Source organism: Cavia porcellus, unplaced genomic scaffold (assembly GCF_034190915.1).
Source record: "Cavia porcellus strain 051 isolate PalLab524CR breed Dunkin Hartley unplaced genomic scaffold, mCavPor4.1 scaffold_29, whole genome shotgun sequence".
NCBI classification, from domain to species: Eukaryota; Metazoa; Chordata; class Mammalia; order Rodentia; family Caviidae; genus Cavia; species Cavia porcellus.
This window is the reverse complement of record NW_026947512.1, coordinates 31,302,535-31,374,623: the sequence shown is the minus strand read 5'-3', so window position 1 is coordinate 31,374,623 and position 72,089 is coordinate 31,302,535.

The window sequence follows — 72,089 nt, the reverse complement described above, 5'->3', positions numbered from 1 at the left end:
TTTCCACATGCAAGATATACTTATTTGTATCTTTTCACAACTTGAACATTGCAACATAGATTTAACAATCCTTAAGAACCAGCTTTAACTCTATCAGCATTACATTACGTTAAAACCATAGCATTCTACCTCTAACCCCAAAGACTCATGTGGTCATGGAAAATAGGTCTTTCTAGGGTGCTTGAGTCTGGCATTTGTAATTGGTTGATTGGCACGTGGATTGCTAATGTGAGTGCTGCACTCAACCAGTGGCAGGTAACCATTATATCATGTAATGGAGGAAAAGAGTCATGCTTTTCCCCTTTTTACCCTGTTTATTCTTATTGTTTGTGGCCACCATGAGTAGTTGACCATTAGCCACATCCACCTGCCTTTGAGCCAGCTGATTATGAACTAAAATCTCCAAAATCTGCCAGCTGAATAAACTTTTCCTTCCCTAATTTTGAGTTCCAGGTATTTTGTCTCAGAAATGAGAGAAAAGTAACCAAGATACATGATTTCTCTTATATGAGAAACACATTTTTTAAAAAAAGCTACATAATGGATGATTGAAACTACAGAACATTGTAGAAAAGCCATAACTATGAAGACAACAGAAATGGTCAGCAGTTACAAGAATTTGTAGGAGGGATGACTAGGAGATCCACAGAATAATTATAGGGCAGTTAAAGTGTTCTGAAGATCAACATAATGCTAGATACATTTCATACCTGTGTTAAAAACTATAGACTGAATACTAATATCAACTGTTGACTTAATATTTATACATTAGTATTATTTCATCAAATGTACCATGGGTAAGATATTACTAATACAAAAATGTAAGAATAGCGTAGGATGAGGGTCATGTGTGAACTGTGCATTTTTGCTTTTTCTGTGAATCTAAAGTATTCAAAATGAAAATTTATTCATTTTTTCCAAAGAAGTATTGAAATTATACTTATCCAATTACTATATCCAGTATGTTCTCAGACTCAAAGCAACCCTTAAGTCATTGGCAGAATTCAAATGAAACTGCCTAGTTCATCTTGCAGTTGTGCTGATGTTATTTTCTACCTATTCTCTCTTGAATACCCTTGAAATAGCACTAGTCTTTTCATCTTTCTTAATCAAATCAAGACTTTACCACTTCTATGGTCTTTGCTCCTGTTACTTTCTCTACCTGAAAATTTTTCACCTTTTTACTTCTATGACTTCATTCTTTACTTCACTAATTACTCTAATAAATCTAGGAGAATTTCCTTGATTTGAAATAGCATCCAGTATCATGTTATGCTTCCATCTTTTTACATGCATGTTTTAATACTTATATGTATTTTAGATTTCAAATAAATGTGTATTTATTATTTGCTTTCCTTGGGGATACGTAAGCTTCATAAAATCAGAGGCCTTATTTTTTCACTGTTTTATTCCTACTTCATAGAGAAATGTCTACCATAAATTAGGTACTTCTTAAATAATTGTACCAAAGCAATGGAGAGACTTGCAAGAAACTCTTTAAATATTTTTAACATATATATGTGAATATATTATTAAACTTTAACTTCTGAATATATATATATATGTGTGTGTGTGTGTGTGTGTGTGTGTGTGTGTGTGTCTAATGTTAAAGTTCAATTACTCCAGATTTAATCATGATAAAGCTTAAAGGACTTCAGTATTTTGGGAAGGCATAAAATATATTACATCGCTTAAAGAAGTTATTAAGTTGTTTGAGCTATTTATAATTTCTTTATAGGAACTTATTAAGTTCTTTAATAGGAAAAAGTGATCTGTAGAACCAACTGTCACATGACAATGGCTCATAATGTATTAGTAAAATAAACATATAAACAACATAATATAAATCATTGTAAAAGGTTATGCATGGTTATAACAAAGCTGTTTCACAATGTACTCAAGTCAACAACAGAATAAATATGCAGTGAAAAATATCTCTCCTGACTACCTGCTATTCAGTTTAACATTTAATCTACCCTCTCTTACCTTATCCTTTTTAGTTTCTTTTACCTCTGTGGTTTCCTGTTCAAAGACTTCCTGGAAAGTACATCTTTGGAACTGGTTCTGCCTACACAGTTTGACCTTTTGTACTTACCTTTTTCAGTTTATCTTATCAGACAAATTATGCTTTACATAAAAAATTTTGTAATTGGTCTAGAAAGTCTATCAGTCTTTTACATTTATACTGTCTCCAATTTTAAAGAATTAGGTAACTTGGCAGTATTTATGTGATCACGAAAGTATTTCAAGAATTAACTTGTCTATAATTATGTCATGTGTTTATAAGAACTATATTAAATGGATGATTATTTTAATTATATGTTCCCAGCAATCTTTTGTGTATGATCCTAATCCTCAGAAGTATCTTTAATAATCACTTACTCTAGTGAACAAATTTTTTAAAGTTTTATGTTAGAATGAGGATGCTCTGAGCAATGGGAATATAATAGTTAAAGGGTCAAATGTGGTTCTACCTTCAAATAGTCTTAGGTTCTATTAAGATACTACTGTGCAATTGATCACTTAAAATGATCAACCTTTTATCTCAAAATTTGGCAATATTATTCTTATGATTGTTTGGCCACTGAAGTAAGTAACATTCCTCTTCACATATCAAATTTTATGTAGTACATTATAGGCAGCAAAGGAATATAATTAGGAAATCCACACCATCTTATTTTTCTTTGTTTAGAAGAAGCTAATTAGACTTGGATTCAGGATATCAGATTTAAATTAAAAAACAAAAACAAACATTCTAAAGATTGTAATCATTTTAATAGAGGAAGGAAAAGAGACAATAAATACCCTGACTAGAGAAGAAAAAGGACATACATTAAAATTTACAAATCACAAAACCATACTGATAGGAAAACTAATGTCCTGAAGCAACGTATGACTTTAAAGAAGTCAAAAATTATGAAAAGTATGGAAATTAATTGCATCTCTAAATATTTGTAATCAAATAAATTTTAAATGCCAAAATATGGAGTAATTCAAAATGTAGTAAAGTATTGAGAAGTTTATGCAATAAAATCTAGAAAATACTGTTACAAGAAACAATTTTTAATATCTTAAGTAGAGAGACATACTATGTTCATGAATTGAAAGACTGAATATTACCGTCTTCCTAAAGATATAAACTAGGCAAACAATTCTTTAAAAAAGGAAAAATTTGAAAAATTCTTACTACTTCATGTTAACTTACTTAAAAATGGCAATTATTTAACATTGGTATTGTTGTAAGGACAGATACATATCAATGAAACAAATTGAAACATGAAGAAATTATTTCTGTTGTATATGAACAGTTAGTTTTAGGAAACATACCAAATCAAGTCAATGTAAAGGATGATCTTTTCAACAAATGGTGCCAGAAAAACTAGATAACCAAATGGAAAAATTAAATTTGAATCAATATATGCATGCAAAAAAAAAAAATATATATATATATATATACACACATATATATGATATTTTTCACAAATTATTATGGTAAAGATTTGAACAAAAAATTCAAAACAAAAATAGGTATTAAGAAAACTTAAAAATTTAAATAAATTAAAATTATAAAATAAAATATGGTTAATAATATTATCCCTAAGAAAAATGTAAATTAAGGTCTTAATACAATATTAATATATATGCATATACTATAATGACCCATTGGTGAGAAAAGAAACCAACTAGAATGCTCATACTTTGCTGGTGGAAATGAAAAACAGCGCAACTATTTTATGAAATATGATATTTGTTTCTTGAATATTTAAAAAGATTCTTACTACATAATGAGTAGGCAATTATACAAAATAACAAAGTATGTCTCTAAAAAAGACTTTATAAAAATATGCAGAGATTATTTTATTCATAACTCAAAACTGTTTCAAAAATCATCAATAGCATGGATAAAAGTTTGTAAAATATACATGTTGCACAGTAGACAGCACAATAAAAGGAAAAACAAAACTACTGATCTATATGTCAATGCAAATTAATCTCAAAAACATCATATCAAGTATATTTTCCAGCTTCAAAAGAATATAGATATCAAAATGTGTTTCTGTACTCTGGTATTCTGCAGTGAGATTCCAGGGCTTTGATCATTGACTGCTGCTAGATCCTCTGGCTCTCTATCACAAAGATGGACCTGTTGGATTCTTCTGTCCTGATCCAGCAATGATATTGGCTCTTCTGAATTTACTCCTGTAAGGCTACCTAACAAATTTCTTGGATATTTATACATATATTTAGTAAAATCTGTTTCTCTAGAAATTCCTAACTTACACAGATATTGGTACCAATAGAGTAATTCTTGTAACTATGTGACCATATGGTTTACAGTCCTTTAAAAATGGTTCAAAGAATAGGATTAGAAAAGTCTGGAGATGATGACTAAAAAAAATCTAGAACGTAAACCACTCTTGATAGGAGAGTCTAGTCAGAGTTCAGAATAGAATGCTCATAGATTCCATGCAGTTGGGAACAGGGTGTCACTTGCAAAGATTTCAGTTTCAAAGGAAGAAAGCATCTGAGAAATTGGGACATATGAAACCATGGTTGCTAAAAAGATTAGCCTTTAAAAAACACTGTAGGGAGCAGCGTGACAGCCCCATTGCTGCCTCCCCGCTGCTCTCTTCTATGGGCACATAATACGCCTGCCTACATTACCCATAATCCTCTCCTGCTTACCTCACATACCCAGACGTGATGATGACCAGAAACCACCCTGTAGCCTCTTCCTGTCCCACCAGCCTGCCTTTGGCCCATAAAAGCTTTAACCTCTTCCTGAATAAATGAGACTTGATTGGACTCCTCAACTTGTCTCCATCTCTTTGTCTCCCCACTGTTCTTTATCATCCCATTTCCCCCTCCAGGTACACCCCATGGATTGATCTGCATGCCGGATCAAGTGGCGCCCAGTGTGGGGGCTCCTGGCACAGGGGAGTTAAGGAGGGAGCCATTTGAGAACGCCAGCTGAAAATGAAAGTAAACTGAATCAAGGCTGAGCCCTGCATGGATGACCGCCCGACGTGCCTCCCGAGTCATGGTGAATGAACGGCAACCCCATCCCCTTTCCCGGATATGAGTCAAGAATTGAGTGAACATGAATTGTTCGTGGGAGGCCATAGCAAGACATTAAAGACAAGAGGGGTAAGGGTTAGAACAAAAGAATTGTTGCAGTATTTTCAGTTTATTCATAAAGTGTGCCCTTGGTTTCCCCTAGAGGGCTCTATAGATACCGAGAGGTGAAAAAGAGTAGGAGATGCTCTAAAAGATTTTTATAGGGTTTTCAGTCCATAAAAGATTCTGGTGATCACTTTTGCATACTGGAATTTAATCTCTGAGCTGCTTACTCAGTGGCATGCAGATCCTCAGATTGAGAAGACAGTTGCACAGGGTGAGGCTGCCCTGTGCAACTCCCTTAATCCTACCTCAAAACCATCCTCAGAAAAATTTGAAGCCTTTAATCTCTCAGATGCAGAGGCTGATGGCCTGTTAGAGGTCCTCCAAGATGGCAATCTGCCACCACTTCCTCCTGTCGACATGATTGACAGGTTCCAAGATGGCGACCCCCACCCCCCCACCCTTACATGGCCAATTGGAGATTCAGATAAGTCTTTATACCCCAACCTCTCTGATTTTCAAGAGGTCAACTGGGAACACCTAGTACAGCAAAAGCCTCTACATACCACCCTGACCCTGTTGTGGCACCAGCCACCATTAAGCCCCCTGACTATGATGATGCATTTAGTGTCTGCCCTCAACCTTCTAGCATGTTAGCAGAATTAAAATAAAGAAAAAGGTATCTTTTAAAACAGATACAGCTAGAAAAAGAATGCCAAAACCTTTCAACTCAATTGCAGGCCCTCCGAGCTACACAACCTTATAGTCCTCCTAAGATGGCACCTGCCTCCGGCAAGCCTCGTTGCCTTCTTAAAATGGCGCCTGCATCTGGCAGCCAGCCCAAAATGGCGTTCCCAGTCATGGAGGCCGTTGTTACCCCGGGGGATGTTGAAGAAGGCACTGAACCACAAGCAGTTAGGATACACACACTTCTCACCGTGACAGCCCTAAAAGAGGTAAAGGCCGCAGTCTCGCAATATGGCCTGACTGCTGCCTATACTATTGCAGTTCTAGATTCTTTGGCTCAGGGTTGGATTATTCCTAATGAGTGGAAAGACAGCAAAAGCCACCCTCTCCAGAGGCAATTATCTATTATGGAAATCTGAATTTTTTGATCAATGTGAGGGCATAGCCAGAGATAACGCCGCAAAGCAAAACCCCTGGACCCTTGCTATGCATACAGGAATAGGAGATTTTGCCACAAAAGAGCATCAAATGCGGTTCGATTCAGGCCTCTTTGCGCAGATCAACGTGGAAGCCACTAGAGCATGGAAACGCTCCCCTCAGAAGGCGAGCCTACTTTGTCTCTCACACAAATAAAACAAAAGCCTGAGGAGCCCTTTTCAGATTTTGTCAATTTCCTCCTACAGGTGGCAGAGCATCTTTTCAGCTGCACAGAAACAAACTCTGCCCTGGTCAAACAATTGGCTTATGAAAATGCAACCTCAAGGGGCTGGGGATTTAGCTCAGTGGCATAAGCGCCTGCCTTGCAAGCAGGCAGTCATGAGTTCAATCCCCGGTACTGATAAAAAGACAAAAAAAAAAAAAAAGAAAAGAAAAGAAAAGAAAATGCAGCCTCAGCTTGTCAAGCTGCAATTCGACCACATCACAAAAAGGAGGACATATCGGGTTATATTCACCTATGCGCAGATTTGGGACCTGCTTATCATCAAGGCCTAGACATGGCCGTGGCACAACAAGGTTGCACAGTTAAACAGCTCCTCTTTCATCCTAAAAAAAGATATTGTTTGTTTCAAATGTGGCCATATTGGCCACGTGGCTCGTGATTGCAAAGTAAAAATCAAAATCAGACCTCTACAAAAAAACCAGGGCTATGACCCAGATGCAAACGAGACCACTGGACTAATGAGTGCAGATCCAAAAGGGATGTTCATGGTAACCCTCTTCCCCCACAGGGAAATTGCACACAGGGCCAGCCCCAGGCTCCCAGTTCCAGACAAACCCCTGGGGCTCCAAGGTTTGTCCCAGCACAAAACAATCTATTTCAGACCTCTTCAGGGAAACCCCAGGGAATGCAGGATTGGACCTCTGTTCCACCTCCAACACAGTATTAACCCCTGACATGGGTGTCCAAGTCATTCCCTCAGGAATCTATGGACCCCCACCCCCCAGACCTTTGGACTTATTTTTGGAAGTAGTAACACTACGCTTAAAGGATTACAAGTTCTGCCCGGGATAATAGATAGTGATTACAGGGAAATAAAAGTCATGGCTTCTCCCCTTGTTGGTGTCATACCAGTCATGGCAGGGCAACACCTTGCTCAATTGCTGCCTTTGCGGTTGGCTCAAACGTCTAACAAATCCATAACTCCCTACAGGGGGGACTCCCTTCCTGGGACTTCAGATGTATATATTGGGCCCAATGTATCTCCACAGAAAAGCCCCTCATGACTCTATATTTAGATGGAAAACATTTCACAGGCCTCATTGATATGGGCACATATGTTACCATTATCAAAAAGGAGGAGTGGCCTGCTGCCTGGCATTTAGAAACAACTTTAACACACCTCCAAGGGATTGGACAATCAAAAAATCCACAACGCAGTTCCAAACAACTGGTTTGGAGAGATCAAGAAGGTAATCAGAGACTTTACAACCTTATGTCATAGAGGATCTGCCTCTTAATTTATGGGGAAGAGACCTACTCTGCCAAATGGGATTAATTATGAGAAGCCCTAATAATGTTGTCACAGTGCAAATGCTTAACAAGGGCTACCTGCCAAAACAGGGCTTAGGAAAAAATAACATGGGCATTACTGATCCCATCATTCCCACCCCTAACAATGCCAAGGCTGGGTTAAGCCATTTTCCATAGCGGCCATTGACACTCCTGTGATCCATGCAAAACAAATTACGTGGCTATCAGAAGAGCCTGTATGGGTCAATCAATGGCCCCTTACCTCTGAAAAACTTATGGCTGCTCAACAGTTGGTGCAGGACCAGTTAAATTCAGGCCACATAATACCTAGTGATTCACCATGGAATACTCCCATTTTTGTCATTTAAAAAAAATCAGGTAAAAAGAGACTACTACAAGACCTCAGGGCAATAAACAATACTATAGTCATAATGGGACCCTTACAGCCAGGCCTCTCTTCACCCAATGTTATACCTTTAGGTTATTTTTAAATTGTTATAGATCTTAAAGATTGCTTTTTTTCTATTCCCTTGCATCCAAATGACCAAAAACACTTTGCCTTTAGCCTTCCATCGATTAATTTCAGAGCACCTATGCACAGATTTCAATGGCGAGTCCTCCCACAAGGGATGGCTAATTCCCCTATGCTGCGTCAGTCTTTTGTAGCCACTGCAATACAGCTGGTCAGAGATCACTGGCCAAATATATATATATATATATATATATATATATATATATATATATATTGCCCATTATATGGATGACATCCTCTTAGCAGGAGATGACCAAAACCAAACCCTAAGGTGCTACCAGGAACTACAAGTTGCCTTACAGGAGGCTGGACTTCAAATAGCCCCTGATAAAGTACAGCTTACTGATACATATACATACTTAGGTTTTCAATTACAAGGCACTCAAATACTCTCTCCAAAACCCCAACTAAGGCTTGATGGCCTCAAGACGCTTAATGACTTCCAAAAACTACGGGGAGACATTAACTGGCTCCTACCATTTTTAAAACTAACTAAATATGATTTATAGCCCCTTTATGAGCTGCTTGGGGGAGATGTAGATCCAACCTCCCCCCGAGAGCTTACATCTGATGCCAGGAGAGCGCTCAATAAAGTAGAAGAGGCTATTGCTCAACAAACTGTTTCCTTTATGGACTACAGTAAGCCTTTGCAATTTCTCATTTTTAATACAAAGCTTTGTCCCACAGCAGTGTTCTGGCAACAAGCTCCCCTCATGTGGATCCATTTATTGGTCTCCCCCAAAAAAACACTCCTGCCTTATTTCCAGGCTGTCTCAGACCTAATAATTCAGGGAAGAAAGCAAGGAAAATATTATTTTGGCAAAGAACCAGACATTATCATTCAACCTTTTACAAAGGACCAAGTAGATTGGCTACTTCAGACTACGGAAGTGTTGCCTATTGCCTTAGCTTCCTTTTTAGGGACTATAGACAATCATTACCCTCCGAATAAGCTGGTTGATTTTGCCAACCATCACTCATTTATATTCCCTAAGATCACAGCTCTACAACCTCTTTCTGGCACCCTGGTGTTATTCACTGATGGCTCCTCCTCCAGCAGGGCCGCTTATGTATCCCAAGACAATGTTTTTACCCTCCAGACAGGCACCTCCTCTGCCCAGTTAGCAGAGTTACAAGCTATTCTTGCAGTCTTTACTGCTTACCCCGACTGACCCTTCAATTTGTATACTGACAGTGCTTACCTCGCTCAGTCTGTTCCATTATTGGAGACTGTTGCTACCATTTGTCATGCTTCCCTGGCTGCAAATTTGTTCAAATGATTACAAGACTTCATACAGCTTTGCCGTCATAAGTTCTTTATTGGCCATCTGTGAGCCCATTCCAACCTCCCTGAACCCCTTGCCTAAGGAAATCATCTAGCTGATGTTGCTGTAAAAGCACAGGTCTTTATGACTCGTTTCGAGCTTACAAATGACTCCAAGGTGTGTGAGGCCCAACAGGCCCATCAGCTACACCACCTCAGTGCTCAAACCCTCCAACTCGTCCACAAAATTACCCGTGAGCAAGCCAGACAAATTGTAAAAAATTGCCCTTCTTGCGCTATCCACTTACCTGTTCAACACCTAGGAGTCAACCCAAAAGGTTTAATCCCTAATGCCTTGTGGCAAATGGACATTACTCATTTCAATGAGTTTGGCAAACTAAAATATATACATATAATTATTGACACATATAGTGGCTTCATTTTCGCCACTCTCCAGACTGGTGAAGCTGCCAGACACTTTATAGCCCATAGGCTGTCAGCTTTCTCAGTTCTGGAATGTCCTCAATAGCTCAAGACCGATAATGGCCCTGGCTATACCAGTACCTCCTTTGCCCAATTTTGCAAGTGCCTTAATATTGTCCACATCACAGGTACACCTTATAATCCTCAGGGACAAGGCATTGTTGAACATGCGCACCGCTCCCTTAAATTCACCATAGACAAAATAAAAAGGGGGACATGGTACCCAACTCGAGGGTCCTCTAGAAATGTCCTTTCACATGCTTTCTTCATTTTAAATTTTCTGACCCTGGATGCTTCAGGCTGCTCTGCAGCATCTCGCTTTTGGCATACTCAAACTCAAACATGATTTTCGTCTGTTTTCTGGAGAGACCCACTAACCAATATGTGGAATGGCCCTGACTCAATCCTTATCTGGGAATGAGGCTCAGTGTGTGTTTACTCTCAACAAGACAGAGAGGCTAGATGGCTACCTGAGTGCCTCATAAAACAAGTAGACAGTTCTTCAAAGACCCCATGCGACACCCAGGAATAGTGTCATTTCCTGAGGCACAACCCCCTGTGCTCTCTTACAGATGACACAACTCCCCAGAGCCCTATGCTGCCTACTCAGCCTTCTCCTAGAGCCATACCACACCCATGGTGGATTTGGACCCCCACTAAACAGACTACAACTGCTGACAGCCATGTACGGAACCCCCTGTGACTGCAGAGGAGGCTCTTCTTGGTCTGGAGGAACACAAACCAGCCAAATAGACTGCGGTAATAAGCTAGTGGTTCTCGTGGCCAGACTCTCCCCTACAGGGGGATCAACTCAAAACTGGGAATGCAAAACTAAACCCCAAATTATACCCAAACAAAATAATCAAACAGGTCCTTGCCCACAGGAGTGTAAATCGTATCAGACAGAGATGCATAGCTCCTGTTATGATGCTGTACAAGAATGTACTGGATTAGATAATGCCACTCATTTTACAGCCATACTTACACAAATAAAAATGGCAGCAGCTGGAGGTGATTGGGGTCTCAAGCCCTCTGTATCGGAAAGCCCCATATACACCCAAGCCTCCTGCAAAGGTGAAATCAACAAGCTGGTCTGTTGGTATAAGAGGGCTCCAATCCATGTCTCAGATGGGGGAGGTCCTCAAGACAAAACGAGAGAACTTTATGTTGAGAAAAAACTAAAAGAAATTGAAGACAGTCTATTCCCAAAGATCAATTACCACCCATTAGCTCTCCCCAAATCACGGGGTGTGGATTTAGATGCACAAACTTATGATATCCTTTCAGCCACTCACCATGTACTTACTCTCACTAACCTTGCTTTAGTGCAAGACTGTTGGTTGTGCATGGCCTTAGGCACTCTTATGCCCTTAGCCATCCCCTCCAACTCAACAATTGACCCCTTTTGTGATCCACATAATTTTACCTGTAGACCTGCTCAATCATTTCTAGTCCAGTCATTAATAATACCCAACATATCCATGACCTGCCTACAGGGCTCTCTCCAAAATGATTCTACCCTTATAGATAGGGTCCATCTCCTGTCCACTGCCTGTATTCAATTTGTCAATCATACAGGCCCCCTGTGCCCCCCAACAAGACACATTTTTGTCTGTGGTAATAATAGGGCCTATACCTATATTCCAGCCAACTGGACAGGTACATGCATAACTGCTTCCCTCCTGCCCGACATAGATATTGTCTCAGGTGATAACCTGTCCCAGTGCCAACATTTGATTACATTGCTGACCACCAAAAATGAGCAGTAACACTGATCCCACTTTTTTTGGGAATGGGCCTCACTGGCACTGTAGCCACGGGTGCTGCTGGCCTCACCATTACCTTAGATAAATATACTGTCCTGTCCATCCAGTTGTCTGAAGATGTTCAAGCCTTATCCTTTACAGTAAAAAATCTCCAAAACCAATTAGACTCACTGGCAGAGGTTGCCTTACTAAACAGACGAGGGCTAGACCTGCTCATGACAGAGCAGAGAGGAATCTGTCTTCCCTTACAGGAAAAATGTTGCTTCTATGTCAATCAGTCTGGTGTTGTGTGAGGCAAGCTCCAAGAAATAGAAGAACAACTTCAACAGTGACGACAACAAATGGCCACCAACCCCTTCTCCTCGATGTGGCGGGGGCTTTTCCCTTACCTAGTGCCCCTTGTGGGTCCTCTAGCTGCCCTGTGGGGGGTCTCCTCTCTGTGGGTCTTTGTATTTTTCAGAGGATTATGACACTCATTAATAATCAGATAGATGCGTTTATGGCAAAGCCCATTCAGGTACACTATCACCAGCTGGAGATAGCAGATCAACAAACCTACCAGAAAAGAAATTCCCATGAGTGGCCCATATAATGATGCGGTCTAACTGCCCTGGGTCAATGGACTGGCAGCCAGAGATGGGCAGCTAGGACATACATGTTACACCATCCGCTGCCTAAGACAGGCACAGGACCAAATAATGTCCTGCAAGCCCATGACGGGTAAGGCCTGGTTGGGTTCATGTAATGAGGTCCTTGACCTAAGGCAGGCACTGTTCTCATAGGGCCTGCCATACTCCTGATTAAATAATATAGAAAGGGAGGAGATGTAGGGAGCAGCGTGACAGCCCCTTTGTGCCTCCCCTCCTCTCTCTCCTAAGGGCACATAATGCACCTGCCTATATTACCCATAATCCTCTCCTGCTTATGTCACATACCTGGACGTGATGATGACCCATCAGAAACTACCCTGTAGCCTCTTCCTGTCCCACCAGCCTGCCCTTGGCCCATAAAAATTGCAACCTCTTCCTGAATAAATGAGACTTGATTGGACTCCTCAACTTGTCTCCATCTCTCTTTGTCTCCCTGCTGTTCTTTATCATCCCCGTTCCCCCTCCAGGTACACCCCAGGGATTTATCTGAGGGCCAGATCAAGAAACTAAGTATTTTGCATTTGAATAGGAAAAATACCTAGAGAATATCTCAGAATTCAGAAAAATGACACATTTCACAGGCTCCAAGGTGTAAAAGGGAAAGATAAAGGTCTTTAAGAGAGCTTTAAGGAGAAGAATTCCCAAGGCATCCTTCCCTAGGAAAATCTATGGAATTCATTCCTTGGGATTCAATTCATAGTGGTTAGCCACACAGGCATTGACAGGTTTTGGTAGGCATGATCTACAGTACCTGGTTACAGTGGTAACTTGGTTCATGATTTTAATTATTTGCAAGATTCTTGTCACAAACTAAATTGAACAGAACTGGAAATCACATCCAATGGTTAGGTTCAAAATTGAATTTATGGGGAAATTTGATTTGGTTCTCATCCAACTGACTCCTTGTTCCCAACTGATCAGAATCTATGAGCATTGTATTTTATCCAGAATCATGAGAAAATGTAAGTTTCTGAACTGAGCTACCACTGTACTGCTCAAGTTGGTAGCAGATATTGGTATCTCCCCATAGTGTGGCTTTTATGGACATGCAGAATAGAACAGCTATGGGATCAGGAAGGCTGCCACCCATAAGTCAGTGCCTCTGAGAGCATCATATGTGAAACTGTGGAAATAAAGCCAAAAATGCAATACAGATAAAGGAAAGTTGGAGAGGATAGAAATGTGAAACATTTGTTGAGGAATTTCTCCAGCAGTGAGCTAAACAGCTCTGAGACAGAGGCCATGAGGGCTGCAACTAACAAAATCATAGGGACTGGGCTCCCTAAGCCATTTCTTTGTATATCACATCTTATCCCAATCTGCCCCAGGTGTTGAACATGAAACTATGGTATTTAATGTTTGCCACGGTTAGTTCCAGTCTTGCTTTGGTCAGATTCCTTTCTATCCTCCTATTATTCATTTTTTAGAATGAATGTTTAGCCTATTTTATCATATGTTGACAGGGTTTAACTTTCTTTTTGATTTTTAAAAGGTCTCACAGTGATCCAGTCCCTGGCCCTAACCGCATGAGAGTTGAATTTCAGAGCACCAGGAAAACTTGAAACTTTGCTCCCAGGCAGTAAGAGCATGCCCTGCACCAAAACCCATGCTAAGACCCACAGGAGGTACCAGCAGGCCTAACTAGGCCATGCTCAGCCATGTCCAGGCAGCAGGAAGGTCCCGCAGTCCAGTCCTGGGCCCTAACCAGGCATGTGTGTTGAATTTCAGCGCACCAGGAAAAAACTGGAACTTTGCTCCCAGGCAGTATGACCAAGCTCTGCATCTGAAATCACCTTAAAATCCATGGGACATTAAACAATAAATACCTTCGGGCCTAACTGAGTCATGCCCACTGAACTCCAAGCAGCAAGCAGGGCCCACAGGGGGTTTAATTCCAGTGCCTGAGGAAGCCTTAGAACTTTGCACTCAGGCAGTAAGACCATGCCCTGTGTTTGAAATCACCAAAGAACACATGGAGTTCCCACAGGCCCAACAGGCTCACTCCAGGTGAGTTCCAAGTGGCAAGCAGTTGCTAGTAGTCTTCCCTGAGAGCCAAAAGCGGGCCAGGTGATTCCCAATGCACCGAGGAAGCTTTAAAACATCATTCAAAACCCAGAAATAGGCATGACTCCAGCCAGCACTGAGGAATGCCACACCCACCTGGGACCTTGGCCCAGGTCTCTGTGACCTTCCTGTGGGACTCCTGCTGGCCCTGGGGAATGCATGCTGCCCTTGGACCTTGGACTGTGCAACCATCTGCTTCCTGTGAAACTCCAGTCAGCACTGGGGAACACCATGCTGCACTGGGACCTTAGCCCATGCCCAGAGGACATGGACCCAGGACATCTGCTGGCCACTTGGGGATACTCTGTACTTCCTGGACCTAATACTGCTGTTGATCTTCAGCTTCCACCCTTTCTCCTGGAACCTGGGAATACAGCGGATTAACTGTGCTTGCTTGAAGGGAGATTAAGTAACTGCCTCACTCAAAAAGAAGATCTCAGCAGGCTACAGTCAGTGTGGTGAGTATGTCCCTAAAATAGAGGTGAAGAGTGCGTAAATAGGACTAGTAGTAAAGCTCTCTCTATCTGTAAGACCTTAGTGAGTCTGGCAAGAGTGCAGTTACCCCTTCCTGCACACAGAAAACAGCAGGCAGGATAAGGACTGTGCCAATAAGGACTCCAACTTGGAGGGATGGTTTAATATATGCAAATCAATAAATATAACACACCACATCAACAGAGCCAAGAAAATCCTACATGGTCATCTCAATAGATGCAGAAAAAGCTTTTGATAAAGTCCAACACATATCCATGATAAAAAACCCTTCACAATCTCGGAGTACACAATGGCTGCCTCAATCTTATAAAGGCTATCTATGACAAACCAACAGCCAGCATTATACTATATGGACAAAAACTGAAAGACGTTCCTCTAAAATCATAAACAAGACAAGAATGTTCACTATCACCACTCCTATTCAATGTAGTTCTGGAAACACTAGCCAGAGCAATCAACAAGAAAGAGAAAAAAAGGAATAATGATAGGAAAGGAAGAAGTTAAATTACCACTATTTGCAGATGATATGATACTTTATGTAAAAAAAGTCCCAAAAACTTCATTAAAAGACTACTAGAAGTAATAAACAAATTCAGCAGTGTAGCTGGATAAAATGTCAATGCTCAAAAAATCAATAGCATTCCTGTATAAAAACCAAAAGCTCACCCAGGGAAAAATTATGGAAATATTGCCTTTCACAATAGCATCTGAAAAAAGGAAATACTTTATTAAAGAGGATAGCCTCTTTAATAAATAGTGTTAGAAAAATTGGCTCTCAACATGCCAAAGACTCAAACTAGATCCATGCCTATCACAATGCACTAAACTAAAGTATAAGTGGATCAAAGACCTAAATATTAAAATAGAAACACTAAATCTACCGGAAGACAAGGTAGGTAAAAGTCTTGGAGACATAGGGGTAGGTAGAGAATTCATGAACAAACACAAACTGCATGGGAAACCCTTCAAAGAAGCAACAACTAGAATCTCATATAATTGAAAATTTTCTGCATTTCAAAAGAAATCACCAAGAAAGTGGAAAGAAAACCCACAGAATGGGAAAGAATTTTAGCCAGCAACCTCTCAGAACAAGGGCTTATATTCAGAACATATGAGAATTGAAAACCATCAAGCCCCCAAATTCAAAGAAGATCTCCAAAAACAGGCATCTGAGTTGAACACACAGTTCTCAGAAAAAGATACACAAATGACATAAATACATGAATAAATGTTCACCATCACTGGTCATTTGAGAAATGCAAATTAAAACAGCACTGAGATTTTCCAAAAAGAATGGCTGCCATCAAGAAATCAACTGATAAATTTTGGCAAGGCTGCAGGGAAAAAGGAACACTACTCCACTATTTGTGAGAATATAAACTGGTGCAACCACTATAGAAATCATTATGGAGAATTCTCAGAAGACTAGGTAAGATTGGAAGTTCCATTCAACTCAGCTATTCCCCTCTTCAGTATTATCCTAGAAAACCTAAAAAAGGTATATCACAGTGATATATGTGAACTCCTGTTCATAGAAGCACAATTTGTAACAGGTAAATATTGGAAATAACCAAGATGCCCATTAACCACAGAGTGGATGGAAAAGATGTGGTATTTTTATACAATGGAATATTACTCAGCTATAAAAAAGCATGATCTCGAGGCCTTCATAAGCAAATGGAGACAACTTGAGGCTATCCTCATTAGTGAAATAAATAAGAATCATATTTATAAATAGCACATTATGTCTCTGGTGTAAAAAATAATAAGAAATGTAGGAATAATAAAACCCAAAATTGTAATTGCTATTGTAAAAAAGAGAGGAAAACAAAGCGCTCTAAAGGATATAACTGCATGTGTATTTAAGTGTATAGGATTGATAACCATATTACTAAGTTTTTGTTAGATAGTTGAACAGAACTGTTTGCAGTCTCGCTGTTTGAATGTCCACTTTGTATGCTTCACTTTGTAAGTTAAACACCTATTTGTAAGAGGAAAATATGTAAATATCAACTAGTGATTTCTTACTGTTTATATTTTTGGAAATTATGTATTATTTCCATCCTCTTTCTGTTTTTATTTTTCTTCTTAAAAAAAAAAAAAGGGTTTCCGAGCTATGAGTCTCAGAACAGACTTTGGACCTGGATATTTCAGCACCACTAGAATTAGTAAGACCTCAGTGACCCTTAGAAATGAACTAAACACATTTTGTTTAAAGAGGTCCACATGAGTTTTCTTGGAGGTCACAACTAGAAGGCTATGGTTTAGATTTACTATGTTGCCTGAAAGTTTCACAGGTTCAGAGGTAGGTATTTTGGAAGGTGATTAGATCATGGTGGTAGATGGATTAATCTATCCATGAGTTCAGCAGCTGAAGGCAGTGTTAACATGAGAAGTCTAGTTAGAGGTCACTGGGGGTATGACCTGAAGAGTTTATCTCCCTCTGCGGCTCACTCCTTTCCCATCTGCTTTCTGGTTGCCATGATATGAGCAGCAGTCCTCCACCAAATCTTTCTGCAATGTCATTTCTGCGTATGAGCATGCTGACCATAGACTGAAATTGGTAACCAAAATAAAGTTTCCTCCCTTTAAATTGCACATGTTGGATTTTGTGACTCACCAATAAGAAAATGACAGACAATGGGGCAATTAATAGCAGGACTTGCTAAAAAAAATAGGTATTAGAATACAAGCAAACACAATGCTAACACTGACTGGTGGCAGGCCTGTGATTGAGAAGAGAAATATAAGAGGAATTAAATGAGGTCTCTAGATAAATGGAAAGCCTGTGTCTTCCAGTATAAGCCACTTTATTTACAGATCAAGAAAATGAAGCATATACTAATACTTACCAATGTACTTAAAAACTAAGAGAAAATGAATTCCTTTCAAACTTGAAATGTAGGTCAAAATAATCTTTTAGATTCAATTTTAAGTAATTCTCCAAGACTAGTGATAATAATGTGATTCTGTAATTTGATTATGTGTTATCCTAGAATTTTAATCTTATGAACATTAAGTCCTAGGTATATATCCAAAGAAATAAATTTTCTGCACTGACATTAAGTTTTATTTCTTCTTAGAGACCACATTTTCACTACTTCATCATATTCATAAAATGGTGTAATTTTAAACTTATACTAGCCTTACTAATGTTTCCAAATATCATTGGTTGAGTAATGATTCTAATTGAACTCAAAATCTATATAAAATCATTCTACATAGATAATTCATACTGCTCTTATTTTGCTGTTTTTTACTTATAAATATAAACTATTACTCTTCTAAATGATATATCTAATCAGTGTGAAACCACTAGAAGCAGTCAATTAATTATCATCAATCTTCATTATTATAAATTATAAATACGTTAGATGTATCATGCAGCTCCTACAAGAAACCAATTATAATTATTTCTTAACTATCAAAATACTGCATTGTAAAAAATTGAACTATGCATTTCATAATACACAGCATATGGAAAGCAAAATATTAGCATAGCAGACTGTTAAAATCACTTTACTTATAATCAACAATTGTTTTGTATATTTTGAAATATGTTTTCAATACTAATATTAACTGTTACATTGTGCAAAAATCACAAAATGAAAATCAAATGTCAAAATTTCTAAATTTAAACAATGTTTTCTACATTTTAATGAGTAGTAATTTAGATAAAATTAAATGTACAAATCATTTAGTCAACAATTAGGCTATCAGAAGAGGAACAGATCAAAATCACTATTGACTATCATAGCACTACATTTAGAAAAACTATTAACTAAAAAAATAATTTTTTATAATAAGTGCTAGTTAGGATGTAGACAAAAAGGAATTCTTATTCACAGAGATAGAAACTTAGTACTATCATTATGGAAAATAGTATCCAGTTTCCTTAAGAGAACTAAAAAATAGCAGTATTATGTATACCACTATCCTACTGGACATACATCCAGAAGACAGCTGTCATCATACCAAAGCGATGCTTGCACATTTATGTTTATTGTGGCTTTATTCACAATAGCTAACATATAGAATCAGCATAAGTACCAATCAATAGATCAATGGATAAAAAATGTTACCTACATAAAATAATGTAATATTCAACCATAGAGGAGAATGAAATACTGCTATTTGCTATAAAACTTCATAATAAGTGAAATAAAACAAATCATCTATGTACTCTTATAGGAAAGAAGTAGAAAATGTTTTGTTGTTAAAATGATTATTGCTAGATGTTTAGGAGGGAAAGAGTATGTGGATTTGATCATACTTACATACATACTGTAACTATGTATGTAAAGATCACAACAAACTCCATTTATAGGCACAATCAATGTGCATGAATAAAATTTTTAAAGACTGAAGCTGTTTTTAAATGTTTTTATTGATTTTAATGATTTTATTTGTTTCTGTAGAAATTTTTGCTGAAATTTATTTGTCACTCATTATCAACTTGTTCAAACCAACAGCATATATATATATATATATATATATATATATATATATATATATATCTGATTTATGTATATTTTTTAGTCCAAGAACTTAGGGCAATATTGAATTCCTTATATAGTTCAGGTTACATAGTGAGTTCAATATAAGCCTCAAAATTCCAAGTACTGAGATTGCAGGCAAACACTACCACACCTGGCTATTTTCTCAATACTATTTATTGAACATTTTCTATAATTTGTGTTGAAGACTTATTGGAAGTGTTAAACACTCTGTAATACATATATGATTGTTGGCAGCACTTGCAGGAGATATCTGATGCACATTATATTCTGTTTTAGACAATGATATTTTTAATTCTGATATTTTTAAAAGACAACTTCATGAGATGAACAGAAAGCATCTGTAAAATAGAGGTAAAAATTGAGAACTTTAGGACATCGTACATAAAGAAATATGTAGTAATTTTGGAACATACATTCATTAGTCCTGATGTTGAAATAATCTTAAGGAGGATAATGAGTGATGCATCTGAAAAATAGAGGGTAAATCTGTTGTTTACTAACTTTTGTATTAATAGATACAGTTAAATAATTTTAAAAGGTATGCATGCACGTCTCACAAATTTTCAGAATGACATATAGAGATTTTAGTGCAAAATAGTCTGCCAGTGTTGAGTACATATATGTACTCAAGTCCCTGAGTTCAATTCCTAAGACCACAGGATACAAACACAAAAACATTCTAATATAATTAAAGGAGATAATAAAGCCAGAATTATTCAGAAAGGTATTTTGAAGTAAAATTATTTTATCACTGTCTTAAATGTACATAATGTTGTCTATGTACCAGTTAGCAATATAAGAAATGCGCAGACAAGCTCTTATATGAAATTATACATTGTCTTGCCCTTCTTAAAGTTAATTCTTAATTTTACATTCTTCATTTGAGCATGGTGGTGCGTGCTTCTGATCACAGCACTCTGGGATGCTGAGGTTAGGAAGATCATAAATTGAGCCCAACTGGGGAAATTTAGTGACTTAAGAGAATCCTAACTCAAAATATATAATAGGAAGGGGAGATGGGAACATAATGATGCAGTTCAGTGCAAAGGCTTTCATTAGTTTTTGTGTTCCAAGTATTTCTGAGCATACTTTCTGAGTTTCTATGAAACAAAATAAACCTAACTGAAAATTATTTTAAAATTATTTCAATGAGCTTAAGTCTGTGTATGAAACATCTTCTTGATTGATTTATTGCCATAACATTTACATATAATTTAAAAAATACTAGACATTTTATTAAATTGTTTAAAATGAAACATTTTATTAGAAGCTACATTCACATAAAGAACCTAACATTTATTTAAGTCACTTATTTGCATAAGTCTTATTGAATAATGAATAAAATGTAACTCAACATTTCTATGAAACAATAAAATGTCATACGAACACATTGTATATCCCAATTTACTCTTCTTTAATTTTAATTTATTTTAAAGAGATTAAGACAAAAGAGGACATAACAAAGCATATCAGAACAGGACAATGTAAGCAACACTGTACTTCACCACAAGGCAACCCAATATCAACAGTAGTACCATAATGTCTCTTTCTTTAAAATAGTTGAGCTTATCTTCACATACAATAATATCAAAAATAAAAAAGTATAAAATCATTCAAGAGAATGAAAGTATTAAGGGGATTCAGAACCAAATAACCAAAAACAAACAATGGCTACTATATTATGTCATTTTCCATAAAATTTTGTTTATACTATTGGATATTAAAATCCAATAAGATACAACATGATATCATCAATGGAAACAGAAGAACAAAAGCATTGTAGTACTTCAAAGCAAGATGATATTAAATCAGCAATGCCTATCATAATGTCTTGTTTTCTTCAAAACAGTTGTGCATACCATCACAGATAATAAAATCAAACAAAATAGAATAAAACCATTTCAACTAATGAATGAAAATATTATAAGGCTTCAAAGCAATGTAATGTGGAATCATGATTGCCATAAAATTTTATGTATTCTTATCATTTCTTACACTAGGAGGACTATACAGTATTTATACATGTGAGTTTGATTTATTTTGCTTATGTGTATGGTCTCAAGGTACATCCATTTATTTATAAATATCTTAATATGATCATTCATTATAGCTAATTAGTACTCCATTGTATAAAAATACCGCATCTTTTTTATCCATTCCTCAGGTGATGGACACTTAGGTTGTTTCCAAGATCTGGCTATTACAAATTGTGCTGCTATAAACATGGGTGCACATATATCACTGTTGTATATTTTCAGTTCTTCTGGGAATATGCCTAAAAGTGTAATAGCTGGATCAAATGGGACTTCCAATCCTAGGTTTTTGAGGAATCTCCAGACTGACCTCCACAATGCTTCACCAGTCTACACTCCCACCAAAAGTACAAGAGGGTTCCTTTTTCCCCATAGCCTCTCCAACATTTGTTGTTGGTGGTTTTCATGATCTTGGCCATTTTTTTCAGGAGTGAGATGGAATCTCAGTGTGTTTTTAATTTGCACTTCTCTAATGAGTAATGATGATGAACATTTTTTCATGTATTTATTTGCCATTTGTATTTCTTCACCTGAGGAGTGTGTATTCATCTCAGATGCCCATTTTTGGATTGGATTTTTGAATTTTGGGGATCTGATTTTTTAAAGAGATCTAATCCCTTAATTTTTTTTTTTTATTCTGTTATGTTTTAGAGAGAAGTCCTTTGTCTGAAGGCCAGTTCACTAAGTATTTTTCCCAGTTTGTGGGTTTTCTTTTCACTATGCTGGAGATTTCTTTTGACATGCAGAAACTTTTTAATAAGATGTGATCCCAGTTATTGATTCTGAGAAGTATTTTCCATGCGGTTTGAGTCATGTTCATGAATTCTCTACCTACCCCTATGTCTTCAAAGTTTCTACCCAATTTGTCATCCAATAGATTTAGTATTTCTGTTTTAATATTCAGGTCATTGATCCATTTAGATTTTGATTTAGTACATGGTGGTAGGCATGGGGCTAGCTTTAGTTTTCAGCATATGGAAAGCCAGTTTTTTCAGCACCATGTATTAAAGAGACTGTCATTCTCCCAGTGGACAAATTTGGCCCCATTATTCAAATATAAGATGGTTGAGGGTATTTATAGTTGCAGTTATCTTCTAATCTATTTCATTGATCTTCAGATATGTTTTTATTCCAGTACCATGTTCATTGTATTACAATAGCTTTGTACTGCAACTTCAAGTCAGAGATTGGGGTGCCTCCTGTTTTGCCTTTGCTGCCTAGAATTGCCTTTGTTGTTCTAGGTCTCTTCTGGTTCCAGATGAATTTTAGGACTGATTTCTCTAGATTTATTAGGTATGTTGATGATATTTTCATTGGGATTGCATTGAATCTGTATAACAGTTTTATGAGAATGGCCATTTTCACAATATTTATTTTTCCTATCCATAAACAAGAAATGTCTTTACATTTTTTGAGATGCTCTTCAATCTCTTTTTCAGGGTATTATGATTTTCCTTGTATGCATCTTTTACTTCTTTCATGAGATTAATTCCTTAATATTTCATTTTTTGGATGCTAGTGTAAAGGATGTGGATTTTCTTATTTGTGTCTCTGTGATTATGTTGTTAGTGTGTAGGAATGCTATTGATGTTTGGATATTGACTTTGTATCCAGCTACATTGCTGAATTTATTTATTATGTCTAGGAGTCTTTCAATGGAGTTTTGGGGTTTTCTACATAGAGTATCTTGTCATCTGCAAATAATGATCATTTAACTGCCTCTTTTCCTACATTTACCCCTTTACTTCTCTCTCTTGTCTTATTGTTCTGGCTAGTTTTTCCAGTATTATGTTAAATAGGACTGGTGATAAGGGACATTCTTGTCTTATGCCTGATTTTAAGGTAAAGGCCTTCAGTTTTTGCCCTTTTAATATGACGCTGGCTTTTGGTTTGTCATAGATGGCCTTTATCATATTGAGGTAAAGGCAATCAATTCCATTTTTCTGTAAGTTACTTATCATGAATGAGTGTTGGATCTTATCAAAAGCTTTTTCTGCATCTATAGAAATGATGATGTGCTTCTTGCTTTAGGCTATATTGATATGGTGGATTACATTTATTGATTTTTGTATCTTGAACCATCCCCGCATCCCTGGGATGAATCCCTTTTGGTCATGGAGTATAATCTTCTTGATGATTTGTGGCATCCTGTTTGCCAATATTTTATTGTGAAATTTTTCATCTATGTTCATTAGGGAGATTGGCCTGCAGTTCTCTTTTTTATTTGAGCCTTTCTCAGGTTTTGGTACTAGAGTAATATTTGCTTCCAGGAATGACTTAGGAAGAACTGCTTCCCTTTAAATGTCATTGAAGAATTCTGCAGTGAATCCTCCTGGGTCTGGGCTCTTCTTTGTAGGTAAGTACTTAGTTACATTTCAATTTCATTAATAGAAATGAAGTTATTCAGCAGTTTTACATCTTCTTCACCCAGCTTTGGTACTTCATATGTTTCTAGGAATCTGTCCATTTCTTCTGTGTTATTGAAACTATGAGAGTAGAGGTTTTCAAAATAGATGTTTATGATCCTCTTTATTTCCACAGAGTCTGTAGTCATTTCATCTTTTTCATTCCTTATTGCATGAATTAGAGCTGTTTCTTCCCTTTTTTAAAAATAAGGTTGGCTAGGTGCTTATCAATTTTATTTGTTCTTTTAAAGGACCAACTCTTTGATTCATTGATTCTTTCGATGATTTTCTTAGTTTCTATGGAATTAATTTCTGCTTTGATATTTATAATTTCCTCCAGTCCTTTGGCCTTGGGCTTGACTTCCTCTTCTTTTTCTAGATGTTGGTGTTTAGCATCAGGTTGTTTATTTGTGTTCACTCTGTTTTCCTGATGAAGGAACTCAGTGCAATAAATTTTCCTCTGACCACTTTTATTGCATCACACAGATTCTGGTAAGTTGTATTTGTATTTCTGTTGGCTTGTAGGTATTATTTAATTTCTTCTTTAAATTCCTCTGTGACTCACTGATTGCTCAAGAGTATATTGCTCAAGAGTATTCAATTTCCATGTGTTTGTGGTATTTTTGCAGTTTCTTTTATCATTAATTTCTAGTTTCATGGTGCTATGTTCTGATAACATAATTTCAACTCTTTTGCATTTAATTAAGCATGTTCTGTGGGCTAGGATATGCTCTATTTTAGAGAATGTCCCATGTACTGCTGAGAAGAATGCATATTCTGATGATGTTGGACGGAACACTGTATATGTCTATCAAGTCCATTTGTTCACAGGTGTGATTCAGTTCTGTTATTTCTTTGCTGATTTTCTGTCTGGTTGATCTGTCCCTTGATGTCAATGGTGTGTTGAGGTCTCCTGTTATAAATGTACTATTGCTTATTTGATATTTCATTTCATTAGCACTTGCTTTGTATAGCGGGGTGCTCTAGAATTTGGTGCATACACATTTAAGATTGTTATCTCTTCCTCTTGAAGTTTTCCCCTAACTAGTATGTAGTGAAGTTCTTTATCTCTCTGGATCATTCCAAGTTTGAAGTTCACATTGTCTGCAAACAGAATAGCTACCTTTGCTTTTCTGGGGATTCCTGTTGCCTTCAGGCTTTCTATCTTTTGACTTTCAATCTGTGAGTTTCCTTTTAGCTTAGATGGGTTTCTTGTAGACAGCATATGCTTGGATATTGTTTCTTGACCCATTCTGCCAGTCTTTTTCTTTTCATTGGTAAATTGAGACCATTTACATTAATGGTTATAACTGTTATATATTGGTTTATTGTTGACATGTTATCTTTCTGCTGTTGCATCTTTATCTTTTCATTCTGTTTAATTGTCTGCCTTGCTTGGTGGTTTTTTTCTATGTGTATCTAGACAGCCTTTCAGTATTCTTTGATGGGTTGGTTTGGTGGTCATGAACTTCTTTTGCTCTTCTTTGTCATGGAAGTATCTTATTTCTCCATCCATTTTGAAGGACAGTTTTTCAGGGTACATCAGTCTAGGTTGGAAGTCATTTTCCTTTAGGATCTGAAATACTTCACTTCATGCTCTTCTTGACTTCATTGTTTATACTGAGAAGACTGTTGTGATTCTGATAGGTTTTCCTTTATAGGTGGTCTGTCTTTTGTCTTGAACAGCTTTTAATATTCTATAGTTATGTTGGATTTCTGGGATGGTGATTATTATATGTCTGGGTGTAGTTTTATTTTGGTTATGGCTATTTGGAGCTCCATATGTTCCACTAATCCAAATGTCAGTTTCCATTCTCATGTTTGGGAAATTTTCAGCTACTACTCCTGTAAATGGCCTCATTTGTGTTGTCCCCTTCTTTTTCATTTATCCCTATCAATCTTATTTTGTTTTTCTTTGAATCATCTTGCAGCTGTTGAATTGTTATTTCCTGGTTCCTTGTTATTTTTAAAAGATCTTTAGTGTTCACTAGCTGCAGACTTGTCTTTAAAGTCTGAAATTCTATCTTCACTTTCATTGAGGCAGTTTTGATAACTTTTAATGGAATTTCTGATTTCCTGTATATCTCTTTCAATCTGCTTCATGTATTCTGTTTTTCTTACATTGTTCATCCAAGGATTCTATCTTTTTGCTTCATTCATCTAATTTTTTAACTGTGTCTTCTTTATATGTGTTCAGCATTTCTTTCATTACTTTTATCATTTCTCCTTTTACCTGGGAGATTATTTCTAATTTCAATTCCTTTAAAGCTTCCAGGAGTTACTTCTTTATTTCAGTTGCTATTATTTCAGATATTTCAGGTGTATGGTGTATATTTTCTTCTATGTATATGGCTACTAGGCTTTCTTGGGATGGATTGGAGATTTGAGATTGCATTTTAGGTCTTTCATCTTGTCATTTTCCTGTATTTCCATGTTTCAAGTGATGTTCCAAAGCTTCCCCTGGGCATGTTGGAAATTGGCTCTTATACCCTTGGCTCCTGGGACTCAATGGAGGTTGCTAAGCATGGTCCAGTCCGGCCCACAAGACCTCCCTTGCCATCCAGTGTTCCAGGAATTTGGGCAAGCTCCTAACCATTGTGAGTGATGTTCCACAGCTCTCCCTGGGGCAAGCACTGATGCACTGGAACTCACTTCAGTTGCCCTCAGTTCCCCTGATTGAAGATGATCTCTGGGTGTGGTCTAGTCAGGCCTGAAAAACCTCACAAACCTAGTCTAGTGTGGCTGGAAGCTGGGTAGACACTTAATTTGGGAGGGATGATCTTAAACTCTCCCTTGGGCCTGCCCTGGTGTGCTGTAACTCATCTTGTGCAACCCCAGTTCCCTGGATTAAAAGAAGGTTGCTAGGCGTGGCCCAGATAAGCCTGCAAAATCTGCACATCACAGTCTAGTGTGGCTAGAAGCTGGGTGGGTACTTAACCACTGGGCATGATGCTCTCAAATTCTTCTGGCCCCTGCTGGTGTGCTGAAACTCACCTCAGGCAGCCCAGTACCCAGAATTGAAAGGCCCCAATTTATCCTTAAAAACTAGAGAATATTTTGTTAAATTTTAAGAAATCTTTTACCAATTTAACGTAAAACAGTTTAATTTTATTATGTGCTGTAAGTATATTTTTGTCAACTCTCTGGAGTTCCATATTCAGCTGTTATTTACATATAATATTTAGCCTATACCTCAACCATCTATCCTGCTTTGACATGAATTATGTAAATGAGATGCTTTAAAAAAAGCCTAAATTAATTTTTCAACTTTAATATACATGTGAGATGATTTCAGCAATATTATAAAAGTTAGTAAGAAATAAATTATGGGTTGCATCTTAACGATTTCTCAAAATCAATCAAGTCAATTTAAAAACTATATATATATATATTAATATTAATTCATTTATTTCTATAATACACCAGCTCTCACAAAAATGTCTTTATATGATATTTCTTATTGGTTACTGGTAATAGAATAATGTTGTATACAATAAAAATTATAACTTATTTATGAAATGAGGAGCATAGCAATAGAGATGATAACCTTTTGATAAAGTATATGTGTATCATATTCTACATATGATGTTTTAAGGTAATTTACTCATGTATACAATTTATATATTCATTAATGCTACTATACAGCATCACTACATGAAGGAGAAATGAATAGACTTTTACATATATAGAAATTACATGCAAAATCTAGCATTAAATTTTATCACTGATAATAGATGTCAGAAAATATTACTTATTAATTATCAAATGTTGAATAAAACTTCATGTATGGTTGATAAAGTAGATTTTTATCTAATTTTAGCAGTGAGAGTTCAGTAAGTAAAACATTATCTTTTGGAAAGAGCAAATTGCTATAGGAATTAAGTTTCCCACGTATCTAGGAAGATTTTAGATAGTAAAGGAAATGGGAAATAGAAGCACAAAGCAATTGTCATTAACTCTCCCTCCTAAAGCATGATGCAGATAGAAGACAAAGCTAGAAGGGAACTGCAAGAACCCAAATAAAACTGAAGCTAAGCAGCTGGTTGAGTGGTCCAGGAAGGTGCTGCCAGAGAAGTTCTTATCCCCATATATAGCTTCTGGTGAGCTGAACCCATGGTCATTGTATTAGGCCAGGTTGTAGCTATCAGCAGAGCCAGCAATGGAGAGGAAGAACATAGAAAACAAAGACAAGTTGAGTCCTGGTATCTTCCTGTCACTCTGCCAACTGACAATCATCCAATAGCACTAATACCAGCTTCAGTCTCTTCATCCTTCAAAACCATCCAATCAAACATGAGACAAACTGGAAAGGAAGTACGTGGAAACATGGATCTTAGCCTTATTCCAAATGTCTTGACACATTTCTTTACATGGCTAATGTTACAAATGTACACTTGAGTCAAAAAGAAGATGAGTAACACTCTTATCTCTGGATCTTCTTCATAATAATTTAAAAATTTTGCAAGCCTCTGAAAACTTTCCAGTTCATTGGGAGTAAACCAATGACTTTGAAAGGAATTTCTCTTCTATTTAGAAGTACATGTCAGCTAATGGCATGCCTTAGGAGCATAAATGTACCAAATATATTTTCATATACATAAAATTGTCTTTTCATTTAATATTTTACAGTAAGCACTTTACTTTTGTTTTATCTCATCAGATCCCCTTGTAATGACTGTGCTCATTTTTAAATCCAGTGAGTGAGAGACATGTGGTCTTAAAAGAAAATCATCAGCACTGGTTTGCTTTTATATTCTCAAAGTACATTCTATTTAGAACATCCAAACAAGTGCCATTTTTGAATGTCTAAGGCATTTTATATGATCAACTGATGGTTCTTAGATTATGAACAAGCGATGACTTGTATTTGCTTTTTCATATAGGAAAAGAAAGGGAAATTATGAACTAGATGATGGGAAAGAAAAACTTACATGAAGTCAAGGAAATATACATATATATATATATAAAACTGAGGGTCAGAAAATACATTCCTTTACAAGCATCAATGCTTTCCACCTTTTCAAGTCTCCTAAGTGCTCCTAATGGGAAGCAAACTGCTTAATTGAGACTACTGGGCTCTATCAGTTAAATTTCCATTTGAAGACTGAAAAAATGTGAGATCTTATCATGATACAATGGAGATATAAATCCATTAATCCAGAAATTAAAAATATCTCACCATGGGATGTGTCATGGTTTATGTCTGTGGCCCCCAGGACTCATGCATTTGCATTATGCATTTGTGATTGGTTCATCGTCTCACCCTTAGATTGGGGGTGTGAGTGTTAATAGGGCCCAGGGGTGGAGCCAGGGTGTGATTTAATGGCAGGAAGAAGGTGTGTCTCTCTCTTGCTGGTTTCTGCCTTGCTGTTTGCAGCCATGAACTGTGGCCCTGCCATGCTACCCTGCATTGGAGTCAACAGAGTATGGACTGAAACCTCCAAAAACTGTAAGAAATAAACCTTCCCTTTCCCAACTTGGTGCATCAGGCATTTTGTCTCAGCGGTGAGTAAAAGTAACTAAGACAGACTGGAAAATGAATGGAATGTGAAAATGCACAAGAATGGACACAAATTAATAAGGCGTTTAATTCAAATTGAGAGATAATGGTGAAATGAACTTGAAAATTTCTAGAGAAAAAAGAGTGTATTAAATATGTTAGTAATGGTAAAGTAAGACAATAATTGGTAGCTGATAACATGTAGAATATAAAGAAACTGTCATGAAGAATTGCAATTTTCTGTCCTAGGCGACTGAGTGAATAATACCAGCTAAGATTCACATGCATAAACACATAAAAAGGAATTTGGAAATACTAAGATAGAGACCATGAGGCTGTAAAAAGCAGAGTGTTTTGGTCCCTTCATGCACAATGTTTGCAAGATTTTAAGAGGAAATACATGTCCCAAATGTACCATTGGAAAATATGTTGAATAAAATGGTTGCCAAAGAAATGTTAGTGAGTAAGCAGCATCAAAAATCCTAAAGGGCCCTTTAAAATACAGATTGTTGACATTCACTCTTTTAGATGTTCTTTTTCGGTAAATCTGCCATGGAAACCAAAAGCTCAGTAGATATTTTTGAAACACACACAGGTTTTGAAAGTATGGCACTGAGATTCATGTGAAAACCAATTAAAGAATATCCTGACTCATGCAACCAAAGATTTTTGCTTCTTAAATGAGAGTTCAGGGAGATCGTGCTCTTAGATGGCCTTTTATGAATTAATTTAACCTTGGTCTAGGCATAAAAATTACCAGGCAGGCATGATTTCTCTCCTGGTCCACCTCTCCTGAGGAATTGCAATCTGGAAGTTGTAGCAAGACTTTTCTAGACAGTGTCAGAAACAATCAACTCAAAGTAGTTTGTTTTACACAGATAAATAGAATCAATTAATTGAAACAAAATTATAGATAATAACAGTATATCTTGTGAAAATTGAAGCAGTATTTTTTCTAGTGTAATATTAAGTTCTGTTTCTATGCAGGTGTTTCATATTAGAAATGTAAACATAATTAGACCAGCACCAATTTTATTGCTTTTTTTCCTGGAAAGTAAATAAAAAGTTTGAAGACTCAATTTGTTATGTCACATACATATCAGTACTTCAACTTTGATGCCGCCATACAAGTTTTGTTGTAAATTGATTTCCTTAATTTAAAAAAATGGTGATCACCTGCATATGATGAGAGATAGCACTGAAACATGATTGTTTACCTCGGCTGTAGAATGAGTGAAACAGTGGAGTACAAACAAAACTTCATTTTTTAAGAAGCAAAGACAGAAGTTATGAGTTTAAACATCCTACCAAATATTTGAATGTTAAAGTTAAGAAGACATATTATTGTAGCTAAAAATGGTAATTATACCATGGGTCATTTGTTGTTAATGTTATTTTATTATTGATTTCAAATGTTAATGTCTTTATTTCTGTTTATACATGCTAATAAGGAGACAGTGGTTAGCACATACAGAGGCAACTATATAATTAAAAGGATAATTAGAAGAAAGAGTACATATACTTGAGAACTATCAAGTGTGAGACATATTTTTTAACTTTTTTTTTTTATTGGTACCAGGGATCGAACTCATGACCGCCTGCTTGCAAGGCAGGCGCTTATGCCGCTGAGCTAAATCCCCAGCCCCGAGACATACTTTTGATACAACTTGATATTTTATATTTCATTTATGTGGAAGATTTATAGCAGGCATGTACTATCATAGATGCTTCTTTACCCTGAATCTATTTAAAAAGTTTATCTTTCATTGTCCTTTTTCCTTCGTGGGAAAGCTTGAAATCACACTATTGCAGACTCAGTGAATAAAATAGATGAGGAAAGACCATAATAATTTTACAAGGCTGCTATTACATTGGAATGCACAATATTGAAGGTGGGCCACCTTCAATAGGTGAAATGGTGGGCCACAATATTGAAGGTAATTTTGATCATGTCTAATGAAGATAATCACAAAGAGGATTTCCAGGACTGCTTCAGAAAGAGACAGGATGATGGGATAAGTGTACTGAAAGTGATGGGAAGTATTTTGAGGATGGGTAAAGACAGTGTGACTTTTATTGTAACAATTTTTTTAAACTTTAACATTCACCGTATATTTTGATCACCTCTTTTATTTAGCATTGTGTCACTGTTGAAAAAGACAAAGAAATATTGGTGTAATTCAGTGTCTTTGTTATATATTTATACCAAGAAGATAACATTTGAAAAATTTATCAAAAAGTGTGGTTAAAAATTATTCAGAAGATAGAGACCAGGATGCATAAGAAGGCAAGAAAAACTGACATATTTACAAACTTTTTTAAAAACTAAGGAGATAAAAGTCTGTAAAATGAGAACAATACAGGTAAGTAAGAAACCAGGAACAAGTAAGAGACCAGGAAGAAAATGAAAGCTGTGATTTGCAAGAGCACTAATTAAATTTAGTGTTTCAGAAGGCAAATATCTCAGTTTACAGTAGTTTTTATTTGTGCAATAAATGATGAAGAGTTCAAATCCTTGTCACTGAGTAAAGATCACAAAGATCATAGAGTAAAGGAATAAAAGACTAACAGATTGATTCATGTGTTCATGGTAAACTACTTAGAATGATGAAAAAATGAAGCTAGAGATAACACAGGTGTTTACATTTGCACAATCATCAAAAATAGCACTCAAGGCATGGATAACATTGTTTTGTAATGAGGGTTTGAAAGGAAAAATATTTAATACAGGATGTATAATTTATAGGATTATTTTATAAGTCACTCAAAGAGTCAAATACAAAAGTTCAGACTCTGTCCACACACTAATGATCCAAAGAATCCAACTGAGGGCATGGATCCCATGGCAACATCCTGCATGAATACAGTTGAAGAGCTAAAGTTCATTACAACGCCCCCCATGAGTCCAGCTGGAGGCCAAGAGCCCTCTACAATGTCTAATACAAGTCTGTTTCATGGATATGCACTAAGAAGCCCCAAGGTTCAGCAGTGGAAGCTAGAAAGTCTGAGTGAGAGATAAAGGATCTGTGCTAGTGGGCTGAGGGTTCTGTACTGGAGCCAGGCAGAGATGCTCAAAGTAAGGACTAGAACTGAGGATGGCACGCCACAGCCATCCTCAGTTACAACAAGGTCCCCAGTTCCTCCAACAATAACAGCCAAGTTCATATCCAGAAAGAAACTCAACAAGCTCTTCCAGGAGAACCAATAGAAACAGCTGAATGAACAACACCACTTCTTCACTTCCAGTTATCCTTTTTAGTTGTTGGCAACAATCCTCAGGTGGGCCTTCCACACCTAGCACCATGATGATTCAGTTCAGCTGGGTATTACACAGTGACCACCAGTTGTGAATCCACCACAAACATAGATTGAAGGGTTCTCATAATACTATTTTCATCATGCCATACTAAAAGAAACCATTGTCCTTTGTAAGAGTCATACAGAGCCTGGAATAGTAAACTTCTGAGAGACAGAATAGTTCTACAGACAACTGTTCTTTGTGTATCGTCACAATATGGCAGTCTAAGAATTCTTTATAGAAGAAAGTATGGATTTTTATTCATGAAAAATGATACACTCCTGTAATCTCAGTCAGTATTCTGTGAGGTGGAGGCAGGAGTTCCACAAGTTCAAATCCAGCTTAAGCAATTTGGAGACTTAAGGAAATCCTATTTCAATTAATTAATTAAAATAAAAACAAAAAAACAAACAAAAAATACCACTGCCAACAGGAACAAAATGCGAGGATGTATCTTAGTGTGAAAACCCTGAATTCAGTCTTCCAAACCACACTCATAGAAAAAAAATCACTATTTTTTATTAAATGTAGACCAATCATATAGGATATAAACTAAAGAATTGCATCCAGCATTTTTAGTGGCTTAGTCAGGGCCATTTCCTGTTCTTGGAGGTGACCTAAACTATTACAAGCCTCACCTCTCCACCTCCACTTGACTCAAATAAATCCTAAATAAACGAATTCAATCATGTTCCCCTTTCCTTTGGTCAGAGATCAGCTCAAAATTAGCCAAAGAGATATAAAGGGACTGAGGGGAAGCGAAGCTTGGAGAAATGCTCCCTAATGCTTAAGAAGACATAAAACTAAAAGACAAAAATTGATTTTCCTTCTGCTTTTTATTGTATCAGTACAAGATACCTAAAATAACAGCTACTATTTTGTAACCAAAAAAATATTCTGAAGATGACAAAATGAAAGAATAAATGGTGCCCTGTCTTTGATGACATCATATAATAACTGAATGGGCCAGTCTCCAAAACATTCTTTTCTCCGATGACTACTTACATGAAATAACAAAGCTTAATTTTTAAAATCATTTGGGTTTTTATTTTACTAATGATGAAAGCATTCTAAATAAAATAATCATTTCTCTAATAATTTTATTATAACATCAAAACTTTATATATAAAAATATTACTGTATAAGAAAAACAAAAATTCTGTATGATGTATGTACTCAATGGTTGGAATTTTACTGTGAATTTATTAGCAATTTCTCCCAAATGCTGTACAAAAGTCAATGTTCTTATAACTGTAAATGTAAAGAAGCCATAATGAGAGATCAAGTAATTTATCCCAAATCATCCACAAAACTGTGGAGTAGCTTCCTACTTCTAGCTGGAAGTTGTATCCTCTCTCTGGATTTATTTTTGGGGTAAAATTAACAACTGTCTGCATTGGGATTATTGGATGTGTTGAAATTTTTACTCCCGTCAAGTAACCTAATTATTACTCCAACAGTTATTTATGTGTGTCTGTATGTGCACACTGAGAACTCAGATTAACTCTCTGCAAATTATGAGCATTTCAAGAACCATGCAGTGTTAACTATCATCATCCTACAGCACATTAAGTCTCCAAAACTTATTCATTTGATAAATCAAACTATGGACACTTTGACCAAACTCTTCCTTTCTACAAATCTTACTATGACCCAACCTCCAGCAACCACCTTTTTATTCTCTGCTCACATAAATTAAGATTACATTTTAGATTCATTATGTAAATGATATCACACAGGGTTCATCTTTTCACGTCTGGCTTTTTTCACTTTGAAGCATGTCCTCCAGGCAAAGATTTTTTTTTTTTTTTGCATGGGAATTTTAAACACAATCAATACAGTAAAAATCAAACAAATGGAACTCCATCAAATGGAAAAGTTTCTGCATGACAAAGGAAATGAAAAGGGCTACCTATGGAATGGGAGCAATTTTTTGCCAATTGTATATCTTTTAAGGAGATGGCCTGTTCAGATTACTCATGCAGTGTTGCTTGAAGAGCATCTCTGTTTAGGTACTGACAGTCCCAAGCACTGCTCAGGTAAGTGTCATTTCAACCAGTCAAATCTTATACTGAAATTGTCATTTACATATTTCTTGTTACATTATAAAATTTATTGATGGGAAAAATGTATTTAAATAATTGCACTGGAAATAGTTAATATTTGAAATATGGAAATAAATTACATAACTCAAACACAGGAAAAACTCTTAAAACAAAATTGCCCTGCCTCTCTTTCATACTCAGCTCAGTGTGAGCAGCCAGCACAGAGAAATGTGTCTATTCATAAGACCAGAAATTTCTGCTAAAATCAAGGAGGTATTTGATAATTTTTATAATTTATAATTTTTCTCTAAGAATAACACTCTTAGGAATCAGCTGGTTACACAGTCTTAGGGAGCTTTATGGCCTGTTTAACATTTATATAGAATTCTGATTACTGGAAAAATTCCTTCCTTCTTTTGACATTTTTGACACAAGTTTAAGCAATTATGTGAGGGATTATCCGAGCTTCAACAAAACAACAAAGATTTCTGCTAATTATATAGGGATATTAAAATACTTTCATCACTGTGCCTTCTTACAACTTTGACTGTATTTATTGCAAAAATTGTAAATGTTAGCTAACCTTATTCAACAACAATACCAGTTAAACAATTCTATTCACAGATTTCATTGTCAAGAGATTATTTCTCTTTTCACTATTGTGCTATATTTTGATATTTCTTTCATTACATAATATTTTACAACATTTTATTATTGTAAATATATTCAACCAATTACAATATCAAATTATATGCAAATTTTGAAAACTCTATTAGAAGTTAACACTGATTTTTACCATGACATTTTAGAGGAGAAACAAACTGTAGATGTTTTCATTTAATTATATTTTACTACAAAGCTTAACAAAATATTTATTTTGACCAGGAGATTAGGTGAGAGATAACTAATTATACAATAGACTGATTGATATGTCAGTTAAATGCTGCAGAACTATAACTGTACCAAAAATGTCTAAAGAAAATAAGTGTACTAGTGGAAACTTGGAGTCTAGATTTTTTTATTACAATAACAAATGGAAAAAGTTCTTATTAACTTGAAATTATACATATATTATAAAACAAATCAAACCCAAATACCTCACTAACAAGTTATTAAAAAATTCACAGGTCATACATAGTATATAGATTAAAATGTATATTACAATGTAATAATATTATTGTTCTTCTTTATCTCCTAGTAACAAAAACAGAGTCTGATTACGTTGTGTAGTGATTAGTTTTGTATATAAATCTTATTCTTTCTATGGTTTTACATACATTTTAAAATTTTACATAGAATTTTATTATAGCTATGATATATTTGAACACATGGATTATTCAAAAAATTTCTTTGAAAGCAAAATAGAATATGAATAATAAAGCATATCTACAGTCAAACTTACAGAATTATAAGAAGCACTGTGACTTTCCACAAATTATAAGTTTGAGAAAAAACTTCATATTATTTGCAGTTCACATGCTAAGAATAAAGTCTACTTCCTTACATGAAAATGATGCTCAATAAATGTTTAATGAATGAACCTGAGAATAATAAAATTTTTATACAAGTACAAATATGAGAAGAACTGGTTTTCAGATAGCAAAATACATTAAAGTGTGTATTTTGAGCTCAGACACACCTTGGTTAAAAACTCTAGTCTGCTCATCGTTACTTCTGTGACCTGAAGCAAGTTCATCACTTCTTTGCACTCAATTCCCTCATGGATAAAGTGGAGGACACATAACCCATACTATGTGTAGGCACAAATGACCATGGTAATAAAGTGTCCAACACATGTGCATCACATGCTGTACCTTCTATTCTCTCAATAACAATAATTGTACTTATTTTTACCTTTTTAAGCTTCTGTAAGCATAATTTATATTCCAGTTGATAACAATTAAATTTCATGTAGGTACAGTTAATTTTCATATCCATGTGCTAATTTACATACCTCAAACTTTTTTCTACTTTTTGATAGTATGTATCATTTCATGATGCTAGCTTATTAGCAGTGTGGCTGCTAAACATGGAGGGAATTTCTATTCTTTATGCCAAAATCTATCCAACACAATCCATGTTAAATTTTACCTCCACTATTGAATTATTAATTTAAATGCTCACTTTTTCTACATTTATTAAACACAGTATTAAAATCTTAATCTAGCACCCAGTGTGGACAGAGAAAACCAGAAGATCTACCTCTGCCTGCCAGGTGCCAGCACTCAGCACAGGCTGAAGCAGACAGATCCACCTCTGACTGCTGTGCGCTACCACCAAAAGCCACATCCTACAGGTAGCCAGTGTGTGCAGAGAGAACCAGCAGATCCACCTTCACCCTCTGGAAGCTGCCACCAGGAGGCTCCTTCCTACAGGCAGCCAGCAGGAGCAGGGACACACAGCCAAGTAAGACCTGCGCATCAATAGGCCATCATTTGAGGCCCTTGGTTTCCTCAGATAGCCATCATCCACTAGCAGAGTCAGACAAATGCGTCCCTGTGTGGCTGCCACTGTGGGAGTTCCAATGTAGCCTCACAGAGCTGAGAGAAATAGCCCCACCTACATGCACCTCTGATCATCAGTGAAGCCGCAGTGTAGTTGCCTACCTGTGGAGAAGCCCTCTTCACACCATGCCCTGGAATCTGGAATTAGAGGAATTCAGGTGCCTGTCCCATCTCCCTACACTGCCTGAGGGCAGACAATTGGGAAAGTGCCTGGGGTCCCACAACCAGCTTGTTGGGAGGAACTCAGGAGAATGTCAAGAGGAAGGAGCAAAAGGCAAACTCAGACCTCTACCTGACAAAGAATAAACCTAGGAGATACAGTCATGGAAGAAAATGGAAGTCACACACCTGAAATCTCTGAGAAAATAGCAACTGAAACCACTTTCTGAGATTTTAAAAGTAGTCAAATCAGAAATACTGTCTCAGGTAAAAGAAGAAATCACAAACATATGAAAAGAATTGTTCAGCAGCTCTAAAGAAGACATAGACAATAAAAAGGGACATAAGAAAATGATGGAAACCTTGAATGAATATAGAGAGGAATTACAACACACGAAACAGGTTCAAAGAGATATGCAGGAAATTAAAACTTCAATTGAAAGCTGGCAAAACCACTTGAAAGAGACTAAAGATAGACTTTCAGACCTTGAAGATAGGATTGCAGCCAGTGATTGCGAAAGGAAAGATCTCTTACAAATAACATGGAATCAGGAAATAACTCAATGACTGCAAGATGATGCAAATAAACAATTTAAGGATGATAGGTATCGATGAAGAAGCAGGGGTCAACACAAATGAAATTAAAAGGATATTCACAGATCTAATAGAAGAAAACTTCCCAAATGTGGGAAATGGATCTGGCATGCAAATAAGCGAGGCATATACAATTCCAGCTAACCCTAACCAAAGTAAATCTATATCCAGACATATAATAATCAAGATCCCAGAAATTCAGCACAAGAACAGAATATTAAAAACTGTTAGAGAAAAGAGACAGATCACACATAAAGGAAAACCAATCAAAATCACAGAAGACTTCTCAACACAAACTATCAAGTCAAGAAGAGCTTTGAGTGAAGTGTTTTAAACCCTGAAAGAAAACAACTCCCTACCCAGGTTAATCTACCCAGAAAAACTACCTTTCAAAATTGGTGGAAAAATAAGATACTTCCATGATGAAGAACAACTGGAGGAATTCATGACTACCAAACCAACCCTACAGCGAGTGCTAAAGAATATTCTAAAGAAAGAAAGATGACCATGGTTCCAGGAACAGCAGCAGAGGAGGAGTGCCAAACAAGACAGGCAACTGAATGAAGGGGAATAGTGGAGGGCCAACAACAAGAGGACAGCAGGGCAGAGACAAACCAATGTATGCTGGCTCTAACCATTAATGCAAATGGCCTCAGATCTGCAATAAAAATACAGGGAAAGTGGATCAAGAAACAAGATCCATTGATATGCTGTGTACAAGAAGCACATTTCACTGAAAAGTAAATTCATAGACTGAAAATCAAAGGTGAGTAAACAGTTCTTCCACGTGATAGGACACCAAAAAAAAAAAAAAAAAAAGTAATTTGCCCATCAACTGCAGAATTTATAATGAAGATGTGCTATTTTCATGCAGTGGAAAGCTACCCAGCTATAAAGTAGAATAGTCTCAAGGCTCCTGTAGGTAATTAGACACAATGGAGATCATGTTCACGTCCAAAACAATTCAAACTCATATGTGTGAACCCTAGCATAAGAAGCAGAAGGTGTTAATGGGATCTAAAACAAAATAGCTAATGTAAGGGCAGGAGATACCTGGGAGGGAAAGGGGGAAACTACTGTTAATTTCTTATTGTCTTATCTTTAACTCTTGTGTTGTTTACTCAATTGTGTTAGGTTTGGCTTTGTCCTGTCTTGTTTTGTTAGATTTTATGCTGTCACATGGTAGGGGCAACTATTTTGAATATAATGGGGTATATTATGGTAATCATGGTTTCTTATTATATTGCTTTTAAGTCTTATAATGTTTTCATTCATTGGTTTGATTGATTTTATTCTGTTTTGTTTGATTTTATTATGTTTGATGATATAAAGAGCTATTCTGAATAAAAAAAAGACGTTATGGTAGCCATTACTGATTTACTATTGTCTTGTTTTGAAGTCCTAAGATGCTTTGTTTCTTCTGTTTTGATTGGTTCTATCTTGTTGTGTTTTATTTGATTTTATTATGTGTGATGGTATAAACAAATTATTTGAAGAAAATGAGATATTATAGTAGTCATTGTTCATTTCCTGTTATTTGGTTTTGAAGTTCTGTAATGCTTTCATTCTTTTGAGTGGTTTTAGAGTATTTTGTTATGTTTGATATTAATGTATGTGAAGGTGTGCTTCATATTTTGAACAAAAGAGATAATATGGTCGCTACTGTTGATGTCCAGTTGTCTTGTTGTGAAATGATTTATTGATTGCATTGTTATGTTCTGATTTGCTTTGTCCTGTTCTCTTCTGTTTTATTCTCTTTAAAACAAAAAAAAAAATTAAAAATCTTACTCTAGAGCAACTGCACACAAGAAAAAATAAAGGTTATCCAAATTGGAAAAGTGGAAGTCAAATGCTGAGGTTTACAAACGGTATTGTCTTATATATGGAAAACACTAAAGCCTTTGCCCAAAAACTATTAGAACTGATAAACAAATTTAGTGGCCTTGTGGATGCAACATTAATAGAAACAAATAATAGGATTTTATGTGCCAATAGAGAAATACGTGAAATAGAAATAAAAAATATGATGCCATTTACAATGCATACAAAACTAGAAAGAAAAAAGCAAAACAAAAGAAAATCACACACACACACACACACACACAACCCTAATAGTAAATTTAATCAAACAACTTAAATATAGACACAAGAGAAACTATAAACCAATTATGAAAGAAATTAAACAGGGTATTAAAATGGAAATGCATGCCATATTAATTGAATCAACTAAAAACTACTAAAACTATTTAAATGTCCATTTTATACAAAGTAATTCATAGATTTAATTTAGTACCATTTCCCCTATTACAGTACCATTATATTCTACAAAGATCCAGAAAAAAAAATCCTATACTTTGTATGGAGCCATAAAAAGTAAAACAAAATAGGCCAAGTTACTTTCAATATAAAGAACAAGAAGCATTACACTATCTGACTCCAAAATATACTACAAGGATGTTCTCATCAAATCAGCATGGCATTGCCATATAAAGAGACAACAGAAAAATGGAAAACAATAATAAATGTAGGTCTACAGAAATAAGTCTACAGATCTATAGTCATTTGATTTTTTTACAAAATTTTATGAAGAAGCATTAGAGTTCTATATTTTAATAAGTAATGCTGAAAATTGCTTTACCACATATCAAAGAATGAAACTAGACCCCTATTTCTTACCCTCATGAAAACTGACTCAAAAACTGAACTACAAATTTATTAGAAGACAACATAAATTTAGTGCAGACTGAAAATTAAAAAAAAAAAAAAAACCTCAAAGCTCATGAGAAAACAAAGCAAACACAGAAATTGGCTTAAATCAAGCAAAAAAAAGTTATATTTCTTCATAGAAAATAATCATCAGAATGAAGCAATAGCTCCCAGAATTGGAGAAGATTTTAAACTATACATCAAACAAGAAGTTGATATCCAAAATATGTAAGGTACTCAAAAAGTCAAATACAATAAAAGGAAAATAGTAGAACAAAATAGACATTTACTTAATGAAAACAATTCCTAAAATTGCAAACATGTAAATAAAAGCATACTCGGTATCACTAATCATCAAGGAAATTTAAATCAAATCTACAGTAAGATAAATCTCACCGAAGTGGCAATGGCAGTTACCAAATGAGTGAAAAACATGTGCTGCCCTGCTAAGGACGTGCTGCAACGAGACCCCTTTGTATTAATGGAAGGAAGGCAAACTAATTCAGTCATTTCACTGTAAATCTCCAAAACTTAAAAATGAAACTTCTATGCTATATGAATCAGTAATCCCATTCCTGAGTGTATATTCAGGGGAAAATAATTAGTATGTAAAAGAGATGTGCACACTACCACGTACCTTACAGCAATATTCTCAAAATCCAAAAAATTAAAACAATTTAGGTGTTCATCAGCTGATAAATGGATAAAAAATAAGTGTTACATAGCAAAATAATATTCATCAGTAATAGTTTGGTACAACATGGATGAACTGTAGATCATTATATTAAAGGAAAAGTATCAGACATGGAAAATTAAACACTGCATAATCTAACTTATATGTGGAATCTAAAAAAATTTAATCACATGAAATTTTAGAGTAAAGTATTGTTATAAGAGGCTGGGGAGAGTAGTTGTTTTCATAGAAAAATAACACTTTTCCCTAAAAGACTTCAGATATAGTAGGGAGAAAATATCATTTAGCGTATATTGCTAATGAAATGAGGACAATTTTTGTAATTTTGAAACTGTAAATATGAAACTCCTTCTCCCCATCTCTTTTCTCTTCCCCCTCCTCCTCCTCCTCCTCTTTCTCCTCCTCCTTCTCCTCCTCCTCCTCCTCCTCCTTCTTCTTCTCCCACTACTCCTCTTCCTCGTCCTGTTGCTCTGTTTTCAGCAATAGATGAGGATACTTGTAAAGACACAACTACTGCAGCTGCAAACACCATCTTTTCTACCAGGTATTTCTGGCATGCATTCCAGACTCTACAGGAGGAACAATCTTACTGAATGTGCCAGCCAGATGTTTTGTGTCAGGCACTGACGCTGGACCATCTCATGGCTGATGCTTAACATGTTAACAGTGTCTGAGAAAGCCAGGTGCATTCAGGTTGACCTTGAGTCAAATTTGCACAGCTTGCTATATGAATTATTTTGTCTTGCCTCAGGTTGCAGTGACATTTCTATCTTGCTGGTACCAAAATAAGCTTTATTGTAATTCCCTAATAAATTTCGTTTTGCACAGTCTTGGATCTAGCTTTCTATCCTTTGGCCTCTAAACATCTTTTACCCTTGATTTCTGGTTCTCACTTTTCTGAGACAATTTTTCTCAAGATTTTCTGAAACAAAATTATTTGAAAAATTTATTTCAATTGAAATAAAATCTCAAAGCAAGAGTTGTGGAAATTGAACAAATTGCAGTAAATGCATCATGAGTTAGCTATTTAAAATCAAAAAAACTTTGATCTGTCTATTTTTGTGCAGAAATAGGCTTTTATAAAAATTAATTGTATTTGTATACTGTGACTTACACAATTATCACATTCATCATAAGTGATTTGATGTACGCATTGTGATTCTTCTTTTCCTCCATTTCCCTCACCCTTCAACCCTTCTTCTCCTCCTTACTTACAAAAGCTTGATTTTCATTTCTTCCTTCTCTTTTCTTTATATTCTTTTTTCCTTCCTTTCCTCCTTCCCTTATTTCCCTTAGCATTTGAATATTTTCTTCTCGTTTCCCAGTATCTATCATGCATTTTGGTATTTATTTACACTTTTAGTTTCTAACACCAGAGAAACAATGTAATATTTAAATATATGGGTCCAACTTATTTAACTTAATAATATGGCCTCTAGGTGCCAGGGATTTAGCTCAGTAGCATAAGCACTTGTCTAGCAAGCATGGAAAGAGATCGTGAGTTTGGCAACCAGTATCAGAAAAAAAAAATGTGGTCTCCAGATGTAACTAGTTATCTAAAAATATCTCAACTTTCTCCTTCTTTGTAGTACAGTAGTACTCCATTATGTATAAAAACCATGTTTTCTTTGTCTATTCATCTGTTGATGAGCATCTGGGCTGGCCCCATGGTTTAGCTATTAAAATTATGGTTTTATAAATATGTGTGCATGTGTCATAGTACCATGCTATTTTTATCATTGCAGCTTACTAATATAACTTGATGTCCAGAATTATAATGCCTTCTGCTTTTCTCTTGTTGTTCAGGATTCTTTTACTATGTGTGACTCTTCTAATTCTATGAAGAAACAAACCAAAGAACATTCAGCTGCCTAATCTTTGAAAAAAGAATAAAATCTTCCATTGAAAGAAAGAGATAAACTGGGCATAATGGTGCAAGCCTATAACCCCAGCCCTCAGGAGGCTGAGGTTAGAAAATCACTATGAGTTGAAAACCAGTCTAGGATACACAGTGAATTCAAAGCTAATCTGAACTACATAACTAATAATATTAATGTTTTAAAAGCCTCTTTAATTATTGGTGCTGGGAAAACTAGTTATCAACATGCAGAAGAAATTTAGCTCCATATCATCATGTGCTAAACTAAAATCAAAGTGGATCCAAGATCAAAATGTTAAAACAGAAACCTTTCATATGCTGGAAGATAAAATATATAAAATTCCTGAAGATATAGCATAGGCAGGCAAGGATATTTTTGAACAGAAGTCAACTGCACAAGAAATAACATTAAGAATCAACAAATCAGATCACACCAAATTAAAAAGTTTCTGCACATCAAAGACAACAACCAATAGAGACAAAGAATAACTTATGGAATTGGGGAATTTTTCTGAGCTCTTCTTAAGAATGACATCTTCAAAATACCTACATTAATATCTATGTCTACAATTTAAACATCTAGAATACATCTAGACTAATATCTGGACAAGAGAAAGAGCCCCAAATTTAGATCCTCCAAAATAAAAGATCCAATCATTAATTGGTAGATGAAATGAATAGACACTTCTCAGAAAAAAAATATGAAGGAACAATAAAGTCATGCAAAAGTGTTCAGTGTGGCTGACTGTTAGAGAATGCAAATTGGAGCATCACTGAGGGGCTATAAATAAAACAAAATAATGAATTCTGGAAAGGCTTCAGGGACAAAGGGACACTTCTACACTGTTGGTGGGCATGTAAACTAGTACAGCCATTATGGACATCTATGTGGAGATTCCTTTAAAAATCTAAGCATAGGAATTATATTTCTAAGTTTTCCCTTCTATCTGTCTTTCTGAAAGAGTTGAGGCATCATATTACACTGATATACACATACCCAAGTTATAGCCAGGTAACTCATAATAACTAATTCTTGGAAATGACCTAAATGTCCATCAACTGATAAAATGAAAAAGGAAGTATGGTATTCATATACAAAAGAAAACTACTGTGCTATAAAGAAAGATACATTTTGGGTGCTTTTTTAGGAAACTGAATGCCCCTTGAAGCCATATGTTTAGTGAAATATATAAGACATACTAATTTAAGTTTTGCATGGTTTCTCTTATTTATTGAGTTTTGTCCAAATTCATAAGATTTATGAAATTTGTACATCTGATTGTTTTTTTTTTTTGTTCTAGCTGGCATCCACTGAACATTTAATTTCTTATACTTTTCAAAATCAAAGCTAGTAAAACAACTCTCTCTTTGTTTTGTGCTGCTGTGCCTCAGCCTCCCAGAAGCAAATGTCTCCAAATATCAGGAATGAAAGTGTGTGTATAATAAAACAAAAAGAAAGTGTGTATACATGGAGAAAGTATCTTTTAAAACATTAGTAAGTTAATAGTTGAATAAATTAAATTTCCATGATATAAAAGGCTAAGAAATATTCAAACAAATGAATAATCTATTGCTATAAACTGATTGGGAGTATTTGAAAAAGAAAAGTCTCCCTGCTGATAGAGAAACTAAAATGAGATTTACATACATCATAGAGAAATCAGGAAACAACTCAGCAGTTTGTAGACATCTGCATATGTCACTGTTGCCTGCAACCAAGGGTAACAATCAGGTCAGCAACAATACCCTGACCAGGCAGCATCTGTTACAAGGTGAGGGACAAGTTTTCTTTTTGCTGCTGTGCCATATTGGGTAAGAAAAGAAAAAAAAAAAGAAGAAGAAGAAGAAATTTCTTGTTCATGTTTTCCTGAAAACATTATTGCCTAGAATATGTATATTTGTGGGTTTATTTGTATATTATTTATAGTTTAGTGATGCTAGATAGGCTCCTACATAAATATTATATGTGCATTATTTTCCTCTAGATGGGCCTTGCTTTATCTTCAAGTAATACTTCTGTTTTCTTTACCCAATTCTAAGTAAACTAATTACAGAACTACAGTAAGTCAGAGATAGAAGCTAATAGCAAACTTAAGTGACACCTTTAACAGAACAACTCTATTGAAACTAGAATCAAATGATATTTCATTTAATAACCCTCATCAAAAAAGTAACAAGTTGTTAATTTTTCTCCTGGAACATTGAGAAAAAACTTCAATAAAATAAAAATTTAGAGAATAAAAGAAATATAGAATTAGGATGAAGTATAAAGATGACTCAGAAAGGACATTATCTCAGCAGACCTGAGGTTTGCCCTCAACAACATGATAAGAACTTTTTAGAGAAGCAAACACAAGATGAGTGATCTAAAATATTGATTTACTATAGAAGTCAGATCTGAAGGAATTGTAGGAGTAGATGTTTAGTGCAGGTTAGCATTTGTTACTCTAGTTCTAACCGCACTCACTAAACTTACTGGTGATATACAATCTGCAAAGGTAAACTAGAATCTAGGAAAGGATGAATACTGGAACCCACAGGAAAAAAGTGATAGGTGTGTCTGTCTCTTACCACGTACCATTATAACGTACAATGGCTGCATAAAGTCTTTCCCTTTGCCGTGGAGCTGCACTGGCCCTAGCCCGGGACTTAAAATGCTGCAGGAGATGTGACTGAAACTGAAACGGCTGAGACCATGCTCTGTCATAGTGAAATGCCTGACCAGAAACAAGATCTGTGGACATCCAAGCCAGTGCTTCCAGTTTAAAATGTGCTTTTCAAATTTAAGACAAACTGTCACATGGACAATGCCTTTGAAACAAGGAGACTGAAAAATATAGTTTATGTTTAGTTAAGAAGACATATACTTACTTCCGTGAAGCATGACCTGTTTTTCTGTTGTCCTCAGTAACTCTGGTCTCCATTTATGAAGGCTTTAATAAGCACTTTACAGGTTCTATCAGTTTAATCAGTGCTTTCTCTATGTTACAAAATTTACTCTTAACATAGCAGCAACATGTGGAATCACAATTAATTATTTTAAACAAATTTATAAAATTGTATATTTGAAAAGTGGCAAAATAAACATGGGTAACGTTTATTAATATTTAATAGTTTGAATTATGTTGAATATTCTATTATGAATGAGCAAAAGATAAAAACACACCAAGATAATAACAATGTTTTGTAATGTTAAAAGGTTTAAACTAATAATGAATTCTACATTTATCAAACAACTTCCATATTGTTAAAACAAAACTCCAAATAAATCAAAAATCTTTCAGGATTTGAGTGACAAATCTTAATACAATAAACCTATTGAACTTTTACAGCTATCTTTCTGCTATCGTTAGTAGAATTGCTTGTAAAAGAAAGTTCTGGTAAGGCCTCTTCCTGGTGTCCCCGAACTTGTACATCTACTTGAAATGGTACTTTACGTTGTGTGATCAGTCAGAAACCTCACACATAGTTTATAGTTTATAGGTAACTACAAAATACAAAATACAAAATCTGCTGATTGCTTTTAATTTATGAATAAACAAAACCTAGTTGTAACATACTATCCGTCACAACTTTATTTAGGGACACAAGGTTAATTTTTGAAAATTTAGATTTTTAAACCTCTTCCGTAGTACTCATTCTGTTATGTGATGTTTTTCCTCACATAAATTGGTGGAAAATCTAAGGAAACTGAAAGAGAAAATCATCAGATAAAATACAGAATGTCCAGTTAAAATATAAATTTCAGATATACAAATTTTTTTTTCTACTAAAAATATTACATCAAACATAGAATATCACACAGGATACATTGATACTAAGAAAAAGTATATCTGATAAATGTAATATAAATTTAATTGTATGATCTATATGTTTTACTTGATAAGTATAATAGCTCTGACAAATATAATAGCTCTACCCTAAGCATTTTGTATTATTATAAAAATAATAATTAGCTCTTCCCTGAGCTAATATCAAAAGAATTCCAATCAAAAGAGCATATCTAAATTATATAGATATTCTTTAAGAGCAAATGTCAAAGCAAGCTCTTGGAGGCCTTTAAAGGAATGCTCTTATACGTGTGTACAAATGTTTATGACGAGCCTCACATGGTCCTCACTCCATCCCAGGGCCCACGCTATCATAGCTAGCAAGCTGCTATAGTCAGTATAAACAAGTGAAACAGGCTATTTATCTCCCATCCTCTAAGCAAGTGTTTATCAAGTTTGTTATCTTTACCTTTTCTCTAAATGTTTCTTCATAACAATCTCAGCTGTTAATGTCAGAAAGGAACAAAAAGCATTCTGTTGTCGTAAAAGCTTTGAACTTTTTATTATACACTGTGGTGATATAGCCAGCTTAAAAAGAAATCTTTCAAACCATCAAAAAAGGAAGGAAGGGCTGTTGAAACCCACAAAAGATAAAAATAGGAGTGAAAACTGCAATTGATTCCAACTTGACGTTTTCAACAGCTTTTTTCCTCTTTTAGAGTTGTAATAGCTTAACTTTTAAAGATAAATTGAGTTGGGAAGTGGAAAAAGGATTATCAGCAAACAAAGTTTATATTACAAAACATACGAATGAAAGCAAATAACTAACCAACAAATAAAAATAAGTCAAATTAATGAGCTGGTTTAAAGTACTATCTGTACTCCCATACTCTAAAGGTAATCATACAATAAATAAAACAAAAGTTATCTTCATTGCTGTGAAGGTTTATTATTGATGGGTTTTCCGTATATTTTCTGGCTAAATCACACTGACACTTAGAATATTCATTATGAAAGATTACAATGGAAGATTTTAGGATAAAATAACAATGTATCTCTTAGGAACATTTGTAACCTGATAGTCTGGGATCAAATATGGATTCTGTACTTTACCAATAGTAAGCTTTTGATGAAGTAAGCAGGTTATCTTCCAAAGTTTTTTTGAGGGTCTCATTTGTAAATTGTTATTACTACTTAGTAGTTTCTTTTTTATGGGGTTATTATAATTATGTGAGATAATGTTTGTATGTTTTGAAGTAAGGTTGGCATGGTTTGGATGTGATTTGAGTGTGTCCCCCACAGCTTCATGTTTACTTGTTCCCCAGTGTATGATGTTGAGAGACAGTGCAAACTCCAAGAGGCAGAGCTCCATCGAATTTGGTTGTGGAAAAACTGATTTCAGAAGAATTTGGTAGTGTTCTAAGTTCCCACGAGGGTGCATCACTCTAAAGTAAGTTTGGCTTTCTCAGCTCGCTCTCATCTTTGCTTGTTCTTGCCTCTTCTTTATCATGTTATGAGTAAACTGAAAGGCCATGCCCCGGATGTAAGCAACATACTCCTAAATAGGATCTATGACCTAAATAAATTCTTCATTTTATACAGTACACAGCCTACGGTATTTTTGTTATACTAACAAGCTGTCACCTATGATACATTTCATCTTTTCCTGATAATGTCATCCCACCAATTATTATATAAGGATATATGAAGTTTTGTCTTATAAACCTGGTAAAGAGAGTAAATGTATAAGAGAGCACACAAAACAATAAAATAAACATATGTTTATTCATTCATTCATTCATTCATATGAGGTATTTATACTGAATATCTAGTATGTAGGAAGTACTATAAGAAACAGTTTACAAATTTGGGTAAACCACCAGCACTCGTCCTCATTTTACAATAAAGGCCTCTTCCATGCTGAATGTAACGATGCAAATATTTGTATGGCACATAGTTTGCCAGAGCCAGGGAAGAAGCGATTAAAAGGCACCCTTGAACATAAATATTATCAGTAAGCTTTAAAGTTTTACATGTATTTTTAGAAAAAGAAAGGAGGCTAGTCAAAAAGCAAAGTCTTATAACAATGGTGTAGGCTTTTATGTGTGATAATGCAGGCATCTCACAAAGGTACAGGGATCTACCACGTAAACTCTAGCACAAGAATGTTAGGATATCAACACGAGGGTGGACATAAATACCGGATAATGAGAAGTCTTGTGTAGCAGAGCTAGTGGTTAAGATCTGGGGAAGATTTTAATAAAGTAGAATAAGCAGAATCAGAACCTCCTCATTTAAAAGATCATTGTGGAAGTACAAAAAGTGTAATGGGGGGGGCATTGCAGAAGACAGGGAAACCCCTGATGTTGCAGAAAGCACAATAAGATTCAGAAAATGAAAATGACAGTAGAACTGCAGAGGAAAAAACAAATATTTAGAAAGTAGAATTAGCAGGCTTGGAGTATGAGCAACCAATGATTAGTTCTGAGCATCTGCTTTAGGATCCAGGTTAGAAAATTTGAGTAATTAAGTATTAGGCAGAATTAGCTAAAGAACCTCATTTAGAAACATTGACTAGGTAATAGGGAGGCATTATTTAATCACATCTTCATCAGCTAGACCTTTAACTTTTCAGAAAATTCAAAAATAGTATACTCAAATTTTAAAAGTCTCAGTCAATACATCAGCTATTTGCAATTAAGCTTTTTCACCTATAAGGAAAGTTCCAGGAAAAAATATGATATTTCTTACAGTAAAGAGAAAAACTGGAGGAGAATGTAATCAGGGTAAAAGCCTCTTGTTCAACTTTACCTTCAATGAGGGATAAGGTATGTGCTTTGAAGTCAAACATGCATGGAGTTACTCAAAAGGGTAAACTGCTTAGGTATTTCTAGGGTATTTCACATAAAAATGGAATGAAAGCAAAAACACTAGTAAAGTGAGATTTCAATGCGGAAACGGGGTCAAAACATACATGGGAGGAGAAAGAGAATAATGAAAAGAAATAAATTAGAAAAGAGATTCCAAAAGCATCTCCAAATAAGAGTTAAGAGAGGTTTTTCCTTGAAAAAACTCATATTAATGAACAAAGCACATACCTTTTATGACAACATCAACATTAATTATTAAAATAAGAATTTTATGAGATATTTCTAAAGTATACTGAAATGGCAGATTAATGTGGAGTCACAATTTTCAGTAGCTTGTAACTTTGGCAGAACATTTAACTTCAAATGGAACTTGGCATGAGTTTAGTTTCTGTCAAACTTCAGACCTTGCCAAGTTCGACGAACATCCAGTTCAGCTGTTTTGGGCTAATGTGAATGCCAAAATAAAGAGACTTTTTTGCATTCAATTTCACAACATTTTTCATTATAAAAGTCAAAAATGAGTAAATTAGTGTTTATTGTCAGAGTCTTTAATTAATATAAAACAATCCTCACAAAAAGCAGACATACAGAGTGATTCAGTGAGCACAGTAATGGACTGAGAACTCCATAAAAATAATTCAAATTATGCTACCAATTCATTGTCACTATATGCATTCAGAGAAATAACTTAGCATCTTTGTATGTTGGCTTATTCAACAGTAAAATTGGGAGAGTAATATAAACCTGCATAATCATAATAATGAAAATGACAGGAAAGAATTTTACAAATTTAAACACAAAGCTACTCTTTTCAGTATCTTCGCATTATGTATTTTATAGTTTTTATGAAGATAAATAAACTTTGACGTGTGAGAATGACATGTCTAAACTTGTACAAAAAATTATAATCTATTCATACATAAAGTATACTGTGGGGGTTAGTTAGGCTCCTTGGAAATCTACGTTTATTCTTTTGAAACAATGGGTATAATTAGTGACTTGGTTCATTATTTTATAAATTGTAAGTTACTGCTTTCTTATAGGAAAAATATCCTTTAAAAAGGTCATTATACTTCAAAAAGCATTGAATTTTCAATAAGAGATAGTTTATGCATCAAATAAAGAAACTTACTAGGTCAGTGAAAATGATAGACCTTTTTTCTATGTATAATTAGTGAAATTATGATTTTATTGGTCATAGTAAGGGTCAGGAAGTTCTTTAAAATGTACAGTTGACTGAAAGTCTAAATTGCCTTTTAGAACACCATAGTCATATCCTAAAAATGATGGATAATTTTAATTGATACACAAAAGTCTGAACTCAGCAAATTCTCCATTTCTAGACTACATAAGACCACACCTGAAGAAAACCACATAAGTACTTATTTAATTAGCTACAAATATCCACATAGCCACAATTATACAGGAATAAACACATAGAAATTATATCATCTTACATATTTTATTAAATTACATTACAATTATTTTAAGATTGTACTATGAGAAATTACTTCCAGTGATCATAGTGGTAAGGTGTACATTCTAAAATCAAAGGAGTTTCACATCCTTTTTGTTTTCGTACAGGGAATTGAACTCATGACCTCATGCTTGCCAGGTAGAGGCACTGTAGCTACATTCCTAGCCATGAGATTCATATTCCTTTTTGAAATTTATTTTAAAGAGAATAAAACCAAACAATGTAAAACAGAATAAATCCAATTAAAATAAAACAATAAAAACAACATAAGATTTCAAAATAAGAATCAACAATGGCTACCATGTCTCATATTATCTTCACAAAAGCTTGTCCATACCTCAAACATGATAAAATCAACCAAATCAAAACAGAATAAAATCAATCAGAACAAAACAATGAAAGTGATACAGAACATCAATGCAAGATAATAGGTAATTAACAATCTCTACACCTTCCTTTTTTAGACATTTCTTCTACTTTCACACTATTGTGAATTTAGATCCCACTATCTCCTTCAGTTTTTTATACTAGAGTAGAAACATGATATCCATGCATGTGAGTTTGAACCATTTCACCCATGAGCATGATCTCAAGTTGTATCCATTAACCAACAAGAGCCTTGTGATTATCCTTCTGTATACCTGAGTACCTTTCCATTGCATAACAATGCCACGTCTTTCCTATCCATTCTGTGGTTGATGGGCAAGCTACCCTTGCTTTTTTCCAGTTCTCTGTTGCATAAAGCATTGTTCTTTCTCCTTTGACTTTTAGTCTATGAATCTCATTTTGAGTTAAATGTGTTTCTTGTATGCAGTATATTGATGGATCTTGTTTCTTGATCCACTATCCCTGTGTTTTTTTCTATTGGTGAATTGAGGTCATCTACATTAATGGTTACAATCAGCATGCACTGGCTTGTCTTTGCCATGCTACTTTATTCCAATGGCTCCCTACTTTTCCACTCCACTCGGTTGTCTGTCCTGCTCAGTGATCCCCCTCTGCTGCTGTCCCTGAAACTCTGGTCATCTTTATCTATCTCTAGAATATCTTTCGGTACTCTTTGTAAGGTGGTTTGGCGGGCATGAATTCTTTCAGGTGCTTTTTGTCATGGAAATATCTTATTTCTACACTAATTTTCAAAGATAGTTTTGCAGGGTACGTCAGTCTAGGTTGAAGCTGTTTTCTTTCAGGACTTGAAATCCTTCACTCCAAGCTCGTCTTGACTTGATGGTTTGTATTGAGAAGTCTCTCATGATTCTTATGGATTGTCCTTTATAGATGATCTGTTTCTTTTCTCTAACAGATTTTAATATTTTTTTTCTTGTGCTGAATTTCTGGAATCTTTATTATTATATATCTGGGTACAGATTTATTTTATTTATGGCTAGCTGGATATCTATATGCCTCACTGTCTGAATGTCAGGTACTTTTCCCATGCTTGGGAAGTTCTCTGCTATTACTTCTGCAAATAGTGTTTTTATGCTATTTGTGTTGACTCCTAATTTTTCACTGATACCTATATTTCTTAAGATTTTTTTGTATCATTTTGCAGCCATTGAATTGTTGTTTCCTGTTTCCTTGTCATTTTTAAGAGCTCTTTCCTTTCGTGACCACTTTCTGCAATCCCATCTTTAAAGTCTGAAAGTGTATCTTCATTTTCTTTTAAGAGTTTTTGCCAGCTTTCAATAGAGTTTTTAATTTCCTGGATACCTCTTTAAATCTGTTTCATACATTCTTCCCTATAGTGTTACTTCAAGGTTTCTCTTATTTTCCTGTTGTCTTGGTTACTTTGCTTTCATTACTGAGACAAAATACCCAACATCTCAACTTAAGGAAGGACAGGTTTATTTAGCATACAGTTTTTGGAGTTGTCACTCTATAATTAGCTGGCTGCAAGGTAGGGTGGCATGGCACTGAGGCAACACTTCTAGGCAGCAGCCAGAAAGAAAGAGGGGAAAAATGTTTTATCCTCCTTTATATTGTACACAGGCAACCCCTCCACACCCAGGGAGAGTGTAGCACTCACAAAATCCTCTTGCCTTCCTCTTGCATAGGATGAGGATATTAACAGAGTAAGGATCCTGGCTCCCTCCTGAGTCTCTCAGTTAAGATTCTAAACTTCTCAAATTGACACAGTGAACCAACTGTAACACTTATGCTCTTCTTTTTTAAAATCTATGTCTTCTGTAGATATGTTCAGCAACCCTTTATTATGTTTGTCATTTCTTCTTTTACCTGAGAGAGTATTTCTGTTCTAATTTCTTTTACAGCTTCGAAGTTTCTTTACTTCAGTTGCAATTATCCCAGATACTTCAGGTGTACAACCTGCAATTTGTTCTATGTCTATGTCTCCTGAACTTGTTCAGTGTGGGCTGGAGGCCAGAGACTACCTTTTGCTCCTTCATCTTGACATTTTTCTGCATTCTTTCAGAAGAGCCAGTTTTCAGAAACTTTCCACAATCCCTGCCCATGTATGGTGTAGGGAATAAGCCAGGCACTTGGGTTTCTCTGAATCCATGTCCCTGAGGAGATGGTGGGGCATAGTGCTGGCTTCTCCAGACATGTGCAGCTACACCTAGGAGACTTCCCTGAAGGTCAGAAGGCATGCAGGGGTATGGAAGGATGCTTCTTCTCCCAGGGCTCAATAATCATATTCTCACTCATCTAGACATATGCTGTGTTTCATCCCAAAGTAGAGGTGAGATTTCAGCTTGCTATAGAAAAGTTTAGAACATTATAATTTAAATAGTATTTTGCAAAATAGTTTAATAAGTGCTTAACTATATAGTCAGCATTTTCAATATATGTGCAGCTGAAGCAAGCATTCTGCATTTTTAAATTCAAAATAAAATGATGCATTTGATTATAATCCTACATAAATGTCTAGTTTGAATTTTAGGTAAAATTACATAAAATTAATGATCCTATCAGTCAGAAATGTATTTGACTGTTGATGACAAGTTCAATAGTTTTTAGAATGTGATTGCCTGAGCAGGCACTATTATTATTAGACAAAGATATCAGACTTTTACTAAATTTTAATAATAATAATTTTTAGAACTATAGGCAACCAATAAGTACAACACTATGAGTTAGCCTAAAGTAATCAGTATTGGACGGTAGGCAGAAAGGATGAGATTTTGACACTCCCAGTCTATGTGACAAGGAAATCACTCCACATTTTATTACCACACAGATTGAATTTCAATAAATGATTTCATTTGAACAAGTTGTTTAATACTTGTTGCTCCATATTCTGACTACATGAACTCAAGATATTTAGTTTATGATGTAATGTGATAGTAATTATAAATATACTATATATATATATATATATATATATATATATATATATATAGTATAAAACATGGGAACATCTCAACTGAAATTTATGTGAAAGTATGATATTTTTATCAATAAACACAGATGGTTAAATTCTCTTTCAAGGTGATTTCAAATGATAACAGTTTCATTTTGAGGCAAATGGTATGACACGGACATATAGCTTATTTCCAATCACGTAAAAAGCTCTTTTCTAGCTTTGGTATTTTCAATTAAAGTCATTCACACATCAGCCAACCATACTGATATACTGGACATTCTGCATCAAGTCAACAACATCCTTAAGGCTACATATCTTAAACTTGGTTCAGTACTTATATTTGTATCTTTAAATATTGAATTTAAATCCTCTGCCTATATGCTCAAAATTTAGTTAACAACCCAGCACATCTCATGTACTATGCACATGACATTCTTTCTTTGTTACCTTCCACATACTTAATCATTCACTTATTTTATAATTCCTATTAACACCCTTAAAGTAATAATCTATATTTAGCATATCATTCAGTGTCCATATGCATGGACACTGGGCTAATATTAAATATATTTGTCAATTCCTTTGGAAGTATTGTTAAACAAATGCAACATAAAATGGTTGTGTTGGTGTTTTGTGTAATGATGCAAACAAGATTGGACCATTTTATTTTTTTTCATAGTTTTAGTATACAGTGATCAGTATGGAAAACAAAGCTAACACTCTTATCTAAATGTTATCTAAATTATTTGTCTAAATATTTAAGAAATATCATCATAAATTATTAAAGATTTCTTATTTTTTCAATTGAATTTAACATAATCTTTAAAGCAAAACAGTTTGGGACTCAAAAAAATGCGACCTATAGTACTTTTATTACCTCACTGGTATAAATGGTATAAGAAAAACTTGTAACAATAGCTGTGAGAACAGCAACTGAAGCACAAATTTCACAGCTATTATTATAGAGAAGCTTTATATTTTTCATAATTTAATCTATTCTCTTATTTCAAAGTTTATCCCATATTTTAAAGAAAATTTCTTCAAAAACTGTTTTGAATATTACTTAATTCCCCTACAGTATATTTATGAGTGTAGGTAATTCATTAAAGTATTCCATTTTATTATATTTCTAAAATATTCTATTATAAACATTAAATAACTTTTTGGGGAAACAAAATCCTATTATGTTCTCGATCACTTCCTTCCTTGACCAGATCCTTCAAACTGTGGTCATTCTTAACCTAAAAATATCCTTTATGTTAGAAAAACTGGCGTAATCTTCGTATCTCACCCTTGTTGCAGAACAATTTGATATAGACACCTGCAATCCAGTTGAACTACAACAATATTAATAAAGCATTTTAAGAAATATTTCAGTGAGTAGCCTATATCCATCACCACCTTAGGCAACTCTTGCTTTACTTTCTTCTATAATTTACTTTTTTTTTTCATCCTCCTGGTAACTCTTTCCCTCATTTAGTAAAAGTATCTTAGTACTCAGTGTTAGACATATCTATTCTTAATATTTTGTTACCTATACATCAATGTTGATGTCATTATCATTTTGCAAATATCTAATGATGTCACTAATATCGCTCAGGTAAACCTTTAGGAAGGAAGAAAAGAAGGTGGCACTGAGCTACCTACATTCATCAGGTACTGGAAATAAATGACTTTTTATCTTACTTGAAAGCTCTAACCATAGTAATAGATAATTTATCATTTTTTTATAGGTGATCAATTTATACTAACCAAATCCATAGTAGAAAGCTTCATAAATGAAACTGTACAATGAAGACCTTGTTAATAGAAAGGAATTGGAGAGACAACAGAGAGAACAGTGATCTGTCATTAATACTTGGGATTTCCTTCTTGCTTACAATTATAAAATTGCAAGTAGGAAAACATTAGCAATCATAGAATTAGTAGAAGTGACCATATTGTATAGTATAAGCTTTAAAAATGAATATTTGTTTGATGACTATTCTCTTTCATCCCACAAAAATTTCTACATTATAACGTACAATTGGCAAAAAAAAGAGATAACTCTGTATAAAAATTTTAAACTTTTTGTATAAAGTACTCCATAAGTATATGAGGCTTCAGGTGTCCTTTTTTCACATTTCATTGCAATCTCCAGTATTATATCAATATGGTTTTAATATTTTGTGGTGACCATTTACCATCTGCTACACTGTGACACATCTTTGAGAAAAGGAAGTCTTTCCCTACATAATTATAATGTTAACAACTTGTTTTTGTCTTTGTTGTCTACTCACTCTGTGTTGATTTTTAATCAATTTCTATTACAGTGAGTGACTTTTACTCAACTTATAGCAAAATTCAGAATTCAATCATGCTTAAAGTCAATGGCATTCTACTCACATATCATAATAACAAAATTTTTATATTTCATAGATGCCTCTACTATGCTCTGTCTGGAAATATCACAGGAAAGTTTATTTGAGGTAAGTGTCTTGGAGGTGATGCCAATGATTATACAAGAGTAGGAGATCCTAATACTTAATAAAAAAGTACTTTTTATTGTTTTCTTAAAAATGAAGCATGAAAATAATGCATGCAAAGTATTAATTTTGGAAGAGAAATTTAAAAAGAAACAAAATCAGTGCATATTTTTCTAGAATAAATATTAACCAGAGGGAAATTACTGATCTTGACGGTAAATGCTAAATGGACACAATTTTCAATTTTTTCAAGTATTGTACCGAATGTAAATTTTTCCCCATAAAACATACTGAATTTTATAGTAATTACACTGATAAAGGGAAGGAGGAAATCAAATCAGCATGTCGTAAATTACATTTGAAATACAACAATATTAATAAAAATAAACTGAAATCCTTAAACTGATAATCTAACAACAAAGCACTTATGTATTTTTTATAGGTTTTGGTACTCTAACAATTGAGTCAGCACCTTAAAACAATTCAGAAGCTCTTAAACAAATCTTTTAGCTTCTCAGCATTTATATTTTGGACTCAGTATATTGCTAAAAGGCTTTGCTATTTATCTCTTAATCCTTTATTGTTTAATAATCTTGCTTCACAGATGGTGACACGCAAATTATATTTTCCCAATGTAAATAGCACTGGGAATGCAGATTAAAACCTGAATAAATCAGATTTGTGTTAGGTAGCAATGACAATGAATAAAAGGACACATGGAGATGCCAAACGAACTTCTTGTTTCTCTCTACTCCTTATGGCCTTTTGATACCTAAGCAGGTGGAGAGTCATCTAAACAGATTGTATCTCAGTATTAACTCAACCTTATCAACTGTTTACATTGAATTAAGAGTGAGTACTTGTCAATTCACATAATTATGTTAAGCTGACTATGGATACATTGCCAGGAGTGAAAAGAAAACTGACTAAAAATTGGCACCATTAAATTTGTATTCAGCAAAACTACTCTTACAAAGATGCAGCTCTTTTCTACTTCCAAGTGACAGAAATGACCCCATTACCATGGTGGTATGGAATTTCTCCTCCTATCTTAGCAGTACAGGTGAAGAAAACTATTCTTATTAACTTGGCAATCATACCCAAATTTGTACTTAATGTAAGGTTAGAATGCTAAGTACCTATCTAAAAAAGTAAGTTAAAAGGCAAGTTTGGCAAAATCTAAAAAGCAATGGTGCTTCTAAAGAGTGCCTCCTAAGAAAAAGTTACTGTGTAAATATCCTATAACAGTATTAAAAAAGAATAGACTTGGCACTTCAACCCACATTCCTGTTCACTGACTCTTTCAAATATACGTTTGGCTTAATGGGCATTGGCAGGTGATTTTAAAACTGATTTGGACTCCATTATGAGTTAAAAGCAGAAAACTATCTTTCCCTTTAATATTATAAACATATTATCATATAATATAAAATATATGAAATAATATTTCACATAATAATCGTGGTTTCTTCATGTTAACTTTGAGGTTCTGGGAAAAAGGAGTGACTATAATTTAAGACAGCTCTGATAAAGCATTTAATGATAAAACCACTGTCAGCTTCACATTTCAATCCTATCGCACTTACAATAGGATCAGCAGAAGCAAAACCAGGATAATATCAACAATACAACCTCAGCGACTTCACTCAAGCTAAATGTACACAGGATAGACCAGTTGGTAAAATGATTATAATTATCCAGGAGAAATAGGCTAGAATTTTTCAGGTCCACCATAGCTATAGTATAAGCAGATGATTATTGCCAAACAGGCAGAATATTAGGAGTAATCAAGAAAATAAATTTTCATGCATAACTAGTGCAAAAGGGATCGATATTAGAGCAACTATAAGCTATTGTGCTAAAATCTACCTTCAATTCAGCACTTTTGGCTAGAGAGGGTGGCCCCTTTAAAAATATCACTTCATCACCACATATTTTGATAATTGCTTTAGACTAGTTTTGGGGTTTGTGGTTGTTTGATGGTTAACTTTCGAAGCTTGAGGATGATTTTTGAATTATAGTCAGGGTAAAAATTCACCTATTTAAGAAATGATATGCAATAAATGAACATTTATCAGAAGAAATCAAAATTATTTTTAAGCAAAGCTTTTCCGAGATATTTAAGTTCGTTCTTGGCAACTCAATTTATGGGGTTCCTAAAATTGTATCTTTTCTTTCTTATCCTTATTGACACAGCTATTTCAAGTTTTCTCACAGAAGCACAAGTATTATAGGATGCAAATTATCAAACTTTGAGTCTTAAGAAAAGCTTTGACCAGTGGCTATAGCTTTTACATTTTGTAAGAGATCATCAGATGGTTTCCTGGTATTTCATCTTTTTTTCACATTTTAAGTCCTGATAAAATTTGATGTTAATTTATGAGTTAAATAAATGCTTAGTAAGAGGAACAGATATTAACAGCACAGACCTTAATTTGACTACTATATCCATCAGTTATATCAAACTCAATTTGTAACAAATTCCCATAGTCTCAAGTTTCTTCACCCAGCCCCATCTCCTTTTCAAAACATGTTCAGTGGGCAATTTACAGTCCTGTTTTAGCACAATAGATTAATTTTGCTTGTTCTTAAATATATGATAATACATATCTATTATGTCTGGCTTCTTTCATTGAATGTCGTGTTTCTAAGAATCATCCTTTTGACTGTGTGATTCTTTCTTTAAATAAGCAGCGTTCCATTGTAAAAACATATTGTGATTCATTTATCCATTCTCACATAGCTGGACCTTTCAATAAGGTGTAGTTTTTTGTTACTATGGGTGAAGTTAGTATACACATTTTTAAACAAGTTGATTTGGATATATATGTTCAAATTTCTCTTGCATTAATAAAATGGGTGAATTCTTTGAGCAAATTAGATTCACGGGTCAATGTTTATTCACTTACAAGTGATCGCTTAACTATATAAGAATTTATCACATTACTTTCCAAAGTAATTTACCATTTTGTATGCCCAACCAATGCTCCCCATGTCACACCATTCGCTATTATTGGTCTTTTAAATTTGCATCATTCTAGCTAGTGAAAATAGTATCCTGTTGTATGCAGGGGTTGTAAGGAGAGCAATTAGAATCAGGATACAGAATTTATATTATCTTTTGATAATCACCTAGAGTTAAACTCAAAAAAGTACACAAAATCTGTCCACAACACTAAAGGCCCAGAATATTCAGCCAAGGGCCTGCATCCCACTGCAACATCCTATATAAGTCCAAATGAAGACCTAGAGCCCATGACAATGCCTCCCATGAGTCCAGCTTGAGGTCTAGAGCCATGGAGAAAACTCACGCCAGTTTGTTTTATGGATCTACACTGAGAAGGCCCAAAGGTCAGCAGTGGAAGTTAGAAAGTCTCTGCCAGTGAGGTGAAGGAGCTGTGCTGGTAAGCTGAGGGCTCTTCATGTGAGCCAAGGAATCATGCTCAAATAAAGACCATGGCTGTCCTGAAAAGGACCACAGCCATCCTCAGCAACACAGAGGTTTCAGACTCCTCCAATGATAAGAACAGTCAAGAAGTATATGCCAGAAAGACAGTGTGACAAGCTTCTCCTGGAGATTAAGTAGCACATATCTTGCTCTTTGGAGCCAGGAAGCGATGTTCAGGGTAAAGACCAGAGCTTCCCCAAAGTGAATCACAGATACTCTCACCCGCAAGGTCACAAGCTCATCTGATGATAATGGTCAAACTCATGTTGGGGAAGCTAGTCTTGAAGAGCTCCTCCAGAACCAACCGCTCTATAGCAACACTTAAGAGAACCTACAATGCCTAGCTCTTCTTCTCCACCTCTCTATTTATGCTGGCTTTCCTCAGGTAAAGTCTGTACTCAGCACCATGTTGACTTAATTCAGCTTGTGTTGACCACCAATGTTTACTATATAACATATCCCATTGTAGATTTTCCCACATGACCAATGATGCAGAACACAGATTATAAAATAGTTTCTTATCTAGTGATATCAGCATTATTAAGAAATTTATTAGAAATGAAAAATGTATACCCCACATCAGGTTTCATATAACAGAAACCCTGAGGTTGGAGCAGTCATTTGTGTTTTAATGAAATTAAGGATTTCACATGTTCAAGTAGTTGACTGGGTCTCCCAAAGTTTACAGTAGTATTAAAGAATGTAGGTAACAGAAATTCTAATTCATAGCTAACAGGTACTACTTTACTTAGTAGAAAATAGGTGCCAGCTTATAGATAATCTCCAAGTTTATTCAAATTGCTTACTGATCAAACTATGTCTTTGTCCAGCCTACTCTGCCACCTTTTTAATTCCTTTTTTTCTCTCTCTCAAATCAACTACTAGCCTGTTGCTCTGACATGGGAATTTAGATTCACACTATAGTTTAAATGTATATTAATTCATTGATTATTTGGTTAGTTAGTAAATGATAAATCATATTAGATAGTTTATTTGAATTTGATATCTGATGGTTACAATCCAAATTATTTTCATTCATGATAAATTTTCTTGCTATAAGAAATACTCTGGAGTGTCTTTCAATGATAGACTTCCTATGTGACCGTATAATTGAAAATAATTTTAATGCACACTCATTTTTGAAATTGTCATTCTAATTTTCCCCTTGAAGATATACTTTTAATATCTAGATTTAAAAAAAATCTTATTTATCACTAGTGTTTTGTGATTTAAAATGACAAGGTTTTTTTTTTTTCCTTAGATAGACTAAAATACTTTATATATATATTGTATCTTGAAATTTGATGTGTCACATCCAAATTTCTGTTAAATACTTACTTACTATTTATTTAAGTATCTCCTTAGCTATATTTACTTATCTCTCCTTCCAGGGATATGTAAACACTGCTCAATTTTCCTTTATATATTTTAATTTTCATATTTTCACACCTGTATATATTTTAATGACTTTATGAAGAACATGTTCACTTGTATTGCAAGTATTTAATTAAATATTTGACTGTATGGGTCTTCCTTTCAACGAAAATTTTTATTTTCTCAGTTCAGCATTCCAGGATTGCTTTTTTAGACATTTTTCACATTTCTAATATTCCTATTTACATCTGAAAGTTATTTTTATGCTTTTCTTAGAGCCACCTATTTGGGCCAGGGGCACAGGTTCAGTGGCACAAGTGCCTGCCTGACGAGAGTGGGATCATGAGTTTGATCCTTGGTACAAACAAACAAACAACAACAAAAGAAGCCACCTGTCTATGCTTCATTTTTATTCCACATTCAGGTTTTTGTTTTTGTTGTTGTTTGTTTGTCTTTTACACTTTTCCCAATGGTTTAACTTCTCAGAAATACTAGTTTCTCCTAGAGAATAATATTTCCTCACTAGAAACATCTATGTTGAAAATAAATACAATCACTCAAAAAAGGGGATGAAAGGGAAAGAAAAAGCAAAGGCCTGGCAACAACAATGCGTTAAGACAAATGCAGGAACTTTCTAAGCACTGGGGTCTGTGCCCCTGCCTGCGTTGCTGGTCTTTGAAGCCAGCCTTTTTCTTCCAAGTTTTGTCCAAGAATCAACTCTTTCTTCTATGGAGTAAAATTCCTGTTTATTTTCACCAGTGCCCTTAAAGTTTTCCATTTATTTATATTAGTGTCTATTATTTATTGACTTCCTATATACTCTCTCCTCAAGTTCCCAGGGTTCTTCCAGCCTGATGTAGTCTCCAGTCTCTTTTCCCCCGTGCATTTTCATTAATTTGCTCACTCGTATATCTGAAGGCAGCCAACACAGCATTACAAGAACACTGCATATGACTTGCTCATGTACATGGATTTATATAAAACTAAGCATTTAAATGCAAACAGTGGTTTATTCCATGCTAGTGACAATTCCTTGGAGCATCACTATTAATTGTTCTACTACAGATTTAGTAACAATTTGTAGGGGACAAAAGTTTTGCATTTTCAATATTCAAAAATCACATACCTTTTTAGCATACCATTATATACCACTTTTCCTCAGTACTATTACTATGCAAGCTTAAGCCTAAGACATTCCAAACATTTTATAACCTATGCATTCAACTATTTTAAAACATTAGTTGACTCTCTGGATTTACAATGTGCAACTTTGACAAGTGATTCTTATAAAGTACCTGCACAATAGTGAATAGTTGGGCTAATTTAGTATTAACTATATCATTTGGGGACATAAAAATAAAAACAAGGTTATCTGAACTTGCTAAGATTATAGGTTTATGCATTTTCTTCATTTAAATTACTCTAATGAATATTTTAAAGTATCTCAGTATATTAAGTATGCTTTTCTTTGTCCAAATTGTTTCAATTAAGGAATAAAAGAAAATATTTCTAAAATGGCACAAATAATTTTTATATTGATAAGTCTAGATTATAGCATATGATTTTTCAGAACAAATTATCTACTGAATCGGGAACTCTAGATCTATAAAGGTTGTCTAATATGTCACTTGGTCCAGTGTCTGACACAGGAATTTTACAACTATCTTAGACTATGCATAATGTTCCCCATATATTTATAAAGTAAAACAGTGGACAAATGCAGTCACAGATTCTGATAGACATAATTTGTTGAGCTAATTCAATCAATCTATACAGCTAGCAATTTGGCTTTACAATCTTATCACCTAGGAAAGATCATAAACCTTCTCATTGGAAAGTCTCACACTCATATTATGGACATGTTATTCAGTGCCAAAACTTTTGAGAAAATTCTCCTGGGATTACTGATAAACAGATCTAATTAAGCAACAGTGGTCTAAAATATGTGACAAGATTAAATTTCAAGCCACTCTGTTTTATTACTTACCTCATATTTACATATTATATACAATCAGATCCAAAATATCAAAACTTGTAATTTCTTTTTCTTTTTGGAGACATGGTTTTGCTATGCAGTTCAGCCTAGCCTAAAATTCACTTTGTAACCCAGGCTGGGCCTTGAGCTCACAGTGAATCTCCTGCATCAGTCTCACAGCAGGGGAATTATAGGTGTGCACCACCATTCCTGATTCAAAACTTTTACAATGAGATCAAATAGCAAGGTTAAATTATTCCAATAACAAAATATAATTTTGATAGAGACAGTATAATTTATACATCAGTCTATTTCCATCATCTAGTTCCTCTTTTTTAATGCTCTTAGTCACCTTCTAAGCTTTGGTCTGTGGTTGAGTTACAAAAATAAATCTATAAGTTAAAGCCTTTATAAGTTTGAATATAAAGTAATTAGCAATATCAAAATACGATTCTACCCAGAGTTAAATAACAGAAGAAATTAAAGCCCAAAAATATCTTCTGCAATTTGGTACTTTCTTTAATCTCAATGTTTATGGAGACTTGTTAAACTCTCAGTGGGAGGAGATTTATTGTGTAATTTTATTGCCTCATGAGTTGAATTAATTCTATGTCAAGTTTCTGATGTACCTCATTAATAAAGAGCACATACCCAAAATTCACAAGGAATTCAAAATACCAATGAGAAAACAACCCTATTTTAAAAATAGGAAACCATTTAAATATTTTTTAAAAAGACAAGTAAAAGGCAAAAATATGAAAAATATTTGACATCACTAATATAAAGAAAATTCATAATTAAATTATAATGATACATGATCTCATTCTTATTAGAAAGTTATTGGTAAAAAAGATAAAAAATAGCAAGCGTTGGCAGAGATGTGGATAAAGGAGAAGTACACTACTGATAAAAATTCAAATATATATATATATATATATATATATATATATAATCTGAAAAAATATGGAGGCACTACAGAAAGCTAAATATAGAACTACCATATATCACAACAATCTTATAGGCCTACACATAAACCTAAAGGAGTTGAAATAAGTATATTGAATATTGAAGAAATCTCTCTCTCTCTCTCTCTCTCTCTCTCTCTCTCTCTCTTGTTCATTGCAGCACTGTTCAACATCGTTATTATTTGGAAGCAATCTATCAACACATGAGTTGACTGTAAGAACAAATACACAATGAAATATTACATAACCTTTCAAAGAATGAAAAATTGTCACTTATGGCAACACACATAAATACAAAGAACATTATGTGAAGTGAAATAAGCTATCTTGGTTACTTTTCTCTCATTGCTGAGACAAAATACCTGATACCGAAAATTAGGGAAGGAAAGGTTTATTTATCTTACAATTTTTGGAGGTTTCAGCCCATATTCAGTTGACTCCAAGTGGCAAGGTAGGATGGTGAGTGGACAGCCATTCATGGTGACTACAAACAGTAAAAGAAAAAGACATGCCTTCTTCGTGTGGATGTATCCTGGCTCTACCCGGGTTTGTGAAACACTGGAACCACCAATCCAAGTGCTAGACAACAAACGAATCACCAATATTAGATTTGGTCTGTCCATGATTGCATGAGGCTTGGGGCGGGGCTACAGGAACACAAACCACAACATAAACTAAGCACAGAGATAAAGATATCACATATTTCATTGGTTTTTAGATCCAAACTCAAAGAAGTAAAGAGAAGAAATAGCACCTGAGTCTGGGGGAAAGGTATTGGGAGAGCAGGCCAGGAAAGATGAAATGTTGATCAAAAAGTACAAAGGGTTAGTTAGGAGGAAGAAGTCATGGTGATATACTTGAAAGCAAAATAACTGTTACAGTTTAGATAGTAAATCCTGCCAAAGTCATGTTAGTTAATGGCTTGGTTCACAGCCTTTGGTGCTATTGGGAGGTGGTGGAATTTTTAGGCAATATAGTTGGGAAAAATTATGTCACTCAAGAGTTTTTTGGTTTGTTTGTTTGTTTGTTTTTTGTACTGAGGATCAAAGACTCTAAAACTCAATTAACTGTTTGTAGTGGCTGATTGATTGTGTCGATTTGAGACATTTAGAAGCTTAAATAAATTGACTTAGCACTTGTACACTCTAGGATGACTCACCTCGTGCATTGTATAAAAGGGAAGGAAGAAGGACAGATGAATTTCCGTTCTTCAGAGGAGCCCCGTCTTCACTTTCAGTTTGGATGTTGTCTGCTTGCTTCTAGTGAAGATTCTTCAGCTCTTCTGCCTTGAATTCTTTAGACTTCTGGCATAGATTCTACAGACTTGCAGCATAGATTCTTCAACCTTCTGTCACAGACCCATTGATCTGCTGGTGCTGACTTGCATGGGACACTTCAGTGAACTCCAGACCTTGAGTGAATCCTTGAACCTCTGGCTTGCAGACACCCTCTGCAGGCTTCCTCATCTGACTCTGTGGCTGACCATTTTAAGCCAATCTTGTAATTTCTTATACATTTGTGTAACTTGTGTTATATCTATTTCCTCTAGTAAAACCCTGACTAATACACTACTATAATTATTAACTATAGTCTCTATATATTTCATTTTTTGAGATAGGATCTTTGTATGTACTCAAGGTGAGCCTTGAACTCATTATGTATCCCACAGTGGCCTGGAACTCATGAAAATTCTCCTGCTTCAGCTTCCAGGAATATTGGCATGTGTTACCATGCCCTGTTAAAAAAACTGTACATTTCAAAGGTCATGAAAGAGGATTTTAAAGGTTCTCTCTATAAAGAAGTATTAAGTATATGGGCTGATGGTTTGGACACTGGGTCTACTATGCATCCCAAAGTGCATACATGAGTTGACACTTCCATCACACCCTATAAATTTATATATAATTGTTATCTTTCAATAAAAATGTATAATAATATTTAGAAATATTAACCTTTGCAAAATTATTATAGACCACTTTCATACTCACCAAATTTAAAAACAAGTCAACTCTTTACAAAATCCTTTCCTCAGACAAAATTATGCTCATAGACTCTATTAGTTAGTATTGCCAAAGATCATGGCAGAGACCCCAATCTCTGAGGGAATGAGGTTTCAGAGAAGAAAATATCAGATCAATCCTCTCCAAGATGTTTTTCAGACTATCTTGCTTATAAACTTAAATTCAACTGAGAGAAGTATTCTAGCAGAGTTTTAATTTTGTCGATGTGCAATAACTTTTTCTGGGAAAAAACTCTAACTTAACATCTCTCCTCTCTAACCAATGAAATGTGACTGAATTCTTGCAAAATTTAAAGATACTGAATAATGGCAGCTTTTTTCACCAGTTCTCAAGTCAAATTTCCTAGAAGCAGGGCCTGAGAGATGAGTTATAGCTCCAGTGTCTTACTGAGGGTAAGCTTTCTAGTGACAGCCAAAAGGGAAGTATAAAGATACAGGGAAGTTAGAAGATACAGGTGGGAAAGCCATGGCACTAGCCCTCCTCTAGACTTAACTATATCCTGTAGTGGTTCTCAGGTTGCAATTGTGAAAACACATGCAAATTTATTTTTAACAAAATAGGAAGAACATACTCATGACAATGACAGTCTTCAATTACAGTTTTCAAAATAATTACAGTCTTTGAGCTCTCTCAAATCCCAAAAAGCTCAAAAGCCCTTGAATGTACACAGCATACTCAGTCGTATGTCTGGTCATTCTTCTTTCTCCCAATAAAAACAGAGAGAAAGAGATAGAGCGCTTTTGATATGGGTATTAAGAGTGTGTCTTCAAGTCTGAAATTCTATCTTCACTTTCATTAAGGCGGTTTTCACAACTTTCACTGGAGTTTTTTATTTCCTGTATATCTCTGTGCATCTGCATTATGTATTCTGTTTGTTTCTTATATTGCTCGTCTAGGGATTCTATCTTTTTGTTTAGTTCCTCCAATTTTTTATCTGTGGTTTCTTTAGATATATTTAGAATCTCTTTCATTTCTTTTATCATTTCTTCTTTTATCTGGGAGATTATTTCGAGTTTGAATTTCTTTAAAGCTTCCTGGAGTTGCTTGTCAATTTCAGTAGCTATTGTGTCCGACATATGAGGTGGATGGGATATATTTTCTTCTATATACATCGCTCCTAGGGCTGGAGGTTTGAGGTTGTAATTTGGCCTTTCGTTTTGTCATTTTCCTATATTTCTGTGTTTCAAGTGTTCTTTGAAAGCTTCCTCAGGATCTGTTGAAAATCCCCTTCTATGTTTGCAGCTACTGAGACTCTGGCACCACGCTACCCCAAGCCATTGGGCCTGCAGAACCAGTGGCCCTCCTCTGCCTGCTCAGAACTCCGCAGTTCCAGACAAGCTGGGCCTCAGGGACACTGTGCGCCCACCTGCCCCTTGGAAGCTCCACAGCTCTTCAATCGCAGCCGGGTTAGGGTACTCACCACAGGCCGCGGTGCCTCAGGAGCCTGTGATCCCTCCCTGCTTGCAGAGATATCCACAGTCCTCCAGACACACAGAGAGGCTGATACAGGCACCCCAGATCCGCCCAGCTCCTCCTCTGCACACCAATGGCTAGGTGTGTCAGCAAAACAGGCTGGGCTGGGGGCGGGGGGAGGAAAGTGTGGGCCTGCCCACCCGTCGAGAGCTCAGCAGTTCTCCAAGTGCAGCCGGGATGGAGAGGCGGATGTAGAGGCCTCAAACCCACCTCTCCCCTTCACTGCACCTGGAAGCCTGGAGGGACCCAAACAGTCTGGGCAGAGATATCCACAGTCCTCCTGACACACGGAGAGGCGGATGCAGGCACCCCAAATCCACCCAGCTCCTCCTCTGCACACCAATGGCTAGGCGCGGCAGCAAAACAGGCTGGGCTGGGGGGATAGTGTGGGCCCGCCCACCCGTTGGAAGCTCAGCAGACCTCCAAGTGCAGCCGGGATGGGGAGGCAGCTGTAGTGGCCTCTAACCCACCGCTCCACTTCACTGCACCTGGGAGCCTGGGGGGTCCGGAACAGTCTGAGATTTGGGCAGAGTGTGCTGAGCACTCACCACAGGCCGAGGTGCCTCAGGAACCTGCTATCCCTCCCTGCTTGCAGAGATATTCACAGTCCTCCAGACCAATCTCCAGCATAGTGAAAAGAAAACCCACAAACTGGGAAAAGATTTTAGTGAACTCTCTCTCAGACAAGGGCCTCTTGTCTAAAACATATAAAGAATTAAAGAAACTCAGACCTCCGAAATTCAAAGATCCAATCCAAAAATGGGCATCTGATATGAATATGCAATTCTCAGAGGAAGAAATGCAAATGGCAAATAAATACATGAAAAAATGCTCATCATCATTGGTCATTAGAGAAATGCAAATTAAAACCACACTGAGATACCATCTCACTCCTGAAAGAATGGCCAGGATCAAGAAAACCAACAACAAATGCTGGAGAGGCTGTGGGGAAAAAGGAACTCTCCTGCACTGTTGGTGGGAGTGTAGACTGGTACAGCCTTTGTGGAGGTCTGTCTGGAGATTTCTCAAAAAGTTGGGATTGGAAATACCATTTATTCCAGCTATTCCACTTCTAGGCATATTCCCAGAAGAACTGAAAGCATCATACCACAGTGATATATGTGCACCTATGTTTATAGCAGCACAATTTGTAATCACCAGATCTTGGAAACAACCCAAGTGTCCATCAACGGAGGAATGGATAAAAAAGTTGTGGTATTTCTATACAATGGAGTATTATTCAGTTATAAAGAAGGATCACATTGAGATATTTATCAATAAATGGGCGCAGCTTGAGACCATACTCATAAGTGAAATAAATCAATCTCGCATGTATGAATACCGAATAGTTTCCCTAATGTAAGTAATGATTCAAATATATAAAAATATGTGGTAATCATGATTCCCCATTATGTGGCCTTGAAGCCTTATAAAAATTTTCACTTATTAATTAGAAAGGCTTTATTCTGGGCTTCTTGATATGAAAATATTTGAAGGTATAGTATATGAAGTTTTATCCAAATATTTCAAGGAAAAAGACAGACACTATGGTAACTACTATTAAATCGGGTTATTTGGTGGTGAAGTACTAGGTTGCTGAAACAGTCATGCTTTGACCTCTATTGTTATATTGTTATGTCCTGTTTTAACTCAATCTCTCTCTTATTCTTTAAAAAAAAATTATTTAGTTATTTCTTATGTTTGTTTTAATTAAAGGGAAAAATTTTAAAAATTAGGATATATAATAGTAACTCTTTTTGATTTCCTATTAACTTGTTTTGAAGTCCTGTAATACTCCCACGATCTTGTTTTGACTGATTAGACTCTGTTCCATTCTGTGCGATAGTATCAAGTTTTAGGGTATAGGCAACTACTTTGAAGGCAGTAAAATTCACTAAAATGCCCATTCTGGTTTGACTATTGTCTCCTTTGGAAGTCCTGTAATGTTTACAATGCCTAAGTTTTATTGGTCTTGTTCTCTACTGTTTTATCCAACTTTATAATATCTAATGAGATAGACAATTCTTTTTAAGGAAACAAAAGACAACGTTGATAACCATTGTTGATAACCTTGTACTCTGTTCTACATCATGTGCTATGTCTATCCTTGGTTTTGACCCACAGCTTTGTTTTGCCATATTTGACTTTATTCTCCCCCCCCCCAAAAAAAGTAATAAGAACTAAGGAGTAATAAAATCCAAAATGTGTAAATTTTGTTGTAAAAAAGAGAGGTGGGGGAAAAAAGAGCTCTAACGGATATAACAGCAAGTGTGTTTAGGGGTGTTAAATAGCTGACTATATTAATGTTTTTGGATCATTGAACACAGCTGTTTGCAGTCTCTCTGTTTGAATGTCCACTTTGTATTCTTTGATACTGTGATTTGAGCAACTATTTCCAAGATGATAATATGTAATCTATTAACAGGTGATTTCTTACTGCTATGTTTTTTTTCTTTGTAGTTCTGTATTATGTGTACCCTTACACTGCTTTGTTTTGTTTTGTGTGTTTTTCTCTTTTTCCTCTTAAATAAAATTAAAAATAAAAAAAAGAGTGTGTGATAGCTAAACGTGTTTAGTAGCATTCTTGATGTGGGTAACAAAAGCCTCGCAATGGTACCCACCAGCAGTCTTATAAGCATGGATGGAATACAAGGAGGAAAGAAGGAAGGCAGGATGGCTGCTGCTGGCCACTTCACTGCTTCTTTCCTGCCTTGCTGTGGACTGTATCCCCTCTGTCATGTCCCTGTGTCATTCCCCCCTGCCCTGGAGCCAGCAGATTGAACGATGTGCCAAAATAAATCTTTTGTCCTTTAACTTTGGGTGTTGAGAATTTTTTCTCAGCAATGAGGAAAGTAACTAAAACAAATGGAGTGCTACAAAAAGACGGACTAATATCCAAAAAACAGGGCATTCAATCCACTTAATTGTTAAAGTTTACATTTTCCATTGGTGAACATTCTCATGGATGCAAATATTGAGATCTCTCACCCACTCAGAGAAATCTATTTATCTTCTCTCTTATATTTCTTGTCACCAGTTATCTAATTATATTCCTTCCAAAACCATAGCCTTAAATAATATACAGCGTACTCAGTCGTATGCCTGGTCATTCCTCTTTCCCCCAATAAAAAGAAAGAGAGACAGAGACAGAGACAGAGAGACAGAAAGAGACAGAGAGAGAGAGACAGAGACAGAGAGATAAATTTAAATATTTTCACTATGTAATGTATTTAAATTAGCATTTTAAAATTTTTCCTTCTTTTGGTTTTCTTGATTATATTTTTATAGTATGTATCACATGTCCATTGAATCTAATGATTAAAAACTCTTATGTTTTCATCTTTCATAAATTTTTATTCAATTTTTAAAAGTTAATTTTTATTACAATTTATAGCATGCCTACCCAAGATAAACTTTAATAGTTAAAAACACTCTTTCCCCAAAGCTAGTTTGAAAAGTACTACCTTGTAGAACACACGAGGGTCTGCCTTGTTGAAGTTAAAAAGTGCTTTCATTTCTAAAACGTTGGCTATAAAGACTGCTTCTCTATTGTTCACT